Consider the following 67,083-nt stretch of genomic DNA (forward strand, 5'->3'; position numbering starts at 1 on the left):
CGATTCCACTTTCCAGCGCTATGTCAGAAAATTGGCAGGTGAAATTCATTGTTCTGGAATTTCGAATGGCGCTTGTCGGTCTTTCGTTAACAAATAGAAAATTAGGTTGACAAGCAAGGTGTAAATAGTGTGAATCGCTGTTTTAAGTTAAGGCGACTCTGCAAAGTAAGCTAGCATAGGGAATGTAGCCAGGTGAGACGGCGGATGAGGTGCGGTCGTCCTACCGGCCCTCACTTCGTTGTTCCCCCGTTTTTTCCATCAGTGAGAATGGATCAGTATACGACAGTGGTCAGAAAGTAGTCGGTGGGCTGAGCGTGTAAGACATGTTTCATTTTTCTCCCGAGCGAAGGGAGAACGTCTCATCGGTGACTTTGATGGATAGGAATGTTGCCCACACGCCCACACATGTTGTTGAAGCGTGCACGGGTCCCACCAGATCTCATGTCCACTGTGAAATGTTTACAACACGCCCACGACGATAATGCTTTACTCCCTTCCCAGAAGTATGCCACATGGCGTCCACCGTGCAACGGATCATTGGTTTTTAGTCACTACTGACAAACACGAGGTTTTACTTTGTGTTCGGGATTAAACTGGGAGGTTTGCGGTATAAAACAGGGACTTGACTTTGCGATTAGGGTGTAACTGGGATTTTGAGTGTATTGTTTGTTCATGCTACATCCATTGCAACCTGGTATTTTTTATGTCAAATTATGCTTTAGTTATTTTAGATTTTATTTTTATTGTTTGCTAATGCAAGATCCATTGCAGCCTGGAAGGGGGATCATCTCATGTGTGGTCCCTTCCAAAGTATTTTCTGTCACGACCAGAACAGAATTAGGACCCAGATGCGTAACGTTAACCACAAGTTTATTGAGATATAGCTGAAGGCAGCGCCCGCGATCCGATGCTCGCTGGACGCGGGAAGCAAGCCGCTCACAGGATCGGAACGTGTTCCGAATGCGGAAGTGGATCTTCTGGAGCGGGGGATCGTAGTGTAGTAGACGGAAAACAGGTCGATAGCCGGGACAGGAGAGCAAAACGTGGTCGGGGTCAAAAAACGAGTCGATAGCCGGGACAGGAGATCAAAACATGGTCGGGGTTTAAAAAACGGGTCATAGCCGGAGACAAACGGGGAAATCAGGAACGGACGGATAGGACACGGGTGAAAAAGCGGGACAGCTGGGAGTCAGACTCAAAATGCTTGCCTTGTAGAAACAGAGGTTCGCTGACGGACTGACCACAGGTGAGTGAAAGGACGGAGCTTAAGTAGGACAGGGAACCAATCGGGAGGCCAGCAGTGGCTGGCGCCAAATGAGCGGGCTCGGGTGAAATTAATCAGTCATCATGACATTTTTATTTCCCTCAGGTTTTTGAGTTTTTTTAGATCAGAAGGATGGTGTCATAATAGTCTGTAGTTTGCAATAGTCTATGCAGCCCTTTCAGACTCTTTGTGATTAAGGGCATCACAAATAAAGATGACTTGACTTTACTTTGGGATAAAACTGGGATGTGACATGGCATTCGGGCTAAAAGTGGAATGTTACTCTATGTTCGGGATTAAACTAGGACATTACTTTGTGCTATGAGTGAAGGGATAAAACGTGGATGTTACTTTGCATTCGAGATAAAACTGGGAAGTTACTTTGCGTTTGTTATGGAGGGATAAAACTATGACATTACTTGGCATTTAGGGTGGAAGTGCCACATTACTTTATGTTCAGGATAAAATTGGGACGTTACTTTGTGTTCTGGATAAAGGAACTGCACATTTGGTCGGTTAATTTTCATTTCCACCAACACGCCAGGTTTGTTTTTGTTTGTTTCTGGTTACTTTGCTCCTTCCATTTACAATTTACAGTTATGGTCTTTGTTTCTGGTTAAGATTGTATCAGTTTTTTTTTGTTTGTTTGGACATTTCATTATTTTGTGAACTTGTCTTTGTTTGTGACTTTGAACCTCCTTTTGTCAGTAAATGCAATGCCCCTATTGAGCACAGCTGCCTCCAGATCCTGCTTCCCCCACATGGGTCCATCACCCCCAAAACCAGTTACTTCGCGTTCCTGGAACGTTATTTTGCATTCTGTATAAACTGAAACAATTTCAGCAAAGTGTTACACATTTTCAGTTTTCGTTGCACCCTTACAAACTACTATTCCATCCAAGATAAGGTTTACGTAACTTGAACCTGCAGTATAAACCCAGCCCACTCTCATCACCGAAATTTAAAGTCCCAGGAAAGGAGGTCAAGTCGTTTCGCGTGTCCTCAAAGAATACAACTTCCGAAAGGTGCAGGGTGGGGGTAGGCGGGGTAAGCATTTCCTCTTTTGTCGTACCGAGTCAGCTAAGCAACAGCTTACAGTTGCACGTGGAGTCTTTGGGAGATAACACCTGAGCTGTGTTTTGTTTTGCACACTGCGAGATCATTCCCCGAGGGAGGGGGTGGGTTGAAGAGGGGGTTCTTCAACATCTCTTCCCTGCTATGCTTGTGATCAGACATTCTGTGCGGCGTCGGGGACACTTTGTACAGCTCTCTTCTTACTCAGCGTTAGGGGAACCGCGTTGTGATTTTATCATTAAAACTCAAGGTCATTTCCGTCCGTTCAATGATCAGGAGCAATGACTACAAGTCTATCGGATTACATTCATTTTGGGACGCACTAATCTTGAGAATTTGTGACGTAATGGTTGAGTGAGATAATGGATTGAAAGTAAACAGTATGTTCAGTACAGCAGTGGTCCACAACCTTTTCTGTACAGGTTTAATGTATGACTATAATTCCACAACGCATGAAAATAACATTAGTGACAATAATAATGAGAATAATTTTCAATAATAACAATAATAATAATATTAAGCCCCAATCCACTGTGCAATCACTAGATCACTGGGGACTTATAAAAAAAGGCATTAGATTTTATCTCATAATCACACTGTTTTTACTCACGGTACCATAATGTTGTTTTGGCTAAACTATTTCCCATAACGGTCCATTGCAATGTTGCACAACATGGCACCAAGTAAAGAATATTGTGTTGATAAAATAAAGTTGAATCCCTTTTCCTTTGTCATATATAATGCTAGTGGCATTAATGGTTAGCGCTCTCACTCTCCGATCCGGGTTTGATTCCTTTTGCAATTATTGCTAAGCAACTGATGTCAGCAAACTTTATTGGTTTGTGTTTTGTTACACAATGCTACATCAATTGCTGCTTGCTCATCCTGGAAGCTATTTCAGGTTAACTTGGACGTTTTGGGGAGGCCAGGAACGGATTAAATAGTTTTCAGTCAATTCAGATTGGGAAATCTCGCTCATTATGCAAGCAATTCTAGATACAAGCAAGATCCAGAATTGTGTTGATCTTGCACGTAGAGGGATCACTTTATATGTAGTTACAAAAAAAACTACATAACTTAAATAAAAGTGTGACGACTAAACCAGGGGTTTACATGAATAGCTAACAACCAGGTTCTTATAATAGCTCACCAGTGAAGGGTCCTTTGTAACCCTACTTTTTAGGATAGCAACATTGTAATAACTCAGTGAAAACAAAGTATTAACATGAATGTTTATTTTAGAATTGCATATCACACTGGTCACCCTTTGTGCTTATGAGTAACAAAATAGTAGCTTTATATTAGCTCTCCCTAAACTAAACCATTAACCATCTGTCACGACCAGCATACAGGGTAGACCCAATCGCGTAACGTTTTCTCACCATTTTATTGAAAGAGGAAGGGCAGCGCCTGCAATCCGATGCTCACTGGACGCGGGAAGCAAGTCGTTCTCGCACTCAGATTGCGATCCGAATACGGAAGTGGATCTTCCGTAGCGAGCGATGGCGGTGTCAGGGATGGAAAAAAACAGGTCGGTAGCCGGGACAGGGAGAGTTCCGTGTTCGGACCACAGACCGAGTGCGAGAGCAACTTGCTTCCCGCGTCCAGCGAACACCGGATCATGGGCGCGGCCCTTCCTCTTTCTTTCAATAAAACTTGTGGTAAACGTTACACAATTGGGTCCTGTTTCGGTTCTGGTCCTGACAGTATATTTTGGACAAACATATACTGGTAAAGTTTTCTTTTAGAATACATTATATTGAATTATAATATTTGAGTCCATTCAACTGATCAAAATACAAAAAAACGGGTTATAAATGACAACATGTTCAAAACATAGCTTATAACAAAGTAATAACTTGTTAAGTTATTTCACAAATGCATATCAAAACTGTCCCTTTGTGCTAATCAGTTACCAAAAGTAGATCGTGCATCAAAACAGTTGGTCAAATCAACCAAATTTCTATTATTTCAACTAATGTACACTTACGCTTCATTTAATTGAAATATTTTTAATCAAACGTTGCTTTCATTCCGTACACACCGGTTTCCTGGATATGACGATCTGTTTACAAGGGTACCTTGTATCCAGGGGGCGTGGTTAGTCACCTGGACTGATGACGTCACATGAACTCAATACTCATTTTCTTAAGGTCGTATAGAAACATGACATTAATTGTGCTTTCCCTCATTTTTGCCAGTAAAATACAAGCAAGATTAATAAACGTTTGTTTTTAAGTTTCATCATTTCACTGAGGCAGCACGGCGGCGCAGTGGTTAGCGCTTGTGCGGCACAGTTCATGTCATGGGAAATTGTCGTGGGTTCAAATCCAGCTCCAGACTTCCTGTGCGGAGTCTGTATGTTCTCCCCGTGCTTTCGTGGGTTTTCCTCCCACGTTTCAAAAACATGCATTTCAGGTGAATTGAAGGTCCAAATTGTCCCAATTGTCCCTAGGTGTGAATGAGCGAATGAGTTGTCTGTCCCTGTGTGCCCTGCGATTGACTGGCAACCAGTTCAGGGTGTCCCCTGCCCACTGCCTGGAGATGGCTGTGACCCTAATGAGGATAAGCGGTATGGCTAATGAGATGAGATCATTACACTGGAACTTTCTTTTCCATTATTTTATGGCATGGGCGTAACCTCCCCCTTTTTGGGGGTGCTCAAGCTCCCAAATCCAACCCAAGAAACATAAACCCCTAAAATGGTAGTATGAATGGTAATGGTAGTCGGAAATACTCTATTGCCTTGAAACGGTTCAGTCCACTTCATTCTTAGCACCGCATCATAATATTTCTGCTGTATTTCTGCAGTAGTATTTCTGTTGAAGAGTTTCTTTTGATTACCGTATCTTTATATGTACATGTATATGTATATGTACAAAAGTCGTATTTCTGTAGTCATAGTTTTGTGGTATTGCTGTAGTATTACTATGTATATAGTATTACTTTCGTTGTATTTTTGTAGTATTTCTGCAGTCAGATTTTCGTAGCATTTCTGTAGTATTACTTTACTTTACTTAGTAGTGTTTTGTGGTATTTCTATAATAGTATTTTTGTACTATTTCTGTAGTACATTTTATTTTTTGATTTTGCAATGTCACTGTAGTTGTATTTTTGTAGTATTTCTGCCGTACCATTTATGTAGCATTATTTTTGTATTAAAGTGTTATAGTGGTATTTTGTAGTATTTCTTGAGAAGTAATTTGAAGTATTGCCATACTAGTATCTTTGTAGTATTTCTTCAGTATTTTTAATCACATTGTAGTTGTATTTTGGTAGTGTTTCTCTTGTAATATTTCTGTTATAGTATTTTTTAAACATAGTATTGCTGTGATTGTATTTTTATAGTATTTCTGTCGTTATATTTCTGAAGTATTTTTGTTGTATTTCTGTCGTAAGGGTTAGGGTTAGGTTTAGGGTTAGGGTTGGTAGTATTTCTCTAGCAACATTTCTGTTATAGTATTTTTTTAACTTAGTATTGCTGTAGTCATGTTTTTGTAGTATTTCTATGGTGTTTGACGACAAAATAGTATGATAGGTCCCTGTTTATAAGCGCTAAATTTTATATTTAATTTTGTCGCGATTTTGTGGTATTTTTGTTGTATTTTTGTTGCAGACACACAAAAGGACAATGGGGACAGAATTTTCACACAAAAAGTTTTACTACTAGTATTATATTTACAAATATGCATACCTTCATTATATTTGGACCATTTTTGTTTGGCGGGTCGGATGAGGAAGCCTGATGGCCTGCATGTGGCCCGCGGGCCGTGATTGCGTACACCAGAACTGGGTGCTGAGCACCCCCAAAACTCTCCACCTAAAATTGCCCCTATTTTATGTGTAGTTGACCTTTGAGCGACAAATCCACCTTTATAAAAATAAAAAATAAAACTCTTATTATTCCACACTGACGTCACATCCGGGAAACGTCTCTTTAAGAAGCCACTCACCGACTCGCCGACCTTCTTGAGAGCGAGAAAGAGGGACCGTTTCTCGGACAGATTTCGTGGATATATTCGCTTTTGGAAATCCTACTCGGTTCTTATTTTACATGCCAAAACTGGGGGAACACATTGGACCTTTTCCTTCCACGCGAAGCTTCGCAATTCTCGCAACGGTCTTCGGTAAGTGCCTGCTCACTTTTTATTTTATTTTTTAAACAAACAAGAAACTCCATTCCTATTACTAGACAGTGTTAATGGAAAACATAAATAATATTAACATACAAAAAAAATATCCTAAGGTGCTTGTTGTCAAGGCAGTGCCTTGTAATTTGTGTTATTATATAGTTACCGAACGAGTGTCTAGTGTCATGTTATTCTAAAATAAAATATCGATTTCAAAATAAAATCACTAGCCGGCTGGTATTAATTTAAATCACCACAGAAAACAAAACTAAACTTATTTTAATCGAAAACAAAAATACAAGTATAAAATATAGTTTTGTACTTGTTAGCGCGGTCGCCTGACACGCGGAAGCTCCCTGAATCGCGGAAGCTCCCTGAATCAAAGCCGGGTGGAAACATATGAGAGTGAGGGGCTCCCACTCGGCTGTACTTGCCCAAGACACACCACAGGAATGGTGCTCCTAGTGGTTAGGGGACACACCCACCCACATATCATACCAATGACGTATTTGCCACATTGTTAAAGAAAACTGAGTCATCGACTAGTATTGATAGTGAAAATCTCCTCGGCGGCCGCGAGAGAGCGACCGAGATCTTTTGACGTGGATATATACACACACACGTCTACAACCAACGTGCGTTTAATATCAACAAATGTTAATTTTTGTTTCGCCGTTTTCCCAGAGTCGCCCAATATATATATATATATATATATATATATATATATATAAATAATTCCCCCTTTTTTATATATATTTTCAAACAAATAATTTTACTCATGTGTACATGATTTTGCAAAAAGAAAGTATAATAAAGGACGACTTGCCCACGGATACAAAACCGAACACAAACTATTTATCTCCGCAATGAAAATGTGTTAAAATCAACCGTATGTTATAATAAACCTCTAGAAACTCTCTTGATTATTGTTTTAATGTTACCTATTAATACAAATAATGTTAATTGTAAGTGTTTTAGAAAAGGACGTTGGTTTGTCGTGCTAGGGCTATTTTTTTTGGCATTTTTTAGGGTAAAAGGTCGCATAATATTGGTGGGTACAAAACAATAAATGCTCGATATTGAGGGGACACGTCCCTCCGTCCATGCCAAAGCTACACCCTTGTTTTTGGACTTAAATGAGCCGGAAGTTGCAAACGTCGCATTTGCAACATTGCGTGATAATAATAATAATAATAATAATAGCATTGTCCCTGGCAAATAACAAAGAAATAAGTGTGCAAAAGTACTTATACCTATGTAATCTTTATGCAAAAACGAGCTGATCCAGGCATCCGAGTTGAATATATTTGTATTTATTAATTATTGCATTGGCTTGACTAATAAACTAATAAATGAAGGTGAAACTCTGCAAACGGTTTGTGTACTGTACTCTCTTGCTTCACTCTAAATAAGGAAGCAAATCAAATTCTGCACGGTGCTACTTTCATAACCTCTTTTGTGTGATAAAATTCCGAGGAATGAATTTTCTAAAGAACATAATGTTGCTAATTTTGAGAAATGATTATTTTTTTGCACCACGTCCTCTTATTTAACACTGTGATTTATTATGAATGGCTTCTCACTCACTCCCCCTGCACGTGGGTGTACACCTTGCGCTCTGATTGGTCTGCCGTGCAGGAGGGGTGTGGCCTTGGCTTTGGGATACTTTTAGGAGCTTGAAGGGTATCACTGTCGATCAGGAGCCCGTGAGTCAAAAGTCTCCTCGATTGTCCCAAGTGAAATTTCACGAAAAAAAAACTGGTGGGGTTTACGTTACGGACGATCCTCCACGGTTTTTGTGCTATTCGATCACCCATCCATGTAGCGATTATCTGCGGGGACAGCAAAAAAGCCACGGATCGGCTTACTTCTACGTCTTCTCCCTCGTTGATTGCGCTCCTCATTTTGCATCTCCGCACGACCTTCCAGGTTATCGGATGGACCAGCATCCCAGCGCCCGGAGCTGCACCAGCCGCGGGGCTTCGTCGTCCTGCGAGGCCGCCCCCGCCGAACCCTCCATGAACCTTCACATCGACTCCACCACCGGCACCCACTTCGAGCTCTCGCTTCCCCAGGAGGAGACTGTGGACGGGCTGAAGAGGAGGCTCTCACAGCGGCTCAAAGTACCCAAAGAGAGGCTGGCTTTGCTGCACAAAGAATCGTGAGTTGCAGATTCATGTTAATGGGATCAAATCGTTTTTATGTCGTTTATAAACAACGTTGTGTGCATTGTTTCCAACGGCATTAGACGTGGTAAATAGTACAATGACATTAGCAAGATTGTGGAAAACTAAAGAACTACAATATAATTATGGAGGAAAAGGAACGAGGAACTGTGAATGCTGGAGGGCCCAGGATGCATACTAAACATATCCAAGTATTGGCTCAACAAATCATTTTCCATCATTGTACTTGGCAACTCGTTTTAAAGGGACAGTGTGTACTATTAAGATAGATACTTCATTCATCCCCGTAGGGAAATTCACACTTCCAGCAGTATCCTTGTCTTGAAAAATAAAATAATAAAATAAAAGATATAGAATACAAAAATACACAATATGCCGTGGTGATGTAGAGTGTTTAAATAGTGCTACGGAAAATGTACACTAATAAAAATGGGGTAATATGCAAATGTAGGGGTGGGGTTTATTGTGGGCTTTTATTCCCCGGGTGGAGTTAAAGAGCCTCGTGGCACGAGGAAGAAATTTTCTGCTCAGTCTGTCCGTGGAACATCTCCTAGTGGTAGAAAAACAAGTCACATAACACAAGAAAATCTTAAAATGTCTCAAAGGAAATTAAATGAAATTAAATTAAATGATCTGCATTTATATAGTGCTTTTCAAGTCAATTAAGACTTCCCAAAGCGCTTTACAATGTTCTTCACATTTACCCATTCACACACACCCACACCAAGAGCGGCCGTGCAGCCATGCAAGGCGCCAACCTGCTTATTGGGGGCATTCGGGGTTCAGTGTCTTACCCAAGGACACTTAGACATGTAATACGGAGGAGCCAGGATTCAAACCTGCGATCTCTTGATCCCCAGACGAGGGCTCTACCTCCTGAACTAATGCCGCAAAGGTTACAATTACACCATCCCCTGATCTTTAAAATTTAAAAAAAAAAAACTATTGCTTTTTAAAACAGGCAAAAATACTTAAACTATGATTCAAACATTCCTTTTTATTAGATAGATAGATAGATAGATAGATAGATACTTTATACATCCCCGAAGGGAAATTCACATTTCCAGCAGCATCCCTGAGCTGAGAACAGTACAATAATAAAGCCAAAAGAATACAATATACAAATACCCAGTTTGACATGCAAATGCCCACTGTAGCGTGTTATATAGAGTAACTAAATAGTGCTACACAGAATACATATTGCAGTAAGATTCGGTAATATCCAATGTAGGTGGTGTGGATACTTAAATACTTAAAGTTCAAGAAGTTTTAATTTGTTTTATGAAACGTTAGCCTCACCTAGAGGGAGTTTACATTGATATCCGCCATCTTGCTGCCACGGGTACTGCCAAAAACAAAAACCTACCATACAGGTGGCCCAAAAAAAAATGAGAAGAAAAATGGTGCAGCTTAGTCATTTTAAGTCTCCATAGTTGTATTCTTCCTTGTACCTTTTAGCCCTGGTTTTCGGTTGCATGACACAATACAGTGACATCTAGTGGTCATATAACACACACTGTCCCAAAACGTGTCTTGTAAAAGCACTGTCATCCAGTTTTATTGCCACAAAAAAGCCGCCTTGTGTTATTTTTTCAAATATGTTGGCAGTCATCATCAAAACATCCCTCTTATTGTTTTATCTTCCTCGAAGAAGTGTTCAGGGAATATTTATTGTCCTGGTTGCAGGGCTGCATTGCATCCTTTTGCTTCAGTACGATGCAGTCTTGGAGCTCGCCAAATCATGAGTTTCGGCGCCTATTGCGCAGGTGTAACCGGTATTCGGTGTCTGGTCACCAGGACAGCGCGTCGATGAACCCCTCCTGCCTTCTGAACAGGCAGGCACGAAGGAATTATGCGTGACTCATTCATGCTCGAATTCAGGATGTCAGATTTTATGTACCTCTACGTGTGACTTTTTTTTTTTTGCGTTTTTTCAAGCGGTGTCTCATGTAAGGGTGAGTCATGCTCGCTTGTGTTGCTTGCAGGTTGGGCGCCGCCTAAAGAGAACAGTAGTAAGCTTTCTTGTTTCAAATGCCTTGGAACCATTATTAGCAAGTGGCTGCATGGATGAATTCACAAAGGCACAGGAGAGAACTTAACAAATAGTCTAGTTTTTTGGTTTTAATCTCTACCCGCCCTTGCTTGCCCATTGTAATCACATCATCCGTCCAAACCAGCCATCCCCCACTCCCAAGCCACAATTTTTTTTTAAATCCCCCTTGTAACTGTAGACTGACTAGCGAGTCTGTGCCTGGGGTCTTTGTTCAGCTGCAGGGTGAGATTTGGGTCACTCCACATCATATTACGGCAATTGCGTCATGTCACCTGGAAAGGAAAGTCATTATAGAGGCTTTTTTGATTAGAGATGCATGATTACTGTTTATTCCTACCTATACCTACAATTCATAACTTTGATTTTTTTTAGTGTTTGTGCACGCTATATTCGGATAAAACTGGAAAATAAAGTAATAATGCACATCGGCCAGCTATTTTTAGTGTATCTTTCATTTTTGTTGACAATAAGATCATACAGTAGTACAGGAGTGATTCTTTTTACCTTCAATAATTACAATGTATTGATGTAAGCACCATAACACAGACATATTTATTGTAGAAAAGTCAGAGTATTTTGGGTGTATTCTTAACATCACTTCTAAACATTATACAAGTACTCCAATATTGAATGGCACACATGTGTTTGCAAATAAAAGAAGGGGAACTGGTACTTATCATTTAGCTTTATCTTAGCTGTACATAATAGCTACAGACGCTGCCCTACATACGTACAAGATCGTTCGTAAGTTGAATTTGTTTGTAAGTTGCTTCAGTTCTATATTTTGTAGGTGTAAGGTTTATATAAGTATGTTTAAGGCTTGTATGAGTAACCTGTATTGTCTTGTACTAAAAAAGAAACATTTGATAAAATAATATGCTCTAGAAAGATGAATAATTTTGAGTTTAACTTACTTTTGGAAGATGAGCTTCCAGAGGTAGGCGACTTCCTCCTCCGCGGAAGAAAGTGGCTGAAAAAAAGCGATCCAACCAGTTTCTCAACCTCATCAAGCTTTCTTAATCCACTTTCATTTCAGAAGAAACGACTCACCTCTTCTTTACACTTTACACCAACCATATTGAATGGATGCACGAGATATTAAATAATAAAAATGTCAAAGTTCTTAGCGCTGGAGATACAGTATACTGTAGTGTGTTTACACTCGAACTAGGAAGTGGAAGCCGGATTTCTTCTTTGGGGTGGATGCTGGGTGAGCTCTCACAGCTCCACACGCCGATAGCACTACAATAATGTCCTCTACTCGGAGAAAGGTGCACAAGAGACAAAATCTAACTTGCATCAATGTCTGGATATTTTTCCACATCCCAAAATAAATATTCATATCTACCATTTTCCGTAACTTAAATGGTCTTTAGTTGGAGACCGTCTGTATAATGAATTAAAACTACAAATAATAATACACCTACATCGGACAAATGTAACATATGGCAAATTACTACTGTAGTGGTCAATTAAAGCAAATATATGTCGGCTATCATTTACAAAAGGAGCACAAAACATTGAAATATGCACACTACACTTTGCGTAAGGGTAGTGTAGAAAAGTAACAAATGGTGTTGGAATTAAGACTCGTTTGCAAAGCTGTCAATCGATTAAATCGGAGATCCTGCATAAACAGATGCAGGTATGTGACAAAAAAATCACGATAAACCAAACTAAATTCAATGTACTTGCTAAATTTTAGAAGCCTGGAAAATCGCATTAGCCTGAGCCATGTGATTTGACTATGGTCAAGTTCTCCAGTGTCTCTCGCTCATTGCTGAGAGCAGACAAGACCAAGTTGTGTTACCAATTTTATAGAATATCAAAATATATTCTAATGAGGAGCATAAATGCATCAAATATTTTTTAAAAGTAGTGTCAGCTGATTAAATATCATTTCGTGGCTCTCTGATGCCTGGCCCTCATTTTAAAGAGGAAGAGAGGAGACACAACCAAGTTGTGCTACTACTTCTATAGAAAATCCAAATATAATCTAATAATGAAGAGATATGCGTAACATCTAGTAGTGTAGCCTGATAGTTGAAGGGCGAGCTCTCTGTTGCCTCGCCCACATTATAAAGAGGTATGGAGGAGACACGACCCAGTTGTACTATTACTTCTTTATAGAAAATCAAAATATTCTATTGAGAAATGTAAATACTTCGTACTAACAAGCAGTGTCAAATGATTTTTGATGGGCTAGCTCTCTTATGCCTCTTCCATATTACTGAGTTAAATACCAGAGACAACCAAGTTGTGCTACTACTTCTACAGAAAATCAAAATATATTCTAATCATAAACAGAAATGCTTTAATATCTTAACAAGTAGTGTCACCTGATTGTTGAAGGGCGGGCTCTCTGTTGCCTTGCCCACATTATAATCAGATAGGGAGGGGACACAACCACGTTGTACTACTAGTTCTTCGATAGAAAATCAAAAAATATTTTAATGAGGAACGTAAATGCTTAGAATCATTCTAACAAGTTGTGCCAGCTGACTTTTGATAGGTCAGTTCTCCTATGCCTCTTCCACATTATCGAGAGCTAAATGGCAGACACGACCAAGTTGTGCTACTACCTCTATACAAAATCAAAATATATTCTAATAATGAAGCAAAATCCTTAATATCTTCTTAACAAGTAGTGTCACTTGATTGTTGAAGGGCGAGCTCCCTGTTGCCTCGCCCACATTATAAAGAGGTAGGGAGGGGACACAACCAAGTCTTACTACTACTTGTTCTATAGTAAATCAAAATCAATTCTAATGAGGGATGTAAATGCTTCGAATCGTTCCAAAAAGTTGTGTCGACTGATTTGAATATTATGGCGACGAATATTAGGGTCTTTTTTTTTTTCCATCGAGACGTCACAATTGGCCGTTATGGGTTCGATAACTGTCGTGCATCCCTGTCTTCAATTTTTGAGTTTGTTTAAAGTTTAAAATTACACTCAGTGGCAAACACAGAGAGCCAGCCCCCCTCAACTTGACATTGAATTATGACAGCCGGATCAATACCTCCCCATCACCCTGGGCTCTTTTTCCAAACTACTTTTGAAGTCGGCACGCCCCCGCGGCTGACTGCTGTTTGTGCGTACGTGCGAGTTATTGTCAACGCCATCTAATTACCTCTTTCCTCTCCGATACCCCGCAGCAGACTAAGTTCGGGGAAACTCCAGGATCTCGGCGTCTCCGATGGGAGCAAGTTAACACTCGTACCGACCGTCGAAGCAGGATTAATGGTGAGGCCGACTTGCCTAGCCGTTTTCTACGCCTGCCATTGATTTTATGTCCTGAAGAGATTTGCTTTTGTTTTGCAGTCTCAAGCGTCGAGACCCGAGCAGTCAGTCATGCAAGCCTTGGAGAGCTTAACCGAAACTCAGGTAAGATGTTGCCTGGTTTTGTCTTCCTTGTCAAAAGTGTTTGATCTTGAGTAAGGGCCGGGCGATCAGGGCAAGAGTTTGTCTGAACGGTTAGGATTCGATAATAAATGAGAGACCCGACCAACACATTTGTTTAAAACGTTTGTATTTTATAAAATGTCTGTACATTACTTTAAGAAAAAACATAGCACTCATAAAGGATTCCCGCACATCCTTGAAAAGTCTTAAAAGGAATTGAATTCATTATTCTAAAAATAAAACCTTAATTGGCGTTAAAACATTTTGAATCCAATTTTCGAAAGTCTTAAAAATTGTGAACACGATTTAGTAACATTTACCAATTGTCTTTTTTAAAAATATTACCGATTTGGCAACATTGCGTGACAACAGAAATATCAAAATGGTGATGTGGTTTCAGTCGGGTCTTTCAGAGCAGAGGCATGTCTTGGGTTTGCCTACAATACACATAGCAACTTCGGACAGTGATGTTTACTTTGGACCATAGGAAAGTGGACATTTTTCGGCATGGCTAAAAGCTGTTTTTGTGTGTGGGTGTTTTTTTTTGTGTGTTTCAAATGTGCTTCATAGTCACCTGGTCTTAAATTTAATTTCAGAAAGCATCAAAAAGTCTTAAAAATTCTTGAAGTTAACTTCCCTTAAGCTGTAGGAACCATGTCATCGCTTGTGCAAGAAAATGAATGGGACCAGATATGCCAAAAATTCACAAAGTAACATGCGCGCTGCTGGCCCCACGCTCGCAGCAATAGTCAAGCTTGGATAATGGATTGCAGCTGCACAGGTGCTATTCATTTTAGGCAGAAGGAACTAAAAAAAAGTTCCGCTGCGAATGATACCTATTTGCTCTCTCGGCCTTCGCTTTCAGCAATAGTCGACTGGAAATAATGGATCGTGGTTAAAAGACAGCAGTTCATTTCAGGCGGGCCACAATAGCACAGCATTTATTTTGGGGTTCTGGCCATTGAAGCCATCTGCCGGTCCCTGCTCTCAGCAATCGTTTACCGGGGATAATGTATTGTGGCTGAAAATTGACAAAATTGACTCCAGTTATTGACCTGCCCAATTTTAAATATATACCTAATGCCACACACGCAATGGCTAAGAACATTTTCAGTGACCATTTTGTTGATAACGGACTAAGCTCTGAAGTTTGTTTTTGTTTGCTCATTATTCAATTTTTTTCATTGTTCTTCGATGTTTAATGAAAAATACTTGTAATGGGTAATCGTCAAGTCACGTTTATTTGTGACGCCCTCAATCACATCTGTTCATTACTTTTAACGCATACATAACACTCATACAGGATTCCTGCGGATCCTTAAAGTCTTAAAAGGCATTGAATTCATTATACTAAAAATAAGGCCTGAATTGGCATCAATACTTCTTAAATCCAATTTTCGAAAGTCTTAAAAATTGTCAACACTATTGTCGCTACTATGTTCATTGTTAACTGCTCTATGTAAATAAAACTTGCTTTGTTCTCACTTAGCAAATCATGCAAAAGAACATCACGGATCACAGATGATTGCAAACCATAGACTATTATGACACCATCCCCTGATCTAAAACCTACATGAGGGCAAAGAAAAACTCAAAAACCTCAATATTAAAAAAATACTGAGGCTTTGACGTAAATAGATATGTCAGAAATATTTTTCGGGGGTGGTAATAACCCATAAAAAACCCGACTTCCTTTTGACGTTAGCTTTAAACATGATTTGGTACAAAAATAGGCAAATCCTTTGCTGTTTAGCCCATTCAACATGGATCCAATAATGTCCAAAAAAGCCATGGTCCTGTTCCAGTTTTGTTCCTAAAGAGACCTCTTTGTAGCGTCTTGAATAATCTTGATAATCAAACTGTATTAAAACTACTGAGCAAGCGTGTGGATAATATAATAATAATAACGTAATGTTTATTGAAAGTATTGTTCGATACATTATTCAAAACATGACACAAAACTAATGCTGAGAGTGAGCATGGCCAAATTTGGTCACCTTACGCCCCCTCCCCTAAGAAAATTTGAGAAATCTATCTCTGCCAACCTTTGCTTAAAAGTTTGCACCGAATTTGCACTAACAACCCGGTCAGGCAAAAAAAAAAATCAACATTTTTGGTATCCTGAAAGAAATAGTTTCCATGCAAGTTGCTGGTAGGTCTAGGTACCTGTAACTTGTATCTGTGGCCACGTAAACCATCAACACGACAGAACTCAAAAAATTGATCATAGCGCACATTGATCATTCCATGTAGTACTTCGAACACAAAAATTAAATCAAATCGAATTCTGCGGAGCTCCAGAATAAGATAAGAGGGTACTCGGGTGGTTTGGACACATGGAGAGGATTGATGAGGAGCGAATGTTGAAGAGCTACAGAGCAGAAATTAATGGAAGGAGACCAAGAGGAAGGCTGCGATTGACGTGGATGGATGGTGTGCACTGGTGGAAAGAAGTCTAAATGTAGTGGAAGCTAGTGCTCTTGTTGGTGATAGGAATGAGTGGAGATGTTTTGTAAAAGGATAGTGGGATGTTTGGACGCGTTCTAAGGCATGGCCAGGGCACCCGTGTGATGCGGCAGGGGTAAACCAGTGAAAGCTGTCGGACCCTGCTGTTGAACAGAAGAGTGTGTTGTGTCACCCTGACCTGAGTGACATGGCCGCTTTCTTGTGTCCCGTTTCATCTGGAGGGACGAAAGCATGACCAACTTGGGTGCCGATGTGCTTAACTTGTTTGGTTGTTTGGGCACTTGGGTTGGTCATAGTCCAAACATTTTTGTGTGTGTGTTTTTTTTTGTGCTACTTTTTCCCTTTTTTATTTTCTTTGTTTTTGTGTTTGTCCTGCTGTCGGTCACCCCTCTCGAGGACCAGGTTAGATAGATAGATAGATTGATAGATAGATAGATTAAAACTACTTCTGGGTGGAAGCTTGGTCTTTACTCACGTTTTCTTGATATGATAGGGAATAGTGTTATACATTTTAAAGATTTTGTCCTCACGATAAAAACAACAATTATCGTTAATAAATCTGAAAACAACTCTATGCACTTATGGAGGACATGTTGAGTCATCCGTCGTCTCTTCCTGTTGACACGCGACCAGGTTGTTGCGTCACCGGAGATCCGGTCGTTTCTTTTGTCAGATTGCTCTGACCGTCTTACAAAGACAATGCGCTAGAGGAACCAGGCCAATTAAAGCAGAAAAAGGGCTAGCGCGGAAGTGTGAGCTAAGCTAGCGTATCGTGTGTTTTTGTGAGAAGGGGGCAACTATCAGCTATGGATGAGCTGCTAAAGCACAAGCCTCTTTTGCTTGTGTTAATCTGTGGCGCTTAGTTAAAGCCAGTGAGGGACATGTGTTAAGAAGTAACTGGGCGCAATTAAAAAAACCGTGTCTGTTGTATAGTTACCGCTAGTGGTGTAAAAACGACCTTGTTACTCTAAATCGGGGTCTCAAATTTGCGGCACCAGGATGATAGTTTGAGGCCCCTGCCGTTATATGAAGGTTTACGGGACAGTGTGTACAGAGACTCGGTGACCAAAACGGAGCATATTACTTTTGAAAAGAAGTAGGACAGTTAAAAAGAAAACAATAAAGGACAAGAAAGAAAAAAGAGGGAAAAGAAATAATACAGAGTAAAACTCCAGAAAAAAAGGGAAAATAAAATTGAAAAAAATAAAGAAAATAAAAAAGTGAAAAAGATAAATTTTGTGTTTGTTTCCCTTTCTATTTTCTTTCTTTTCCTTCTTTCCTTTTTTTCTTTCATTTTCATTTATTTGCTTTCTTCTCCTACTTTTCTTTTTATTCCAATATTCCTGTTTTGCCACCTCTTCCCTATTTTTTATTCTTTTAAAACCAATATTTATCTTCCATTTTTAGCCAGTCTTTTTCAAAGAAAGACAAAAGGTAGAAGTAAGAGTGCTTTTTTGCTCAATTTCAGTCTCTGTAGTTCGTAGTCCTGGACTAACTTTTGGTTGCTCTTCACATAGCAGCAACATCTTTAAAGAACTTAAGATATTTGGCTGCCATCTTGCTACTACAGAACCCTAGATGACCATTTTGCAAAGCTAGCGTGATCAAGATGTGCTATGAGCACTTGATGGCCACTCACATTCCACAGATGAGCCTTGCATAGTCCCCTGAATGAGACATTTTCCATTTTCCACTGTTTCCTTCTCTGGCAGCTTATGTCAGCTTTTTTTAATGCATGTTATGGCTCTCCACTAGCCACTATTGTCATTGTTAGCTGCTCCGTGTAAATAATTTTTTATTTGTCCTTACTCAGCAGGTCATGCAAAAGAACATCACGGAGTTCCGTGTTTCAGGGTTCCAACGCTTAACTAATTACGGTTTCCTCTCAATCTTTTACTGGCCTTTTTAGTAGCTTCTCCAGCTAGCCGCTAAAGTTAGCCGCTTACATCAGCTCTGACCAATTCCAGCTATTTGCTCTTTGCAGTCACTCCTGCTTGTATCCAGCTCGCGCGGTCTTTTGTTGTTGTCATTTTTTACCTTTCACTGTTTCCTTCTCTAGTCAATCGTTTCAGCTGCTTGGCTGCAGGCCATTTTCTCACTTATAGCTTTTTTTGTTAGCTGTCTGCAGGGATCAACACCTGGGTGGAATCCATCCTCGTTCTCGCAAGAAAATATGGAAGTAGGCTTCTGAATTTTGGCATATGCTATCATTCGGGCTTCTGTAGTGTCTTCTTTGAATGCACAGACTTCAGTTCCCTTTAAGATACAGAGACCTCTAGTGGTGAATTATCACACACTTTCATTTGAAGATGTAACTTTTTCTCTATTTGGGACTAACTTTTTACGCTGTATATGTTTGACCTGGAGCTGCAAGATAATTAAAGGCTTGGAACTGATTGCAATTTGCTGGTTTGTGAAACGAGAACAGATTCTGTCCCAATTCTGCTCCCTCATGAGAACTTTGTAGCAGTGAAGAAGCTACGTAATGACTTCACGTGTGTAGGTGTGTGTCAATGGATGGGTGCTAAAGCTTTAGAGCAGCTGTGGGCTGCCTATCCAGCGTTTAATCTTTGTGTCTTTATGGTCAGATGATGCATCGCCTTAGAATAGTCATCAACCCTATCTTTGCTCCTAGCTTAGTCATTCGCGTGTGCACTTCTTGTGAGATTTCCATTATGAGTGTGTTTCCATTGCCTTAGATTTTGTGCAAAATACTAGTTCTGGAATAGGAAACCAATACTGGTCACATGGGAATTTTGAAACTAAATCGAGGGTTTATGCTATTATCAGGTATTTTTTTTGTTTGTTTCCCTCTCCAGGTTTGAGGTAGGCAGGTATATTATGAAGGGTCTTGCCTAAGGACACTTACTGGCTTTATATTTGACCCCCTCCTACCTCCCGCATGCAAGTCTGGAGACTTAATCACTGTACTACCAGCTCATTAACCCTTATTCCATATAAGGGTTCTCAAAACGAGAGCATAGCTCGTGTGTTCCTTTTTTGTTGATTGACATTTCTTCAACACACAAATATCAAAAAGCCATGATACTGTCGTCCATGTCTGTTAAGTTAAAACTTTAATAAGAAAAGTCATTCATGGAATATGAATGCCGAGGTCTTGAGTTTTTCCTTGCCCTCCTGTCAGTTTTAGATCAGGGGATATTGTAATGATAGTCTGTGGTTTGCAATAATCTGTGGTCTGTGCAGCCCTTTGAGACAGCTTGTTATTGAGGGCTATACAAATAAACATGACATGACTTGTGTAATAGTGTCATATAAATTCCAGTCCTATGACCTATGAGTGATAATTAGGACAAACCATCATATTTTAAAATAGTTCACAAAAATCATAAAGAATAGTAACTAAATGCTATACGTGTGTGTGTGTGTGTGTGTGTGTGTGTGTGTGTGTGTGTGTGTGTGTGTGTGTGTGTGTGTGTGTGTGTGTGTGTGTGTGTGTGTGTGTGTGTGTGTGTGTGTGTGTGTGTGTGTGTGTGTGTGTGTGTGTGTGTGTGTGTGTGTGTGTGTGTGTGTGTGTGTGTGTGTGTGTGTGTGTGTGTGTGTGTGTGTGTGTGTGTGTGTGTGTGTGTAGAGCACGGAGCCACAGTGGTTAGCGCATGTGTGGCACAGTTCAAGTCATGGGAACCTCTTGCGTGGGTTCAAGTCTAGCTCCAGACTTCCTGTGCGGAGTTTGTATGTTCTCCCCGTGCTTGCATGGGTTTTCCTCCGGGCACTCCGGTTTCCTCCCACATTCCAAAAACATGCATTTCAGGTGAATTGGCCGGTCCAAATTTTCCCTAGGTGTGAATGAGCAAGTGAGTTGTCTGTCCCCGTGTGCCCTGCGATTGGCTGGCAACTAGTTCAGGGTTCAGCCAAAAGCATCTCTGTTATGCCATGAGGCAAACCATAAGAATCATATGAAATCGACCAGTGGCAGACAGGCATCTTAGTGACTTATCGCGTTGTCATGCGACCACATTTTGTATGTTTCTATGGTTATCATGTTTTGCCTTTATTTCTATAAACAACTCCTTATTCCTAATTATCTCCCCGATTGGTATGGGTATGGCTCTATTCCTTCGCCAAAGTTATGATGCGTTCGTCTTCTTCATATTTCCTGATAATTGCAAGCTTAGGGTCATGGTTATGTTTTTGCTTTTCCCTTTAGCATCTGCAAGGTATTAGGGCTGATGGTGAAACAAGTTAGTTTGTTACACATGATTACGACCTGGAAATGGAGAGAGAAGGGAAGAATTGTTGGGAAGGGATTTCAATAGCGTATTGGCATCTTCTTGATGCTGTGAAACAAATGGCAGACCATCATTTTATATGACACCGGCCAATAGAAGACAGGCATCTTAGAGACTTATAAGCCATGTGACTCAAACAGTATTATGCGTGAACACCGCAAAGTATTAATTGTTGAACAAATTTAGGGCAATTGAACGTAAAATGTCGTTACAAGGAACCGAAAAAATCCTCCTATTCCACATCATGACATACGTATAAAATTAGCAGTCTTCTTCTTTTTTTAAACTACAATTTTTCCACAAAACAATAAAACTTGACCTCCGTCTTCTAGATATAGGCTACTAATTAGGAGCAATAGATGCAAGAAAGGTTGGTGTCAGAAAGCTAATTCAATCAGTGAAAGTGCAAGGTCTGTTGTTGATGCTCATGGTCCTCCAACTTCCTGTTCTATGTATTGCTGTTTTTTCTACAATTTTATCTTCTGCTCAGTCGAAAACCTAATGTATTTATTTTGAGTTTTTGTTACATTGTTCGTGAATTACTCGTAAATGCAAAGACAAAATTTGTCTTTATGGAAATTGTACAAATGTCCCCTGTAATTTGCAAAAATCACAATCATTCAGGGTCAATGCGGTCAGGCAGATAACAGGGTAAAAGGTTACAATGAACTCAATTCCTTTAGTGTGTTTTTATCCAAAGAAATTGATTCCGCTTCATAATTCATGAAGCGGAACGGGACGCTATAAATGGCGGGTGAGATTTGATTGGAAAAAACAAAGACTCAAAGCTTTCTCCGTTTCGTCCCCCACCCTGCCATTCCTCTTTAATGCTCGGGCTATCAAAAATCAATCAATGCACTTAGCTCTTTAAAGTGTCCGACACGATAACTGATACCACTATACACTTAAAATAGCCTCGGGGAAATGTGTGGGTGTGTTTAGGGGTGGGGTCAAAGGAGTTGGATGGAGTAGCTTGAGAGGCTAACCTATGAACCCTCCCAGACTTTTTCATATCCTGTAAACACCCACATGTTTCTCGGACTTCAGTAGGACTTAGAGACCGTGGATATTGTTTGCTAGTTGCATTATCTTCACAATGAAATGTGCCCTCAAAGGTACTGTCAGGTAACAGATCGAGAGTGAGTGGTATTATTTCAGTTCAAAGGCTATTGCTAAATTTTTGAGCTTATTTGGACTGTTGCTAACGGTTGTCACGACAATATCCGCTTCCCACTTATAATGCTGTACTTCACAGGCTCACGACACCAAGGGGTTGAAAAATATTCCGTGATCCATTATCCCGATCGCATATTACTGCGAGCGGGGGACGGAAGAGTGCAAATTTTGTCAGGCCAGATGGCTCTTTTTTGTTGTTCCATCCACCCAAAAAAATAAACTCAGGGTTTGTATGTGTGCTTGAAATCTTTGAATATGTTTGAATTTTGTGTCAAGTGCCTGAAAACCTTTAAAATTCTTGCTATATGATGTTGCTCTGCAGTCTGACTTGATAGACCACGCATTAAACAAAGAAGTATAAAAAAGAAAATGTCAGCTTAAAATCGACACCGCTGGCTCAAATCCAATTAATTTATAAAGCACATTTGCAAGCAGGCTTTTCCTGATTGTTTCAGGAACTAAAATTTATATTAACCGGATGTTTTCCACTTTGGTCTGAAATAACTATCGAATGCCGGGATTTATCCATGAATTGAAGTTGCCAGAATACTATTAACAAAACGGGAGTACAACCATTTTAAAAGTGCAGCTCTCAATTAAACTCCCACCGCCTCAGTTTGACCGCGGTGACAAGGACAATCCCGGCCGCTTTGAATTCCTGCTCTGCTACCTCACGAGAGACTCGACTGTTTGACATCTTAGCGACGTTAAGCTTCTTCCTACTGACAGCCCTTCAAAGCACAGCTCTAGGCCGAGCTACTCTCATCAACGTTCTACGTTTTGCTGTGTACTCCACTATACATTTAAGAGGATTCTTTCTCCTGTCCCGAAACTGATGAGATGTCTCTTAGGAAACTCAAAAGAGGAAAGCCCGGAGCGGTATATCCATAATTTGCGGTGTATGTTGGCGGCCATTTCTAACTATTGATCTTGGCATTGGACAGAAGCGGGAGGATTTTACAGATGACGTTAATCTGTTCTGCGGTGGTGATCTTAAAGTGAGATTGTTGTATAGTGGGGAATGGAAAACTCTAGTAATTGGCTAATGCTTTCCAGGTAAAACGATTTTGGATACACATATTAAGCATTTTATACAGTAAGTGCTAATTGTATGCAATATGTGTTTGTATGATATCATAATTAAATACTGTTCAGGTAAAGAAAAATTAAATGCCTTCGATGTGACGTAAGCTGGTACAGTGGAGTTAGTGGGTGGATACAAAGGGGGAGGAGATGGCAGATTTAAATGAAAACTGATTTTAAAACTTGTGAGGATTTCCATGCTTTTATAAGAGTCTTTCGCTTTATTTGCCTCCTTATTCTCAATAATTGTCCCGATCATTGTTTGGTAACGGCCGAATTTCTTGGGTAACGATGTCGTCGTCATACTTTATAACCGCATCTTTTGTTTTCATGGTCAGCATGTTTTTGCTTCTTCCTTTTGCACCCTGTTTCTCAAATAGTGGGGCGCAATGCTGTGTCAGGGTGGGCGTGTCCGACCTAAACCATTTTTTAAATCTTTTTTTTTTTTTTTTTAAATGCACCTCCACTACATTAGGGGTCCGTAACGCTTTTATTGGCAGTGTGCGCTCCGTGGCAAATAAGTTGTTTGCAAAGAGCAATAGAACATAGTGCAAAACGTAAGGTGTAAAAAAAACCTTAAGTTACGAAAGTAGTTATGAAAATTATAAAGTGATTGGTTTCCTCTTCCTTCGGTTAGGGGACATGGCAGAAGATGATGGAGTATTGCATCGCCGACTAAGTCTCCTGAACAAAGCGAGAGAAGGGCATTGTGGGAAGGAGTTCTGCTCCTAGCACACACAGTATTAGACCAACCAGTAGCAGACAACCATCACATATGACGTTGACCAATAGCAGGCAGGCATTTAAGAGACATGAGGCATGTAACTCGCACAGCCCTACGCACAAACATGTACGTTGGTTATCCTGTTTTTGCTTCTCAGTGCAAGTAGTGTTGTTAGTCTTATGGCGGGGACAAATTCAAATGAAATATTTTTCCACATTTTAATATAAAAGCCTTGTAAGGTGGCGACACCATGTATGTCCCTTCTCAGTGCACATTGACAAGAGAATAAAACCAAACCAGACAGGCAGAAGGCATCACCCTTACCATCCCCCTTGGTTGCCCTTCCCCCTCATGCAGCCACCTCTTTGTTCACGTCTTAAAGCATCAAACTGGCAAACCCTTGGAGGCGTCACCATGATTGGCTCTTGAACCATTTTATTCCATCGCATTCATCGGCGGAATCGCCGCATCTTCTCGAATCGATGCCTCGGCCTGGGCTGCGAATCGACAAATTTCCCCTTGAACGCTAACAGATTGCTTCGGAAGGAGGCCTTGTTTCGCCATCCCCGAGGAGGACGCTTGTGTAGCTGACCCATTTTAAAACTTACACATTTTGTCCTCGTGCACGCTTCCTTCATCCTTGCAATCTTCCTCGAGACCGATCTCGCTCACGATTTCGGTCTCTGGGCTTAGTGATGCAAATGAGGGAGAAGTGAAAGTCTGACGAGGAACCTCCGGGGTCATACGTCTTAGTTGGGGCGGTTTGGGAAGTTATTGAGTTATGCAATAGGAAAAGGATTTAATCATTGTGAGAGTCTGCCAGAAAAGATTAAAAGGCCTTTTATTGAATGTTAATTTGCACACATGCATGTTAACAATTAGCATTAGCACAGGCTTGGGTTCCAAGAAATTAAACCTTTCAAAACTGAATTATTGGCAATATATGGGGTTTTAAATGTTATGTCAAACGCTTAAAAGCCACAAATATTCTAATAATGCTGAGTAAAGGTATATTGTGTATCACTTAGTGCCCCGTAGTGGTCAAAAAACATCATTTATTTTTAATTATTTTTCAAATCTATCATACTAACCTGCATTTTTGAAGATACCCACATGTCAATTTTTTTTTCATTTATTATACATAACACAAGGTCCGTCTGGCGGGAGCTGGCATTATGGTCCGACATCTTGCTTATTAGGGTACCCCAAAAAATGAGAAGCAAAATTTTGCGTCTAGCTTTTTCACTGAGTCTCCGTAATTTGTTATCCTCCTTGCGCTTTGTAGCACTCGTTTTTTGTTTCACTACACAATACAGAAACATCAAGCGGTCCAATATTACACGGTGTCCCTTTAAGCTTGTGTGGATAAGGACTATATGTTCACTGACAGTATTAAAATGTACCCTTAACATAAACACTGTTAGTGTAGTGTGTACAAGACAAAAACAATGTTTTGGTAATTTTCATGTTCTGTCCCATAAACACTACAAAAGGTCCATTTACTTTGGTTTATATACAGCCTTTGTTGGTTATTTGTGGTGTACCATTGGTCTATCTATTTTGGTTATATCCCTCAAAAGGGGTGACCGACAGCCAGACAAACACATACAATAACAAAGAAAATAAAAAAGAGAAAAAATGGCAGAAAACACACAAAAAGTTTTGGACCATGGCCACCCAAATGCCCAAACACCCAAACAAGTCACGCACCTCGGCACCCAAGTTGGTCATGCTTTCGTCCCAACACACTTTTCTGTTCAACAGCAGCGCCCGACAGCTCTCACTAGTTTACCCCTGCCGCACCATACGGGTGCCCTGCCCATCCCTTAGAACGCGTCCAAACATCCCACTATCCTTTTCCGATATTTCTCCACTCATTTCTATCACCAACAAGAGCTCTAGCTTCCACTAGATTTAGACCTCTTTCCTGCAGTGCACTCACACCATCCATCCACGTCAATCGCGGTCTTCCTCTTGGTCTCCTTCTGTTCTGTAGATCCTCTTCAACATTCGCTCCTCATCCAACCTCTCCATGTATCCAAACCAACAGAGTACTCTCTTATCCACAGGCTTGCACACTACTACTACAGTTCTGTCTCTCACAATTTCACAATACCATTGGTAATGGACATATTTTCAGCCATAAATGTTTTGGGTGAACCATACGAGCCACCGGGTATATGGAGTTAGCCGTGACATGCTTCTATTTCCCTACCAAACGATATTTCTTTCTTTGTGCACCCTATACGAGTCACGTGCATTATTCAAAGTATTGTTAACTATTCAAAATTATCTTTTGTGGCTCCTAAATTGGCTGCATGTTTTTGAAAACCTTGGAAAGTAAGTTTATTTTCTGGAAAATACGTTTTGTCTTCGAGAATGGTGATTTACCTTTTTGTTGGTTAATAATGAGAATTAAAACGAAAAATAAAAAGCAGATAATGACAGAGGCCTTGTCAACAGTGTTAATAAGACTGTAACACAGCCTTTTTGCACTTGTGTAATCCCCTTTTGTGATGTATTATTGCATAGCAGAACAAAGACAAATAAATGGGGGTCGTGGTCGAGGCTTCCATTGTGCATCCTCCGGCATTCATTTTTAATGCCCGCCTCTTTCACCAAGAACAATTTTTCCATCTATAGTCGGGACTGCCATTGTTGGGTTTTTTTTATTATTTTGCCGGAGCTTTTGTGATTCGAGTAGCAGACGTCACGACGAAGTGGGAGGACGGAGACGGGAAAACTGCACACGTTGTGGTTGCTATTGTGTATAATGAGGTCAGATAGGTTATAATCATAAGGTTATAAGGAGGAATGAAAGATTTGTGCAGGAGAATTGGCCTAATATCACCATTTCTATGTTCCCCAATTATTGGTTATGCTAGCTCAGCATTGCTATTCTTGTTTTCCCATAAATGATTTTGAAAACAAATGGCAACCACTTTTCCCTCAGGATTTCCAGTAGCTAGGTTGTTGTCATGTGATCGTCCCCCGCCCATCTGTGGTGGTAGCCAATGAGATCCGGTCTTTCCCATATCGAGGCCACTCTCGTTTCTGCTCTGCTTGACCACAAGGAGCGGCTTCAGTGTTATGAATGCTGTTTCCTGCCCGTCTCTGTTTAATATCTGGCAGTGTTTTCCGTGCCAGGCTGTCTAATGGGGTCTTTGAAGACCCTCCCCCGACTGTTTTACTGTAGACCCCCTGCATATGAGTCTTACTGTAGACACCCTGCATACGACAAAAATAGTTGAGATCGAAAGTGAAACTGCCATATAGCTGGGATATAAATCAATGGTTGTCTAAAGTCATCTGAAACCCCAGATAAAACATTTAAAATAAACAAATATTACATAGTAGCATTTAAATAACTTTTAAAAAATTGTGTTTACCTTCTGGTGTGACGTTACTTGAACTGGTACAGTGGAGTAGCTGGCGGATGCCAAGGGGATTAAAAGTACAACTGATTTTAAAACTTGTGCAGATTGTCATGCGCTTTAAAGACTTTGTTGCTTTAATCCCCCTTTGCGTGCATCTTTGTTGTCTGTGTGGATAATCATCATCGCATCTTAAGTATTGTATTGCAGATTCGTACAAAAAAACAATTTGGCGCAGTGCTCAGTCAGTAAAGACATAAATCCATAAATAAACCTCCATTTTTTTAAAGGAGGGACAAAAAAAAAATCAAACAAACCATTTGGTATCCTTCTGAACCAAGATCATGCTATATAATTAGCAGCAGTAGAAATATAAATGAAACAAATACTATGTGCATTTTGTAAAGAACATTTAGTGGTTAACTGCAAAGTCTGTAACAAAAGGACATGTTTTTAGCAGTTTTGAAATCCTTTCATTTCAAATAAGTTTGTCAGGCACAGTCTGGCATAACGTGCAAACCCCTTTACAGCACAATTTACATAAAATGGACAATGCATGCAATCAACTGTTTTTGCTGAGGTTTTTGAGTTTTTCTTGCCGTCATGTAGGTTTTAGATCGGTGGATGGTGTAATGATAGTCTGTAATTCGCAAAAATCTGTGATCTCTGCAGCCCTTTCAGACTCCTTGTGATTAAGGGCATCACCAATAAATATGACTTGACATGTTGGTTTAAGATCAGGTAAATGTAATCCTGTGCAGTCCTTTGAGACATTTTTGTGATTAACGGCTACATAAATAAATGTGACTTGACTTGACTTGACTCAAATATTAATTAATATTACCGAGGGGAGTCAGACTCATTCGTTCAACTCTCCCGCTGTTTTCTTTTAATGTTCAATCATCGCTGAGGTACTGAATGCTAAAATGCTCCCAAACCTGAAGAAAGAATTGTTGGTTCGCGTACCTGATGTCGCCGCCACCATTTCTGTATGTTGTTGTTGTATGTCGCTAGAGACAGAGACGCTATTGCGCATGAGCAATTTTCAGCACAGATCATAATTATGTATTCCACACTGTTTAGAGAAAATGACGCATGGCGGGGTTGCTAGATCCCGAGGTGTCTACTGTATTAGATTTTATAGTTTTTACTCTGGCGTGTTCATGGAAACGTCCTCGACAGGTGCCCAGAATATATTTGCAGGGGACGGCAAGGTCCTCCCTCCGCCCCTTCAAACCTCTCTATCCTCTTTGCTGCCTCACAAAGCTGCTCAGTTGTTCATGAATGTCAGCTAGGCACTGCCAGCTCCCTCCATCTTCTCCCCCTTCTTTCCTCCCCCCCTTCCTTATCTCCAGCGCCTTACTCCGCTTAGTGTGCAAAGGAAGAACGACTGCAAATGAGTTTCTTGAACCACAGGGACCCCAATAAATAAAACTGTCAGCCTGAGATGTCGAAATGGAAAAAAGAGAGGAGGATCCAGAGGCACATCCTCACTGAATATTTCATCACCCACCAATACTCTCTGACACCCTGCCCCCCACTCGCCCGCATTTGTTCGCCATCCCCCTTTCCTCCTCCTTTTTTCACTGCCCCTTATCACACTCTTCCCCCATCGCCTCTTGGCAACCACGGCATCATTCTTAACAATATACAAACCACTCGAGAAGCAAGGGCGCTTCTCTGGAAAAAAAAAGCCATTAGTTACACCTACCCAGATTAATGACACCCGAAAGTAGCATGTTAAAGTATCTAGATAGATACAAATGACCGTATATACTCTCATTGAAGCCGACCCTTTAAAACTGCTTAAAAAGCAGAGACACTCCATATCAATTTTGCCTTCAGACCACTCCAAAATGTACTTCTCTATTCTCGGTCCTGCCAAAGACAATTTTTTTCCGCAGGCATGGTGTATTGCAAGTGTAATTTTAAAAAAGACTAAATTTCAACACTCTTTTACCGTAAATTCTCACATTTGCCCCATTGATTAAGTTGGTTTGTTGTTTCATGTATAAGCCACACACACCTCCCCACGCCCTGCCTAGCATTCGCTACTGGTGACACTAAACCAAATATGTACATATAAACTGACCCCTGATTTCAGTATTTGTTTTTTTACTTATAAATAAGGCTTGGATGCGTGTATACAGGCTTGGGAGAGTATCTCCATGATTAAGAATTCAGTGTCCTTATATTCTGTCCTTGAGACACCACCATAACTCATCAGCTGTACTTTGAAGGAATATATACAAACTTGCTGGTGATGTTTACTTGGTGATGGCTATATGAAGATGTTTTCACGAATAGTCTTCCCTTTGTATGTAGCAGTGTAATGCAACATATTGAAACAGAAGTAGAATTATGATATTTTACTAGTAACACTTTGCAGCACTCATTACAGAGAAAAGTAATTGCATTCCGAGAGCGTGTTCCTTTGTAACACGTTAGTCCCAACACTGCCATTCGCTACTGGTGACACACAACCAAATCGACGCGTATAACTGACCCCCTGATGTCAGTATTTCCTTTTAAAGTTTCATATACGGTAGGAAAATATCAGTAGGGAGAAATTATGTATACTCTGCTTGTGATGTGCCACTGTAACTGTACCCAGTTGGATTGTAGTAAGATATAAACCCCTAGCCTAGAGTTGTGTTGCTGGTGGATTGAGGGTAGTATAATGCTTCGTGAGTAAGGGAGGTACCGTCAAAGGGAAGAAGATGATCTCCTTTTTTAAAGTAGCGGAGTTTTGCAATATTGTAATGACTGTCGAGTTTTCATAGAGCGTTACAGTACTCCTAACCAAGACAAGTAATTTCGTTCCAGGAAAGCGTTATTCCCAACGCCGTAGAGAAGTTGCTTTTGTAAATCTTTGGAATCCAAGTGCAAGGAGAAGCACGGATGGAGGAGAAAACGGGGAGAGGGGTTTGAGGTTGGAAATGCCTCCAAGCTTCTCTTTTGTTTGCCTGTGATGTTCCAGAAAGCTCTATCTGGTGTTTGTACTGACGTCAACGCTATCCGTCCAAATCGGCTTCTGAGAGCAGACAGGCGTGTTTGGACTGGAGCGGAGCTGCTATAGCCGAGACCTCTGGGAATCACTCACGGGCTAGCACGACAGCTCTCGAAACAGAAGCCCCCCCGACCACCAAAAAAAAAAATCTAAATCGCAGTCCGTCTGGAAGAGGCTTGTTGCTGCACGATGTGGCTGCTGGCAAGCAGACTGTGCTGCACCATCCCCAACCGCCCCTTCCCTCAGGAAACTGGGCCCTGTTTCAGGTGTTCCACTCGTCAACCCACCCCCAGATCTTCTCTGTATTGCACACAAAATCATACTCGTTATTTACCCTTTCTACTCTCCAATTTCGCCCCCATTTGATTTGTTTTGTCTAAAGAAAAAGGTCACGACGGTGCAGAAATGTTTGTCTGGAGAGCCTTTAGTGAGTCAGACACAGCATTTTGCAAATATTTCTACCTCAGAAACTCAAGTGTGGGGGACCCAATTGAGTTTGAGAGTAAGTATTGAAAAAAATTAGTGGAAAAGGTGAAAAAATACTCAGCAGCGTTTGTTTTTAATCTTCTTCGACCCTGTCAGCTGCTTGGTCTATTGAACATGTACTTAAATATCATTTTAGAAACAAGGATGCCTATTAGCTCAGACATGGCTAGATAAAATATTTGCTTTTGTGGCTGCTGGAAATTTGTATTTGAGTTCCAATTGTTCTATTTATGGACCATCAACCACTCTAAGCAAGCACACAAGACTTGTTCAGTTTGCTCTTATTTCTAAAATGTATTGCTGCTACTTTCACTTTGCTATTGCTATTAAACACTGATAACTGATGCCAGTCTTCAAGTACCACTTTGTAAATATTTGACTATTTGTTTTGGTATTAAAATATATAATCTCGCTCTTTTAAGTCTTCTATTACATGTTTATTCTGAAGTGCCACGTTTAATAGCAGTAGTATAATGTTCATCACGTAATCAATAACAATAAAGACCGATTTCAAAAGTAATACTGTCAGAGCGAACTCGATTCAGAAAACGTTATAAGTCAGCATTTTCTTTATCTAAAAAAAATCACTTGAGTAAAAGTAAGCGTGTAGATCTTCCACGAAGGAAGAAAAAATGAAACAAAAAAACTGAGAAAGAAGCCCGACCGGCTATACCTAACGATTGACATTTTAAGCCCGAATTTCTGGTCAGGTTTCTGGCCCGTCCCAAGATCTTACCTTGGATGCATGACCTACCTGTTCATGCACTCTTCCAACCTTTACATTTTCAAAGATTTGGGAGAATAACAATCCATGGAGTCCCTTTTTGATCCCACTAATGCATCCAAGGGTTAACATTAATGACATGCTTTAACCTGCCTGTGAGTCGTCAGACTGTTGAGAAGCAAAGAGTTGTCTGTATGATGTCACCAGTCACTCACTGGTCCCTTTTTAGTTTCCAAATGGCCTCTTTTGGAAACACATAGATAGATATACCCTTACTAAAATATGAAAAATCCTAATGGTTAGTTTTTTAAGATTGTTATCAAATTTGACCTGGGACCAGGTAAGCCTTCATGCTTTTGTCCCCGATGTCTTCCAGCTAAGATGTCCATTCTACACTCATCTTGCATGTGATTGCAAAAAAAGAAATTAAGGCAAGAATAAAAGCCTATTTCTGTGTGTTCCAACTTGGATTGCTCATGTTAGTAGCACTCGCATTTATTTCAGATTGAGACCAAAACTGTCCATATTCTCTAAACTATTCAACAACAGCATTTAATTTATTTTGGGTCTGACTTGGATTGGGGTTTTAAGCGAATTTTACAGGGAAAATTTAAGTAAAAGCGTCCTCTTGTGGGGATCTCTGTTGGAGTTTGCCGTCTATAAATCCTTTAAAAAAACGCAGTGTTACTCGATTACACAATCGCACTACGTCATATCGCAACATCGATTAGATTTCGGATAATCGCTCAGCCCCACTATCAGTCAAGATCCATCCCCATCTCAACACCCGAAATCTATGCCTTTACTATCGGGCCCCTCTCTCCAAGTTCCTCATGCGGTTTCCCACACTTTTCACACCCAGCCTCAAGGCCCGCTGGGTTTGTCGTCTTACCACAGGGTTGTAATCACGGTGGTTGTGGACTGTACCAACAAGACCCTGCTAGGCTGCGTTTACGCTCCCAAAGCGCCGACTTTGCGTTCATCCCAAATCTTTCTGTTTGCCGATCGTAATCGCCTCCCTTGTTATAAAAGTCAGCCGTGAGCTCATCCTTGTCCATTGCTAAGCCTCTCCTTTTTTTTTTTTTTTGTTGTCGTCGCAAATACTTGTCAATAGCAATGTGCAAAGGTCACCTTGGCATGGCAGGAAGGCAATGGTCGATGGAGAAATAAATAAGAAATTCTGAAGAGGGAGGAGTGATTCACCGGGTTAACCAATATCTCGGGAGCACGCCCAAAAGTCTTGACAGTGACCTCTGTTCTTTTACTTTTTTCACTTTTCACACACATCAAAAGTGACATATTGGTTGTAAGAACAGAGGTAATATCTTTTGCCTTTGCTTTCTGCGTACAAGTCAAGAAAGATGATGTACCTAGTAGGAAATTAACATATTTCTCCCGAAAATCCAATGTTTATGTAGAGACAAAATGTAGAATTAAGAATGTAAAACCTTGTTCAACCTACATGTCTATCTACCCTGGTAATATCCCTCAAGAGGGGTGACCGACAGCAAGACAAACACATACAATAACAAAAAAAATTAAAAAAGGGAAAAAAACACACACAAACATTTTTGGACCATGGCCAACCCAAACACCCAAACATTTTAGGCACCTCGGCACCTAAGTTGGTCATGCTTTCGTCCCTCCAGATGAAACGGGACACAAGAAAGCGGCCATGTCACTCAGGTCAGGGTGTCACAACACACTCTTCTGTTCAACAGCTGGGCCCAACAGCTTTTACTGGTTTACCCCTGCCGCATCATACAGGTGCCCTGCCCATCCCTTAAAACGCATCAGAACATCCCACTATCCTTTTACAACACCTCTCCACTCATTCTATCACCAACAAGAGCTCTAGCTTCCACTAGCTTCCACATGTAATACCCCAAAATTTAAATATCAATTTGTATTCATTTATTTTTTTCTCCCCTGGAATTCTGGAGAATTTATAACCAATTTAAAACCATGAATAGACCCAAGTTTTATCAAAAAAATATTTCAAAAAGTACCATGTACTCTATCTAAAAAGTTTAACAATAACTTTTTATTTCATTTGAATTTTACCACTTCATTGCCAATACACAAAAGCTAACGGACAAAAAGATTATTATGAAATGTTTCATAAATGTTTTCCCGAAATAGAAAAAAATCTATTTTGTTGTGAGCTTGTTCAGTTGCCTTTTTTGTCACTAGATTTATTTTAAAAAATGAACAAAAAAATAACCTAAGTTTAAACCACACCCCCTACATTGCATATTACCGTAATTTTATTGCAGTGTGTATTTTATGTAGCACTGTTTAAATACTCTATACAACACGCAACAGTGGGTATTAGCACGTCACATTGGGTATTTGTATATTGTATTCCTTTTGCTTTATTATTGTATTGTTCTCAGCGAAGGGATGCTGCTGGAAATGTGAATTTCCCTGCTGGGATGAATAAAGTATCTATCTATCTTTCTAAATACAGGCAGTAGCTCAGGTAGTAGAGCGTTCGTCTTTGGATCAAGGGATCCCAGTTCGAATCCCGTCTCTCCCGTGTTACATGTCGAAGTGTCCTTGGGTAAGACACTGAACCCCTAATAATAATAATAATAAACAATAAGCAGGTTAGCGCCTTACATGGCTGCAGGGCCGCTATTGGGAAATGTGGAGCACATTGTAAAGCGCTTTGGGAAGTCATTGACTTGAAAAGCGCTATATAAATGCAGATCATTTCATTTCATTTAATCTCTGCCACTCAATGAGGTAACGTACATCCCTAATGGCAAAAACAAAAACTAAAAACACTCTTGTTCTTGAGTTAAGGTTTTTAGCAAATTTTGAAACATTTGATTTTTTTAAACCAGTAAATGAATCCCCCCAAATTTTGTTCTTGTTGTTAGTGCGCCAAAAATGGGCATCCCTTCCAAATGCGCTCCAGACAATTGTCCATTCTGTTTTTGGGAGACGTGCCTGCTGTGTTTTATGGACGTAGCACTGGTTTTTCAGGCCTGTGGCCAGAGAGAAGGACTGCTTTTGTCCCCTTTAGCTGAATAACACCGCTGACTAAGAACTGGCCCAAGGGCAGTGGGGGGGCAGATGGCGTGACAGAGAGAGAGTGGGCTCTGTTTGTGTGTTTTGCGAGCGAGGGCTTCATCCTGCAGATGTAAATAGCTTAGTGTTGGAGAATAGTGATTGATTACAGCGTGGGACTCACGTCTGTCCCTGCGAGAGTGGGAGCTCAAAGCACCGTTGTTTGCGCTTCTTGTTCATTGACTGAAAGAGGAAGTTGGCGCTTTTCGGTTTTCGGACTGCAAAACTTCTGTTGTTCTGTTCTCTGCTAGTAAGCTTGCGTTTATCACAGTCTGTTGAGGGCAGTTAAAGTTAGATTGACTTTGGAATGGGCCAGGAGACCTGGGTGGGCCTATGTCAGGGGTGGCCAACCCGGTGCTCAAGAGCCACATGTCCTGCATGTTTTTGGAGTTTCTCTGCTCAATTACAGGTGAGTCCAATCACCTGGCCCATGTGGATTGAATCGTGTTGGTCATTTCATAAAAGTGGAGCTTTCAGGAGATTCTGAGTGCTTGACACTCGAATGAAATCTGATTTTCACTAAATCAATTGTTTTTTTTGTTATTTTAGGAGAACTAAAAAAATGGTATTCCCTTAAAACAACTTTTGAGATTTTGTTTTAACTGAAAGTAATGATACATTTAATATTGACACATTTTTAGGCATGATCACATGCTATATTACTTGAGGCACAATTTAGTTAAAAAAACTAATTTCAGAAAAAGGTATTTTACAATATTTTTTTTTAACCTAGTTTTACTAGTATCATATTTTTTCAAGTGGATTGGCCGGTCCAAATTGTCCCTAGGTGTGAATGAGTTGTCTGTCCCTGTGTGCCCTGCAATTGGCTGGCAACCAGTTCAGGGTGTCCCCTGCCCATTGCCCGGAGATGGCTGGGATGGGCTCCAGCCCCCCCGCGACCCTAATGAGGATAAGCGGTACGGATAATGAGATGAGATGAGATATTTTTTTATTAAATTACCATATGACATCAATAAAGTTAAATATTTTTTACAAACTGCCTCCGAATTTTACATTTGTTAAAATTTTACTTTAAATATGTCATATCTAATACACTGATACATGTAACGGAAAATGAAATTGTATTAACCTTTGGTGCAACTTGACTTGAGCTGGTGCAGCGGAGTTAGTGGAAGGACATTCAAAATAAAAGTGACTTTAAAAGTATTACTTTCAAGGGTGGTCTTTGCCTGAGAAGAATCTGTGTCTTTTAATGCTTCTTTATTCTTCATAAATGGCCTGATCGATTGGTTGCAGCTATTATCCAATTGAGTTGTGAGGACGGAGCAACGCAAAATCTGCCACCAACTTGATGACCTGGAATTGAAAATGAAATAAACCAATAGTCATTATATTCCTTAGCATGTGTAACTACGTATGTGCCTTCTTCGCCTGTCCAGTTAATTGCAAGCTTCTTTTCCTTGGTTATGATTTTTAGCTTCTCTCTTAAGCATCACTGCAAGTCTTGGGTCTTATATGACGCACACCAATAGCAGACAGGAATTTTAGAGACTGATAAGGCGCGTAACTGGCACAGTGATATGCACAAACACTGCCATGTTTTCATTTTCTATTTTTCCATGGTTGTCCTGTTTTTGCTTCTCCTTTTAGCATCATTGCAAGTCTAGATATAATTTGTTGTTGGGGTCATATTCGTGGGGAAGATGCAGTAACGAGGGCCCGAAAAAAAATATATAGACGACAACGTAACATAAAAACATGGCAAGCTAGGGACGCCATACTTCTAGGGTTTTCTATATTCCGATCACTTAATATGACTAAATGTTAGGGTAACAAAAAGTGTGTGTCAGAGGTAAGAGGTTCTCTCTCGCTGCCTTTTTTTTTTTTGGACCACGAGACTGGTCCACAAAGAAACAGAATTTGCCTCATCACAATGCGTACTGCACTAAACTCTTGCAATGTCGAATCAAAGAACTTCCTGTCTTTTATCCACCCGTCGTTGTTCTTCTCAGTTCTTTGTGTCTCTCTCTCTTAAAAGGCTGCACTAGATTCTTAAGGAAGTGCTGCTGCTGTGGTATATGGCTCAATTTTGTCTAAATGACGCAGAACCTTAAAATTTCCCTGTCAACTACTAATAATCTGTCAATAATGTATAATTGTCAGTTATTGTAACTTCTATGACACATTATTATAAAATAGGTAAACATGTGTACAGTCATGTTTATCTTTGATTTTGTTACAAAAGACGGGCTTTAATTTGTGATCGAAAATAACCTCTCCTTATCCCGAGTCCTCACAAATAAAATACGACATTTTGGGTTTGCTTTGGGCTCGTGTTGGATTTTTAGGCCTGATCATACCTCTAGTGTATGTTTTCCAATTTCGCCATTTTTAGCAGTGTATTGAAAATCCTCTTCACTTCTTTAGGTCAGCGACTTCCTCTCTGGCCGCTCTCCTCTTACTTTGGCACTTCGTGTGGGCGACCACATGATGTTTGTCCAGCTGCAGCTTGCAGCGCAACAGTCGGGCGCCCCGCAGCTCCAACACCGGCACCTCGTCACCCGGGGCAATCAGCATGCTGCCCCCGGACCGCCTTGCATCCCTCAACCGCATTCACACCTCCCTCATCATCTTCACCACCCTCACCTGCCTCCACCGGGCCCTTCCGCATCTTCTTCTTCAAGCTCTGCTAGCTTCCCACTTCCCCCCATGTACCATCAGCCCCTATCGTCCGTTCCCCACTGCAGCCCGACGATACCTCCACCCCAATCCACCCGGTCCCCTCGTACGTCGCATGTACCCGGGAGTCTGTTCCGGTCTCCTCCGCATCATCTGAGGGACCACCATCACTACCACCAGCCTTCCTCAGGCCAGGCCAGTCACAATGTGGGACAAGCCAGCCCTGTAGCCCCCATTTTGTGCCCTGAGGTAAGCTCCTTGTCCTGTCTTGTTGGTCAGTGGTTTTAACCTTTTATCTCTGACAATGTTCTCACGTCGCGCACACTAATAACATCAGTAACAGTCATGATAATAACAATGGTAGAAGGCCTAAATCCACTGTTATTACTAGACCACTAGTAATCTGGTTGAATAGACATTAGATTTCATCTCATCACATTATTTTCACTCAAGGTACAAAGTTGTCTCGCCTTTTTTTATCTTAAAGACACACATGATTGGTCAACCGTTGCGCAATGTTGTTTTGACTATCAGCTCCATTACCGTGCCACGTTTTACAACGTTGTAATGGTGCATTATGGGAATGAGTTCAGCCAAATCAATGAAATCAAGTAGTGCTCAACATCCTGGTCATTCGGTTTTCTTTAATCATTAAACACTTTGAGATAAATCAGGGTTTTTTCCAATGATATTCGTTTGTTTACATAACAGAAGAAAAAACCTTATTAATGCTGTGCACAGATAGAAATGAGGTGGTGCTAAAGACCCTGCCTCTACTGATCCCTCTCAAAAAGTTGCCTTGTTTCATAAAGAAACATTTTATCAAGTTAAATTACTCAGTTTATTGCATCATTGTTCTTTTGTTTACTTCAAAGAACAAAACCTTAAGGAAAAAACACGGACTTATTAGTGCCTTGCATAGATAAAAACTAGGTGGTGCCAAAGATGACACCAATTCTTCTTCTTCTCCCAAAACGTGTTTTCCAAACCAAAACCAAAAAAGGTGATTTTTTTTTTTTCTTTTTTTTTTTTTTTTTTCTCTCTCATTCTCTCGAAATATTTTGGACATTTTTAACAATAGTTCTTCTATTACATTTTGTACATCACTTAATGCCTCCTTTTTCTTTTGAATCCAGGCCAGCTGCAGCAACAGCCCCAGTAGCGGCACGAGCGCTTCATCACGCTCTCGCAAACCCGGCGCTATCATCGAGAGCTTCGTGAACCACGCTCCCGGAGTCTTTTCAGGGACCTTTTCAGGTGAAATTCATGGCCGCACTTTGCAATGTGCGAGCGGTGCTATATTTAGAAGTGTTTAATACTCTGCCTCCTCTCTCCTCAGGCACTTTGCACCCCAATTGCCAGGACAGCAACGGGCGCCCCAGGCGGGACATCGGCACCATCCTTCAGATCCTCAACGACCTCCTAAGCGCCACTCGACACTACCAGGGCATGCCTCCCTCCCTCACCCAGCTGCGCTATCAAACTCAATGCGGCACGCCCGGCTCGCCCTCCCCGTCGCCGCCCCCCTCGCCCCAGGTCTCTGGCGCCACCGGGCTCTCCGCCAAAGCTACCTCGGTGCCAGCCGGCAACCCCGGCATCCCCCCGCCGACCCATCATCCGCTGGTGCAGTGCCAGAGTCAGATCCGCATGTGCAAGCCTCCTGGTGAGTGAAAGCCTGACACACACAACCATGAATACATTGGCGTCTTTTTAAAGTGCTCGTGATGCAGATGTTCATGCTGGTGCCTTCAAAGGCTGTGTTCATTTTCAGAAGCTTATAATATTTCCCTAGATAATGTGCCAAAGAAACGGAAAGCTAGATTTCTCACTATGGAGATATTCTCCCTACCATTTATACTTGCATCAGAGCCATCATTTGGTTGCGTATCACCAGTAGCAAATGTTGGGCAGTGTGTTGGGAGGGAATGAAGAAATCAATGGTGCAAACATGAGCACAGCATTTTCAGTAAAAGTGTGCGACATTGGTGTCTTTTGATTTGTAAAATTAGATTTTGCAATACACCATACCTGGAGGAATAAAGAAAATGTCTTGCACAGTTCAAGCTCATCTCTAAAGAGCAGGATGGTGCTTTACACACATTTAATAAAGGTGCTGTATCGGATCAGTTAAGGAGGCTGCTGGTAACCATGAAAATCAGCACATCTGCTTCATGTGGGGGATTAAACCCCAACACAAAAATGGCCTGGATAGGGAAGGGGGACACCAGGCTGTACTTGCCCAAGACACACCACAGGAAAGCTGGTTAAGGAACAGTTATCCGAACTGTGATAGAGATGGTAGAGCTCGGCGCCAATTTTAGAATGGAACATTATAATCCCATGTCGTTCCCCCAAATTTATTTTTAGTTTGGTTTTGGGAACTGTGTAAAGCATTTCCGTGTTGAATTCCATTTTTTTCTTATTTTTCCTCTTTCATATATAAATTTATAAACAGGATACGTAGGGAATCCATTTGAGGTGGGGATCGTGAAATGGCTGTATAGCAGGGGCTACAAACCTATTATAACGTGTAGTTAGTGCCTTCCAATTCCCTGGATAAAAACAATAAAATAACAAATAGTACTTCATACGTGTAATATTTTTGTACATGATTAAATAACGTAAATAAATATACATGTCAAGGAAAAATGACAATTTATTGACCTTTAGTGTGTTCGTTACTTAAGCTGGTATAGCGCAGTTACCAGCTGGATGCAGAGGGGCAGGAGACAGCTGATAAAAATGAAAACTGATTCCAAAATTTTCCCTCCAAAGGATTGTTATGCCCTTAGTTGCTCTAACCGCCCGTATCCCTTTGGAAAAGTAACAATGCGTGTGCTTTCTTCCTATTACGTGATAATTGCAGCTTTGTTTCCATGGTTATAGTTTTGCCTCTCTTTAGCATCAATGCAAGCCTTCGGAATCATAGCTAATAAATACAGTGTGTACTATATTATAATAAGTAAAATATAATTTACGAAGTACACAACCTGAACAGAATAAAGAAAGAAAAAAGCACTGTGGTGGAGATAGTTCAGCCCAATAGCATATTGTCCTTTTCATGATTCCGTGACCAGCATTTTGTATGACGTCAACCAATAGCAGATGGGTATCTTAGAGACGTAACTCAACATATGAAATTTGATATGCTTTTAGACACCCCAAGTAATTTGTTGTTTATGCCATATAGTGCGGCAAAATGCTGTAAATACGAATGGAAAATCCATCTAATTCCATGCCGTATAGCGAAAACCTTGTAAACCGGGGTTGCTGTACCCCAGCGGTCTACTGTATAGAATTTTTCTTTAATTATGTTATACTCCCAAACTTTTTCAAATGTATTTTCCCTGGTGGATGAATTTTATTTTTATTTGTTCGATGTTTCTACAAGGAATTATCAAACAAATGTTCTCAGTCTTGTAGCAATCAAAAACTGCTTGCACTTGGGCACTTCTAAAAAGGGCAGACGCCGAACGAGTTCATGATATGTGCGTAATCCAGTCAATCCATTAGTTAATCCTTAAAATGTTGTTAAAGTAGTACTATAATAGAAAAGAACACACACGACAAGATAGGATTCCTTTTACTTTCCTTCGCAGGGCAAACCGTGCCGGTAACGTAGCAGTAACACAGCACTTGAACAAGAAGATAAGTCATTAATGGAATTTGAATGCCTTGGTTTTGAATTTTTCCTTGCCCTCATGTAGGTTTTAGATCAGGTGATGGTGTAATAATAGTCTAGTTTGCCATAATCTGTGGTCTGTGCAGCCCTTTGAGACGTCTTGTGATTAAGGGCTATACAAATAAACATGACTTGACTTTAAGAGCATTTTTTATTACTACTGTAATGCACTACTCTCCGGTCTCCCGAAGTCCAAAATCAAGAGCCTTCAGCTAGTACAAAATGCTGCAGCCAGGCTTTTAACTAAGACAAGAAAGTTTGACCACATTAACCCGATTTTAGCTCACCTGCATTGGCTCCCCGTTAGCCTAAGATGTGATTTTAAGGTTCTGTTGGTAGTATACAAAATCATGTATGGACTTGCTCCCTCATATCTTTCAGATTTAATTTACCCCTATGTTCTGGTACGGAGCCTTCGCTCTTATAATGCTGGTCTATAAGTGATCCCAAGAGCCAAGAAGAGATCCGCAGGTTGGAGAGCGTTCTCCATTCGGGCCCCGGTGCTGTGGAATGCTCTTCCCCCTGAGATTCGATCGCAACCTCAGTGGAAATGTTTTAATCTAAGCTTAAAACACACTTCTATTCTATAGCATATGAATAACCTGTATTTTATGTTGACAATATCAGGGGATGGTGTCATAATAGTCTGTAATAATAGTTTGCAATAGTCTTTGATCTGTGTAGCCCTTTGAGACTCTTTGTAATTAAGGGCTATACAAATAAACAGGACTTGACTTATAGCAATTCCCATGAAGAATAACCTTACACTAGCGTCTTCTTCAGCACATATTCCATATGGCATCTTTCTCAGCACATAAGAGTCATCCGTAATCTTTTTCAGTCAAGCTTCACTTGTCACCCAGCAAGTTGTCTTTGTTTACGCGCACCCATGAGATCGGTTTACTCCTTCCACCCAGGGCGACGCTATGTTTAGACTAGATTAGGCTTCTTTAAAACGACGGGTGGGTACAGGTCACAACCGGTATGGCCTCAATGCGGATGTACCCACGCCCAAGGGCAGGGCCGGTGCAGGTGCTTTAGCACCTTCCGGCCAGAGACACCAGATTTGCAGTTTCGACAGATGTCCTGCACTGATAACATTGAGCCAGTGTTATGAGGTTACACTTCGAAGAAAACAGCATTGTCCTGATCTCCTGTCGAAGGGGGTTGTTGAAGTAGTAGGGTCTCTTGTTGATTTTCGTTTTGTGTGCGGGCAGAATAGAGGTTCCGTTGTGGCAGCTGACGGACCGTGAATGTACAGTCAGTCCAAGCGAACAGTTGGAATAACATGGGCTTATTTTGCTAACTTTGTCAAGACCTTCCCTCTTCTCGTCCTGGCTCTACATCTGCATTCAACAGCCCACGCCATATTCGCCCTCCTTCCCATGTACCGTCCAAAAACGGCCTCGCCTGTAAAATCCATCTGTGTCTCTTCCTCCTATTCAGCCAGTTGGTTTCCGTGCATCAATACTGTGCATTCTCCGTGTTCATTTGGCCTTTAAATAGACGGATTCTGAGATGCAGCGCTGGGGGGGTTCTTAAAACCACAACACTAAGCCATCAGTCATCAAAAGGGGTCCCAAAACCCTGACCGGCGGCCAGTCGGCTGCCCACAAATTGGCTGGGGTTTCAACGTTTTTTGTGTGTTGTTAACCCCTTTAATGTTTCACTTTTGTAATCTCTCACCAGTGACGGAAGCTTTAAAACTTTAAGTCAAGAGTTAAAGTCGCTTTAAAGCTTTAACTCAACTGTCAAGGGAGCGTTAGAGCTTTAACTCAAGAGTGGAATGAGCTTCAACGCTTTCTCTCATGAGTTAAAAGTGCTTTATTTAAAGAGCTTTGTGAAAAGTGATAAAGATTTGCGTCAAGAGTGATAGTAGCTTTAAAGCTTTAACTCAAGTGTTAAAGCTGCATTTAAGTCCTAACTCGAGTGGACGATGTGTTAAAGCTTTGCCTCAAGAGTTAAAAAATCTATAAGGATTTAACTGAACTGTTATGGGAGCTTCAAAGCATTAACTCAAGAATGGAAAGCGCTTCAACGCTTCCTCTGAATTAAACCGCTATTAAAACAAGCTTTAAAGTTTTGCCTCAAGAGTTAAAGCAGTTTTTAAGCTTTAACTTTAAATTATGTTTGCTTTAAAGGTTCAACTTGATTGTTGAAGGGGCTTTAAAGCTTTAACTTCAGTTGAAGTAGAGAAGAGCTTCAACACTCTTGTGGATTAAAACCGCTTTGATCTTTAACTTGAGTATTAAGGGAGCTTTGAAGCTTTAGCGCAAGTGTCGAAAGAGCTACAAAACTTTCTCTAATGAGTCAAAACATCTTTTAATATGTAATTTGAATATTAAAGGAGCTTTAAAGCCTTAACTCAAGAGTAAAAGAAGCATTGAAACTTTGTGTCAAGAATAAAGCGTCTCTAAAGCTTTATCTGCACTGTTAAGAGAGCTTTAAAGCTTTAACTCAATAGAGGAAGGAGCACTGAAGTGTTCTCAATAGAGATAAAAGTTTTACTCAATTGAAAGGAGCTTGAACCCTTAGTTAAAACAGTTTTTGATGTTTTATCCATCCAGCCATCCATTATCTTCCGCTTATCCGGGGTCGGGTCGCGGTGGCAGCAGCCTTAAAAGGGAAGCCCAGACGTCCCTATCCCCAGCCACCTCCTCCAGCTCATCCCACGGGATCCCGAGGCGTTCTTAAGCCAGCCGAGAGGCATAGTCTCTCCAGCATGTCCTGGGTCGCCGCCGGTGGGACATGCCCGGAACACCTCCCGAGGGAGGCGTCTAGGAGGCATCCTTATTAGATGCCCGAGCCACCTCAACTGGCTCCTCTCAATGTGGAGGAGCAGTGGCTCTACACAGTCCCTCCCGGATGACTGAGCTTCTCACCTTATCTCTAAGGGAAAACCCAGACACCCTACGGAGGAAACTCATTTCGGCTACTTGTATCCGGGATCGTGTTCTTTCGGTCATAACCCAAAGTTCATGACCATAGGTGAGGGTAGGAACGTAGATCGAGAGCTTTGCCTTTCGGCTCAGCTCCCTCTTAACCACGACGGACCGGTACAGGGTCCGAATGACTGCAGACGCTGCACCGACCCGTCTGTCAATCTCCCGTTCCATCCTACCCTCACTCGTGAACAAGACCCCAAGATACTTGAACTCCTCCACTTGGGGCAAGATCTCATCCCTAACCCGGAGGGAGCATGCCACCCTTTTCCGACTGAGTACCATGGTCTCAGACTTTGAGGTGCTAATCCTAATCCCGGTCGCTTCACACTCTGCTGCGAATCGCTCCAACGAGAGCTGAAGATCATGGCCTGAGGAAGCCAACAGCACCATGTCATCTGCAAAAAGCAGTGACGCAATGCTGAGGCCCCTAAACCGGACTCCATCCCCACCAAGGCTGCGCTTAGAAATTCTGTCCATAAAAGTTACGAACAGAATCGTTGACAAAGGGCAGCTCTGGCGGAGTCCAACCCTCACCGGGAACAAATCTGACTTGCTGCCGGCTATGCGGACCAGACTCTGGCACCAGGCATACAGGGACCGCACAGCGCGGATAAGACTGTGCGGTACCCCATACTCCCGAAGCACCCCCCACACAGCCTCCCGAGGAACAGGGTTGAATGCCTTCTCCAAGTCTACAAAACACATGTAGACCGGACAGGCAAACTCCCATGCACCCTCAAAGACCCTGCAGAATGTGTAGAGCTGGTCCAGTGTTCCACGGCCAGGACGAAAACCACGCTGTTCCTCCTGAATCCGAGATTTGACCTCCTGGCGGACCCTTCTCTCCAGTACCCTTGAATAGACCTTACTAGTGAGGCTGAGAGGTGTGATTCCCTTTTTTTTTTTGATGTTTTACTCAAGTATTAAAGGAGCTTTAATGCCTTAACTCGAGTAAAAGCAGCTTTAAGGATGTGTTTTTTTTCTAGTCTCAACTTCCTACCTAACTTCTGCGTGGAACCAAACCAGGTGTGAGTGATTTGACACGATGAGAATGAACCCCGGTTTGCTTTGTGGCACCCTCCTATTCCGTAAAAACGTTGAGCTAGCGAATGAGTTACCGGACCTAACATGGAGACTAACCAGTCGCACTTCTACTCGAGACATCCTCTCGAAAATGTCACATAACTGGGTTCTCTCCAGAGAGCCTTTAACCTTTTCCACTGCAAGTCATGCGAGGGGGAGGATAAATAAAGTAGCTCGACGCGCTCTGCCCCAAAAACGTCTGCTTAAAAGCTTGCTGAAAGGACTTGCTGAGTTTGGGGATTTTTTTTAAGCTGATTGTTAGATAAATTCCATTACTGGGGAGGGTGGACCTAACCTCCTCCCTGCCTCTTCCCCCTCAGTCAAAGCCATTGTGTTGGGGCCAGAGACAGGGGCTGCACAAGGGGCACTGGCTGAGCCATTGTGGGGTAGAGGAAGGGAGGGTTTTGGGATTATAGGGCTGCCTTTTAGTCCTTCTCCCATGGCAGCTGCCTTAGTTCAACACAGGCCCACAGAAATTAGCTTTGAGAGCTGCGGCCCCCCACCCCTCTTCCGGATCTCTTCACCCACTTGTCCCCTTTAAATTTGTCAGGTCACGTTAGCGTCCTCCGGGCGAGTCGAATGAGAAAGAACCAGGAAGACTTGAACTGATTCTGTTACTAAGTCTGCTAATTCGGGCGACAGCGACCGGTGACGCAGTACAGCAAGGCCCTATCGAGCAAAAATCCAGTCAAGCATGTCAGCTGCCCTTTAATCGGCGACTAGGAGCGGAAAAGGGAGAATGCAAATGAAGTCTGAAAAGTCACTGAAAATCGTTTGTCCCCGTGCAATGGTCATTTTAGCCCTGTTTTCTTATTATTAGACACCTCGTCTGATCGGCCACCTTTTTTTGTCAAATTTATTGTCCAAAAATCACCTTGGAGTCTTTGATTTGAACTTTGTAGATTGATGAAGTCAATCAAAGATGAGCACTTCAATGAGTAATAGGAGTTATGACTATTTTAGATCAAGAAGGATTCAGACAAGATCGTGATTGCAAAGACTTTAGATTGTTGAATTGTTTTTGGGTGTCTAGTCGGTTGCTGTAGTCCCTGTCCTGGATTTAGCACATATTTTTACTATCTGCATTAGCAAATAGCATTCCTTCGCTTTGTTTAAGCGGTTAACATCACTTTAGTAGCTAATGCAAAATAATTGTATAATTTCATGCTAGTGTCATGGAGCTAAACTACTAACATTGTAGACAACGCTGCTAGCTGCTAATGCTAGTGTCTTTGTAATCAAGAGTCAATAGGAGATTTATAGCTTTGACTGGACTGCTGAAGAAGTTTTAAAACTTTAACTCAAGACTGAAAGGAGCTTCAACCCTTTTTCCCATGCGTTAAAACAACTTTTAATCGTTAACTCTAGCAAAAGAAGCATTAAAGCTTTCTGTCAAGACTAAATGTAGCTTTATTGCTTAAACTGGACTGAGACTGGACTGGGAGCTTTAAAGCTCCATCTCAAGACTGAAAGGAGCTTCACACCAATTTATCCTGAGTTAAAACAGATTTTAATCCTTAACTGTAGTATCGAGAGTCAAAGAAGAGCTAATGCTTTCCTTCAAGACCGATAGCAGGTGTAAGCTGTTCAGGTATTTAAAGCTTTAACTGGACTGTTGAAAGAGCTTGAAGCTTTAACCCTAATATCATGAGTAAAACCGCTTTTAATCTTTAACTCATGTGATAAAGTTGCTCAAGAGTGTCAAAGCTTTGTGGTAATGAAATTAGCTTTAGACCTTTACTGGACTGTTAAGTGAGCTTTAAAGCGTTTACTCAAGTTTTTTCTCATGAGTTAAAACACCTTCTAATCTTTAACTCGAGCATTGATGGCCCTTTAAAGCTTTAACTCAAGAGTATCCAAGTCGAAGGCCTTTGGTTTGACAAGAAAGCCGCGCTAAACCTTTCCTTCAGCACAAAAGCAGTTTGAAGCTCTTTAAGGAAGTTTTAACACTTTATACTGGATTGTTGAAGGAGCTTTAAAGCTTTAACTCAAGCATCAAATAAGCTTCAACCCTTTAAAACAGCCTTTAAAGTTTAACTGAAGTGTAAAAGGTGCTTTAATGCTTTAACTTGAGTGAAATAAGCGTTATAGCTTTGCACTTTTTTCTAACTCGAGTAATAAAGCTGCTTTAAAAATTTAACTCAAGAGTGAAATAAGTGTTGGAGCTTTGCGTCAAGACAAAAAGTCACTCCCAAGCTTTAACTGGACTCATGTTCGACCTTTAACTCAACATTAAAAATATTATGAGTTAAAAATGCTTTTAAGGCGCTTTAACTCACAAGTGAAAGAAATGTTACAGCTTTAAGTTAAGGGTAAAAGTAGTTTTAAAGCGCCATTACCAATTCCATTTAAAGCTTTAACTTGAGCTTTTAATTAACTCGAGAATTAAAAACTACATTTTTAAGAGGAAAAAAACAAATGAATCTTTATATATATTTATATGTCGAGTCAAGCTCTGGAACGGTTTGCAAGACGAGATCAAACGATGTCCAACTATTCACTTGTTCAAACTTGAATACAAAAAAACATTCCTGGCGGAATACAGAGATGAAGAAAATTGGGTATGAGTGATACGAGGGATTGGGATTAGTGACTCTAGAACTATGGTTAACTTTGTGTTATTGTTGCTATTGTTATATCATAACTGTTATTATTAATATTATTACAATGGTTGTTATATAATTGGTGTGTTTAATAGGGAAGATGAAGGGGTAGGGAATATAAGCATTTGCTTCTGACTACCCGTTTTTGAACATATTATGTAATATTTTGTTGAGTTGTTGTTTTTGTTCTGTTTTTATTTCAATGTTCAAATAAAGTTTTCATTCATTCATATATAATTAAAAATGTAAATCTATTTTGTATTGGGATTGAAAGAAAGTGCACCAAACCCCAATCTATTAGCCAGATCCATTAGTATCTGTCTGGGAATCAAATAATGAAATGGCGAGCTCCCGTGTCAATAAAGCAAAAACGGGTCGACCTATCGTGGCTCGGATCCGGCATCACGTATAAACTTTGGCGCTGGAGGTTGAAAACTAGCATGCGCGCACACGCGCCTGACGCACACAGCAGCAGCCGCAGTAGCTTTTAACGCCGATCGATGGCAAATTAAAAAGACCTATTGATTAAACCTTAGCTCTAGTGCAGCCATCCATCTCGGGCGGGGGACAACGCTATTGGCTTTCAATAGAAAATGCAAGCGAATGGAAATTGTACACGGTGAGAGACTGAAGGGGGGAGGATTGGCTTTTTCTTCTATTTTTTCCCCCCTTTTCTTTATAGCGTCCTACTTTCAGTTCATTGAGCCTAACCCGTCCTACTATCTTCCCCTGTTGCCTCCCCGGGGATGCTGCCAGGTGGGGTAGTGTGAGGAAGGGCACTGGAGGGGACGGTTAAGGAATTCCTCCCCCAGAGGCAAAGCCAGGATGGAGGGCGGAGGGTAAAGGATCAGCCGTCGGTGGCAGTTTTTCCAATCGATTGTACCCTCCTTCGCTCCGTCCCCCCGTCGGAACGGTTTGCGGACCCTGCGTGGGCTTCATTTGCCTTCTCCATCCCCCCCTCCCTGAGGCTTTCTCCTTCAGCTCTGTAAATACTTGCCGCTGTGAATAGGAAATTTGATGTCATTGGCTGCCGGACAACAGCAAAAATGTCAAAACAGGGAGACTTGGGGGAGTCCTTGATTTTTATTTTTTCCATTGTTTGGAGCGGTTTCTCGTGCGGTATGCCGTTAAACCTTGCCAGGCATATTGTCCAATTTAAATTCGCGCATACGTTTTCGGGGAAGTGGTATTGTGTGTGCATAGTCGAACCAACGCTAACATTGAGCTTTCCGGTCTAGGATATAAAGGGCGCCGTCTCGTCTACAGTTAACAGTCAAGGTGTCACACCAACAGACCCCGTTTTGGCTGTGCATTGCTAAAGAATCCTTTATAAGGAAGCTCATTAAACCATTTAGGGTCACCGTTGAGGCACTTTGATTAAAACCTGCAGAAATTTAACTAATTGGCCCAAATCGCTAGCCAAGCAAACACAACCATTTAATTGGGGTAGGCGGAGCTATGCACGCGCGGCACGCTCTCCTCTCTCTCACATGCGCCACTGCGCAGAAGGGGAAAACATCCATAAACTTTTTGTTTGCAGTTTTGTTGTGACATTTTTACAAAAGAACTCTGCTTTCACTTTGTTATGAAACCATTTTTTTTACAAAAGAAATGAAGGTCAAAAGGAGCCTCAATGATAAGTTACTGTGGGAGGGAGATGAGGTTAAAGTGATACATTTGTTGATACAGTGCTTAGGCATTATTATTATTTCATATCAAATCATCTAACATCACACAGAGAAATAAAATGCGCTGAAAACTTGGGTTTTGGGTGGAGAGGGGGTTGGTCTGTTTTGCAGTATTTTGTCTTAAAATATATGATGGCTCTCTCAAATTGATATACTGTATCTATTTTGCTATATCGCTCTTTGGGTCAAAAGGGTTCCCAATCCCTGACTTAACCATTCCCCCAATAAATATTTCATGCTAAATTTGATGAAAAAACATTATATTTTCAGCTAAACTGTGGAAATTTGTAGGCCTGCCTCACTGAGATAAAAGAATGGATGTCGCTCAACTTCTTGCGCCTTAACTCTGAAAAGACCGAAATGTTAGTTCCATCTAAATGCCGTGACTTGTTCTCAAAAACTGCTATGAACATTGACAAATGTAATATCACCCAGAGTGACTCAGTCAAAAATATAGGTGTCATAGTTGACCCCGATCTGTCCTTTCAAACACAAGTTAAGAATCTTACTAAAACAGCTTTTTTCCATCTTCGCAACATTGCTAAAATTCGCCCTATGCTGTTACCTCCCATCTCGATTACTGTAATGCACTCCTCTCTGGTCTCCCAAAGTCCAAAATCAAGAGCCTTCAGCTGGTACAAAATGCTGCAGTGAGGCTTTTAACTAAGACAAGAAACTTTGATCACATGACCCCGATTTTAGCTAACCTGCATTGTGGCTACCTGTTAGCTTAAGATGTGATTTGAAGGTTCTGTTGGTAGTATACAAAGTCATACATGGACTTGCTCCCTCATATCTTTCAGATTTAATTTCCCCCTATGTCCCGGTCCGGAGCCTTAGCTCTGAAAATGCTGGTCTACTAGTGATCCCAAGAGCCAAGAAGAAATCCGCAGGTTGAAGAGCGTTCTCCATTCAGGCCCTGTGAAATGCTCTGAGATTCGATCTGCAACCTCAGTTGAAATTTTTAGATCTAGGCTTAAAACACACTTCTGTTCAATAGCATGACTTGACAAAGGCAACATTACTTTTAAGTTTCTACTGGTGGCGTGGCTCAAAAATGTTTTTCAATGTGCCTCGGCTCAAATAAATGATCAGGAAGCACGCGTCCCCAACAAAAACTGTGCCCCGCCACTCTCCCCGATAGGCAAGCATTTCCAATTCCTAAAAAGCACTCGAACACAAGCTAGTATAAAAGCCAGTTTGATGATGAAGCAGGAGGTGTAAGGCTTTTGGCTCGGCAACTGTTTTGGGAATGCGCTTCGAGCGCCAGCAAAATGCGCTCGTGTATTTTTGCATCCCGGCATGCGATTGCGCGACCATTCATCAGCGTCACTACCGGCGCTTGGGCCGGACACAGCTGGCCGCAGGGATCTCCAGTTCATGTTTATGACAGTGGGGCTATTATTAGGGAGCGCATTCATGCTAGCTGGCTGGCCCGGAGCCCGACTGCAGAGCTTTGACGTGAGCACAATAACCTTGGAGGACCCGGCGAGGAGTAGGAAGCCCGGGGGAATGAAAAATTTCTTCTTGGTTGAAAAAAATAATATATATATTGAAGTTCTTTTCACTCTCAAGTTAAAATTTTAAAGCTGTTTTCATTGGGGATGGAAAGCTTTGACGCTTTTTACATCTTGAGTTAAAGGTTTAAAACTCCTTTTTATACTAAAAAACGCTTTTATTTAACTTCTCATGATAGAAAGCTTTGAAGCCTGTTCCAGTCTGAAGGTAAAGTCACCCTCACCCTTGATTCAAAGCTTAAATGCTTCTTTCCCTTTTGTTTTAAAGCTTTAAAACTTCTTTAAAACTTAAGTTAATGGTATGGTATTATGGTAATTGCCTATTTTTTATCATCTTTATATTTATTGCATTTTAGCAATTCTGAGCTTCCATATTTAAACTGTTTTAACTCCTCAAAGCAACAATTAAAAAGTACTGACAGACGGAACATACTGACTATAAAAATAACTGAAAACGCTGTGAAAAGGTGAAGCAACTGGAAGCTGTTATAATGGCACAGCAGGGCTTTTACACGAGACCCTGAAAATCAAATGAAAACGCTACAAAAGCGACCTACGAGGTTGCTACTCAAGAACTGCAAACTCTGCATGGAGAGTGATTTTTTTTTTTTAGACTTTTGAAAGAATGCTAGGCTGAATAGTTGACCCTCACACATTTTCATCTTATCAAATCTGTCTCACTTTGTGAAAAGTTTGGACAGCCCCGCATGAGAGAAAGGGTTGAAATTCTTTTATTCGTTACACACCGTTTTGATTCTTCTTCTACTGTTGAGTAAAAGCTAGAATGCTGTTTTATCTTATTTTAAAGCTCTATTTCTTGAGTAAAAGCTATGAATCTCTTTTAGGAGTCCAGTTAAAGCTGTTTCCACTCTAGTTAAAGCTTTAAGCTCTTCTGACTTTTTACTTTTTATATCTCTATATATATATATATATATATATATATATATATATATATATATATATATATATATATTAGGCTGCTTTGACTCTCAACTTTGAGCTTTAATGGTTTAAAGAGACAGTGTGTATTATTTAGTAGCTCCTAATGGTACAAAAAAATTCATTCAGTAAAAAAAACATCGATTTGAATACAAGGCAAAAATAGATGAACTATCATAGCAATGTTAGTTTTTATTAAAAAAAATCAAGATCAAGAAATGTGTATTTCCTTACAGTGGAATCCCCACTTAAGTCTCCGATATTTTTGTCCAGTCCCATGCCGCCGTGCTGAGCACTTAAGCATGGGCCCTCGCTCGTACCTGGAAACACAGTGCCATCTAGTGGTCAAATTATACACACTTAGGCTTTAAAGCTTATTTTCCTCTTGAGTTAAACCTTTCAAGCGCCTTTATTACTCAAGTTAAAGGTTAAAAGCCGTTTTAACTCTTGATTGAAAGTGATGAAGCTTGTTGCACTCGTCAGTTAAAGCTTTAATGCGCTGTTAGAGTCCAGTTGAACCTGCTTTCACTCAGGCTCTTCTGCCTCTTTAATTAAAGCTTTAAGACTGCTGTAAGTCCTGAGTTATGCTTTAAGCTTTTCTTTAATAGATAGATAGATGGATACTTTATTCATCCCCGAAGGGAAATTCACATTTCCGAGCTCTAAAGCTTCTTTACTACTGGAGTTAAAGCTTTATAACGCGTTTAATATTTGGAGTCTTATCTAGCTCATGGTAGATCATTTGCTTGTTTTAAGAAAATGGTTGGATACCTAAACCACTAGGGTCATAGCTGCACCATTTACTGTAGTGTGTCTTGGGCAAGTACAGCCTGGTGGCACCCATCACTCTCCAGGCCAACATATGTTTCCACCCTTGAATCGGTGACCTTTCGCATGCTAGGCGAACGTTCTAACCACTGCACTACAGAAACGATATACAGGCTGCTTTTACTAGGAACATTTTTATGTGTTTTTACCAGAAATAACTATACCTTAAATGAGGGGGTGGGGGAAAATTTGTGAAGTTTCCCCTAAGTGACCGGATGATCCTCCATTTGTCCCAGGCGACCGAGTCCGTCAGACTGAGAACCGCGCTACTCGCTGCAAGGTGGAACGTCTGCAACTTCTGATGCAGCAGAAGCGCCTCCGCCGGAAGGCCCGTCGGGATCAGCGAGGGCCTTACCACTGGATGCCTAACCGCAAGGCGGGCCGCAGCAACAGCAACAGCAGCATGTCTAGCGAAGGATCCCTGGACCTGGACTTTGAAGACTCCATCTGGAAACCTGACGTCAAGGCCGACCTGAAGTCCGAGTTCCTCATGGCCTGAGAGGATGGAGGATGCTTTTTTGGGAGACTGATCGTCTGGATTTGGATATGGACTCACCTTTGAGCATGGCAGAATTATGTGGGTGGTGGTATTTTTTTATTTTGATTTTACGTGTGTGATGAGACGCAATCTGGACAGTGACTGAGTGGACTTCCTTACAGGACGCAAGCACCAGATGCCTAAGTGTTGTCTCCAACCACTCCCCCCCCAAATATGGCAGAGCTGCCGAACTCTTTGGAATATCACAACGGGCATTCTTCTATAGATCTCGAGTATGGAAACCCAAGAGTGCCAAAATGAAATAAGTAAAATAAAAACTATTTGGCTATTATGTAACAATTTTTCCTTTTGAAAATGAGAACTTTTCTTCTTTAAAGTTTATTAATTAAAATCTTAAAAGCATAATTCCGAAATCGTTTCTGTACTAATGTCTTATAACTTAATTTCCATGTTTTTTTTTTAAAAACAACTCTTTTAAAACAAATTCCTTTTCTCAAAACACCCACTTTTATGCAGGTTTGAGGGTCTTTCAGAGTTACATTTGTAACTCTAGTATTTTTAGCTCTGACTTGAAGTGTAAAACCTTTTTTAATCCTAGAGTTAAAGCTTTAAATCGGCTTTAACTCTTAAGTGAATGCTTGAAGGATCCTTTCACTCTTAAGTTGGAGCTTTCAAGTTTTTACTACTTGGGTTAAGGCTTTAAATATGCTTCAACTCTTGATGCTTGATCACTCTTAATCTTTGAGTTAAAGCTTTAAAGCTGCTTTAACTCTTGAGAGAATGTTTGAACACTCCTGAAACCCATGAGTTATAGCTTTAAAGCTGATTTAACTCTTAAAGCTTTAAAGGTGCTTTAACTTTTAAAATAATGCTTGAATGCGCCTCTCACACTTCAATTGGAGCTTTAAAGCTTCTTTATTTCCCGAATTAAAGCTTTAAAGCTGCTTTAACTTTAAAATGGATGCTTGAATGCTTATCTCACTCTTAAATTTGAGCTTTTAAACTTCTTTAACGCTTGAGAAAATGCTCGAACATTCCTTAAACTCACAAGATGGCTCTAAAGCTCCTTCAATGGTTGAGTTAGTTTTGACTCTTGAGTTAAAGCTTTAAAGCTTAACACTATGTAACTCGAGAGTTAAATCAGCTCTGCATCAGCGTTGCTTTAACCCTATACAACTCTTATTAAAACAAACACTCTGTATTAATGCTTTTGGGTTAGAGTTAAAGCTTTAAAGCTGCTTTAACTCTTGAGAGAAAGCTTTAAAGCACACTGGACACGCGAGTTAAAGCTTTGACCCTGCTTTAACTTAAACATTCCTTTTACACAATGGCCTTTTGATTTGTCAAGAAAAAATCAAAAAAGGCGGGGCTACTAGGAAAAAATAAAAATAATTGAGTTTAAGGAATATGAACAGGCCCAACCTATTAACTTTGATTGACAGCTGGATAGAATGTCTAAATACAAATGTATTATGGTAAAATGAAATCAATGACTTTCTTTAAAATACAACCAAGGAAATTACATTAAAATGTACGATTACGAAAAGTGTAATTTTCTTATGGTATTATGGTAATTTATGATTATTTATCAACTTTTAATTGATTGCATTTTGGCCCTCTTGAGCTTCCATACTCGAGTTTCTGTTATAGGCTGGTTCAATTTCTTGTTTTTGTTGTTGTTTTTTCGCTCCCAAACGTTTTATTTTCTAAACTTTTAAAGAAGATGTAGCATTGTTCGCAGAGCATTCAGGTCTTCGTAGAACGCTTCATATTATGGATTTGCACACATTTCTGACTAGCGTGCTGAAATAATATAAAAACTATCTGGATTCGCCTCAGCGAATCTTTACAAAAGCAAAATTTAAAAAAATATATTTTCTATTGGTATTCCTATCCTGCTGTTTTCCAAAAGCAGCTCGGTAGAAGTTTTGCTTGACTACCGATAAAAAATCACTCGTTCATCCATGATGTATTTCGTGGCGGGCCAATGATTCGCAACCCCACTGTAAATAAACGTGCCGATTGGTCCAGATTTATTCCGGCGTACACTGTAAAATACCCACTGTTGATTTAACACTTCCTAGATTAGGACTTAAGTTCACTGTGGTAGTGTTACAATTTACTTTTCATATGTTGAATTAACACTTGTCATTTGTGTTTTAGTTGGTTAAACATATATTTACTCTGCTAGTGTTAAAACTGTGATAATTAGATAATTTGTTAACCTTTTGTTCACTCAGGTAGGTAGTGTTAAATTAAGGTGTTTAATACCAGTTAATTAACACAATTACACAGAAATACATTTTAATCAAGTGTTGACTTAACCCTGGCTAATTGTTAGTTAATTTAGCTAACCGGTTCTCAAATATGGTCCTCATTCATGCTGTTAATCAGTTACATTTCAACACTACCAATTTACTCTAAGTGTTTAATTAGCACTGGTTTATTCTGTAAATTTGTTAATAAGGTCTTTATCTACCTTGGTTAAGTGTGAGTTAACCATATGTTCCACGAAGTAGTGTTAAAATATACTCTAACACAAGTTAACTTATTAACACAATCAACATTTTAACACTACCAGTTTACCCTAAAGGGTTAAATTAACACTGATTAATTGTGTTAGTTAATTACATCCTTATCTACACTGGTTAATGGTGTTAATTAGTTAATGCCATTAACCACCAACTCTGGTTAATTTGTTAACTAATTAACACAATCTTTTTGTGGTTAATATCACTTAAGAGTAAAATTTAACAATTCCTTGGTAAAAAAAAAGTCTTATGGTTAATAGTGTTAATTGTGTTAATTACTAACACGAGTTAATTATGTTAACTAAAAAACGATTTTAACCAGTGTTAATCTAACACTAAAATAATACACTTTAGCAGTACCTCAGTAAACATGTGATCCTTATTTACAGTTTTGAATGAACACTAGTTATTTTACAGTGTACGTTCTTTATCCTCTCCACCAAATCCTCCCAGCGATTTATTTTTATGGGCAAAAGTGTGATCCATGTGTCACGTAGTGCCTCCACCGGGACGTCCATCAACATATCGCCCTTTTGCTGCTACACGCTTGACTTCTTTTGCATGCGTGGAAAAAGAAAAGCAGAGGTGAATATTCACATGCATGGATTTCTGATGACAATTTTGGAGGGAAAAAAGGGTTTTGTCATTTTTGTTAGGCGGGAAAATTGACGAAAGTATGAACAAAACGCGAGTGAGCGTGCTCCAAGCCCCGCCCACAAGCTCTCACTGAACATTCCTGTCAAGTGACAATGAAGTCAGAGCCTCTCTCTAGGAAAAAAAAACCTGAGAAATCCGGCGGAACTTTTTTTCCCCCTTGGAACTTTTGGAGCCTCCTTGACAACCCCCAACCCACCCCTTCCGCCACGATTGCACTCGTAAGAGATTGCAGTGAGAGATTAACCGTTTTGTGGGGTCGACCTCAGATTTTTTTTTTAAGTGGCCTTACCTTTCACAAAAGAAAAATCAAGACATTGGGAATGGGGATGTGAGTTTTTATTTTATCATTCTATATCACCACTTTCATAGCCTCTTTTGCACTGCCTGGAAAAAGCCCACATTTGTCTGCTTTTTTTGGTGTGTTTTTTCAATCGCTGTACCTTTTAAGTGAGGTATTATATGCTTATAAGTGTTTTCCCAGATCCCTTCCATTGTTTTTTTTTTTTTAAAGAATTTGGGAACCTCTTTTTTTTTCAAAATGTTCTTCATCCTCTTCTAGCACTAGTTAAAGCTTTAAAGCCGTTTTCACTCTTGAGGGAATTCTCCTTTCATTCATGAGTTAAAGCTTTATAGCTCCTCGAATATTTGACTTAAATCTTTAAAGCTGCTTTACCTCTTCAGATAAAGCACAAAAGCTCATTTTACTCTTGAGTTAAAGCCTTAACGTGAGTATTAAAGCTGCTTTCGCTCTTGAGTTAAACTCCACTCCTTTACTAAGAGTTAAAACTGCTTTAACTCTTAAGAAAATGCTCCCTTCTCATGACTTAAAGATTTAAAGCTTGTCTTGGGTTAAATCTTTAAAGCTCCTTCAATACTTGAGTAAATTATTGAAAGCTGCTTTAACTCTTCAGAGAATGTTGGAAACTGAATTTTACTCTTGATTAAAGCTTTAACTCTAGCATTAAAGGGGTGTTAAGGCTTCTTAAAGGTCATCTCCACTTTTGAGTAAAAGCTTGCTTTCAAGTGAATGCTTCAATGTTCCTTTGAGTTAGTTTCAAAGCGGCTCTTGAGAAAATGCTTGAGCGCTCTTGAGTTAAAGCTTTAAAGCTCCTTAGATAGTTAAAGCTGTTTAGAATGTTTGAATGATCCGTTCTCGAGTTAAAGTTCCATTAATACTTGAGTTAAAGCTTTAAAGCTGCTTCAACTCTTTAGAGAATGCTGAAGTGCTCCTTTCATTTTTAAATTAAAGCTTTAAAGCTCGTTTAGTACTTGGGCTAACTCATTTCACTCTGGAGTTAAAGCTTTGAAGCCTCTTTAATAGTAAAAACCGTTTTAGCTCTTGAGAGAATCTTTGAATGATCCTTTCTCGAGTTAAAGTTCCATTCATACTTGAGTTAAAGCTTTATAGCTGCTTTGAGGTAATGCTTGAAGGCTTTTGTCAGTCATGAGGGTAAATAACATAGTATTAACATTGTTATAAGATAACCTGTTATTTAAGAAATACATTTTAAGATGATGGCCCTTCAAGTTAATCAGTCACATAAAAGTTGCTTTGAAATTATTACGTTTTTTTTTTTCTTTGCTGTGTTCTGTGTGAAAGGCAATAGCAGACAAATGCCAGTCGTTTTCCCAGTTGTGTGCAAAAGAGGCCAAGGACACACGGGGCACGTGTCGTTTTGTGTTTTCTAGCAGGTGGAGTCTCTATTATGTCAAGGCTCCCGTGCCTTAAAAATGTCGCCCTCGCAGTGTCAAACAAAAACATTTTATCGTTCCCGAGAAAAAAACAAAGCTAACCTATTACGCGCGGCTCGAAAAGAGCCAGCACGGTCCTTTGAGGACCACATGCACTTCCCTTTCCCCCCCTATATCCACCAAAAGGACCCTGTCCAAATTTTATTTATTTTCATTTTGTATATGTACCAACTTGACTCTGTGGTTGCCTCACTTTGGCGTGAGATTGAAAAAGAGGACGGAATAAGAGCGCTCCACAGCGTTACGAAAAAAACAAACAAACAAACAAAAAAAAAATTCCCGAACCCTAACACTTGCCTGTTCTTACTTGTAGCCAACAATTGAAACAGAACCCGACTCAAGAATCCAATTGTTCTAGCTCTAGACCGCTGTAGCACACGTGTGACTGTATTAATTTATAAAAACCAAAATGGTGACTGTGAATTACGTATTGCTTTGTGCTTTTTTTTTTTTTAAAATGGGGGGAGCTCATGCTTGTCAATTTTTTTTTCCGTTGGTGGAAATATAACGGAAACAAAACATGTTTCTTGACAAAAAAAAAAACAAGAATAATGAAAATATATCTGAATATATTTTTTTTCTTAAGCAATACATTTCAGTGTGACTTGTGATAGGATGTTTTCTTTTTTTAGGTAATAAATAAAAATAAAAAGCCAAAATGGGAATACAAGCTTGGATCAGTATGTGTTATGTGTCCATTTGAGAACATTGAACTAAATATTTTTGGGGGTCATGTGTTTTATCTATTACGGTAAAAAATATTAAAAAGACATCAAAAAGCCACAACTTGTACCCAATCGAAGTCTTTATTAAATAGTGAACGCAGTGTCTGAAATTACGTCAGCCCGGACGCCCGGGGCGTGCATCTTTTACGCCGGGCATACAACTTACAAAACATCTCCGCCCGGGTGGCTGACAACTTTTTCAAGGATTTTTTTTTTTTTATTATTAAATCGTTTGATTTATTCCGGTTTAAAAATCTTCATTCGATTTCGAAATTTCGTTCGGCAATTTGCATACTCTGCAGCCAATCAGAAGCCTGCATCGAATAACTTGCTTCCAGACTCTCCCGAGCGTTATAAGGTCTTGCATTTGCATATCATTTTCCAAGCTAGATGAACAGATAACACAAGAAAAAATGAAGTGGTTAGGAATCAAGCTAAAACCTCTACCCCAGGAGGATTCAAAAGAAGCTAACACAATTTATGACGCTACAAAATGTACAGGTACATTAAAAGCATCGTGGAAAGAGGAGTTCACGTGGCTTGAAGCAGACGATGCAACGCAAATGGTGCATGAATGAAGTTGAGTAAATACAGGAACATACTGATGGCAGATGGAATAGCTAAATAGACCTATGGCTACATGGAATAGTATCGATGACTTTCAATCTGCTAGAAACCTAGTCAATTTGAGGTAGGTAGCTTACTAAAAATAGCCATATAGCTAGCTAAAAAAAATAGTTTCAGGCTCACAAGAAAACTAGCCAAATTGAGGTAGCTAACTCTCCAACCAAAGCTAGCTAGATAATCAAATAGTTGTTTGGCGTTTCAAGCTTACAAGAAAGCTTGCTAAATTGAGGTTGATGGTGGCAGGGGTTTCATGTTAGCTAGCAAGCAAGCCAAATTGAAGGAGCTTTCTTGCTACCCACAACAAGTTATATGATTAAATATATGGATTTCAGGTTCACTAGAAAGCCAACCAAATTGAGGTATCTTGTTTGCTTACCACAGCTACCTACATAGCTAAATAGATCAATTAATACATGGAATAGTATCAATGGGTAGGTTGACTTTCAATCTGCTAGAAACCTAGTCAAATTGAGATAGCCATATAGCTAGCTAAAAGAAATAAGCTTGCTAAATTGAGGTTGATAGTGGCAGTAGTTTCATGTTCGCTAGCAAGCAAGCCAAATTGAAGTAGATTTCTTGCTAACCACAGCTAAATATATAAATTGATGAAGTTTCAGGCTCACTAGAAAGCCAATCAAATTGAGGTAAATAGTTTGCTAACCACATTTGTTTGGAAACTCCCTCAATTTAGCTAGCTGTTGAGCTAATTTCCACCCACTCCATCCAATTATTTATTTAGCTATCTAGTTGGCTGTTGCTAGCAAGCCATCTATCTACCCTGGTCATATCCCTCGCGAAAAAACACACACAAAAATTTTGGACCATGGCAAACCCAAATGCCCAAACACCCAAACAAGTTAAGCACCTCGGCACTCAAGTCAGTCGTGTTTTCGTCCCTCCCGATGAAACGGGACACAAGAAAGCAGCCATGTCACTCGGGTCAGGGTGACACAACACACTCTTCTGTTCAACAGCAGGGCCCGGCAGCTTTCACTGGTTTACCCCTGCCGTATCATACAGGTGCCCTGCCCATCCTTTAGAACACGTCCTTTCACAACACCTCTCCAGTCATTCCTATCACCAACAAGAGCTCTAGCTTCCACTAGATTTAGACCTCTTTCCTGCAGTGCACTTATAACACCATCCATCCACGTCAATCCGGCCTTCCTCTTGGTCTCCTCCCATTTTCTCCTGCTCCGTAGATCCTCTTCAACATTCGCTCCTTATCCATCCTCTCCATGTGTCCAAACTAACCGAGTACTCTCTTATCCACATGCTTGCTTAGGTCCACTACTACTCCAGTTCTGTCTCTCACAATTTCATTTCTCAAGCTATCGAATCTTTTCACTCATACTCGTTAAACTTTTCATCTCAAAAACATGTAAGTTCCATCTCTCTCTCTCTTAGGGCGGCAGTAGCTCAGGAGGTAGAGCGCTCGTCCCAGTTCGAATCTGGGCTTGTCTGTGTTACATGTCGAAGTGTCCTTGGGTAAGACACTGAACCCCTAATACCCCCAATAAGCAGGTTAGCGTCTTACATGGCTGCAATACAAGGCCACTATTGGGAAATGTGAAGCACACTGTAAAGCGCTTTGGGAAGTCATTGACTTGAAAAGCGCTATATAAATGCAGATCATTTCATCATTTAATTTCTCTCTCTCCATGACCCTTTCTCGGGGCAGGCACCCTTCCCCCCAAGGCCATCGAACTGATTATTTATTATAAAATAGTTCAAGGGTGTTGACTTCGGTGTATAATTTGTAATTAGATTGTTATTTAAAATATGAAGACGCTAACTTACTTACTTACTTCTTACTACTTCTATATTGGATAACAGTTAATGAAACTTGTTACGTTGTTTTTTCAGTAACGTGCACAACAAGGCAAATCCTACCAAAGGATGACGACTTTATGTATTCCATGTATTTGGAAACAAGGCCATAGTTAAATATTGATAACATTGCTTTCTTGCTATGTAGCCCTGCCCTTACCCTCCCCACTAAATAGTGAGGGGTGGTGATCGATAAGGAATTTTGTGCCTTCGATCGGCTACCGCTGTAGAGGTCGCTCTGGTGTCTTTTTCCAAGAATGTGTGTGTCTGTCTCCATCTGTGTGTGGAAGGGGTTAAAAGGGATGGGTGGGGGCCAAGTGTTTTTCAGCTCACTGGTACGGTCGTGACTGATAGGGCGACAACCCCCACCCACGATACGGGGGCATAGTAGAAAGGCTTTCTTCTCGCGCCATCGATCCCAACGTGTCAATTAGATGCCCTCAAATAAATGCGGCCCCTGCTTCGGCGTTTCGCCCGTGCGCCGTGTAAACGACACCCGCACGCCGGCCCCCGTGTCACCCAAGCCGGGCGATAGCCGCCTTTGAATTGAGCGCCGGCTTTTCTTCCACGCAGATTGTTTTTCACATTGACCGCGACCTTTGCCCGTCAGTGTTAGACAATATGTGAATTCAGGTACAGTTTATTACAGCGGTTGGGAACATAGGGCCTGCAAGCCAGGTGTAGCTCTTTTTATGAGTGCATATGGCTCGGAGATGAAATGGCAAGGGTGCCAACCTTCCCAGTATCGTTCCACTATTAGTATTGTAATTTCAAAGCTTAAGTGACACATTTGGTGCCTGGTTCGGTCCAAAATACATAAGGCTAATTTCCAACTACAGTTTAACTACAGTTACACTCTCTACGGAATCCTTTATATGACATTTCGTGCATATCCGGCGGAACGCGATCGCCATGGTGACCAAAATCGTCTGATCACGTCACCGGATACATCGGGCGCTGAAACGTTTTTGGAATGTTCATGCATAATTAATAATATGCAAATGAGTTATGTAGTCTTTGTAGCTCACATTAGTGATTGTGTAAAGCAGAGCCAGCCTCAATGTATATAAATATAAATATAAATATTTCTCGTATGACATAACATCTTGGCTACATTACTGATGGCATGTTATCGGCACTGGGTAGCAGCGAGATTACATAGTAAAAACGGTCTTCTCTTGTTGGATCAACGGTTGTTCGAATCGTTCTGGAAGTTCAGTAGAGTTTCTGATCTTACCCAATACCAGTCATAAGACTCCGCGAGTGTGGGAAGACGACGCTTTTTCCGAACAGCAGAAGAAGTTCTGGCTAACAAGAATAAAGAGGAAAGAAACTCCTTCAAAATAAGCAAACAATTGCTCAGAGCACTTCGTGTCATACCACATACCTTTCGATTAACCAGTTAGCACAAAGCGTTGTGCTACATACTTTAACCAGTTAGCTAACACGAAACGTTATGCTACTTACCTTTGCAATGATGACTACTTTTCCATTTATTAGAGTTGAACAATCACCAACCCACCCCTTGGAAAACTGATTGTATGCATATAGCGAGTTCCAAGCTTGAGACTGCTAACATGTGGAAAAACTTCTGGCCAGTACGAGATAATGGTACACATGACAGTACTGCATCGGACTCAGATCTGCATAATCTCTGCTGTTTCTTTCCTTAATTCATATGGGTCCTCCGCAATAATAACTGAAATTTTCGCGTCATATCTGTTTCTGTCTGTTTTTGTGAGAGTATTTTTATAATATTGGTCTCTTTCTCTTCTCCTGATGGCTTTAAAAGTATTAGACACTGGATAAAGTTGCCGGTAAAGTGGTGTAAATTTAGCTCTTTTGCCATTGAAGATGGCCGCCCCGCAGGGGTCACCCTTACTTTGAGCATAACAAAATGTTCTTAGTAGCTGTCATGGCGAATCTTAATGGTTACAGATTACAAAGCCACTATGTTGTTGTCCAGTGAGTTTTTAGAGATCACGATCTTGCTTTAATCGTCCTTGAGGTAATATCGTTATATTGCCCAGCCCCATTCTTGCACATAAAACATGTGCAAATGTGCTTTGTTAGTCACCATAGTGTGCAGTTAAAGAAATTTAAGCCTGCCACAATGTTGTCCGGTCATTTTTTTTTTTTAGATCAGGTTCATGTTTAAATCCTTCAAGATCTAATATCGTCTATTGATGTAAAAATGAAAATATGCTTTGTAGTCATCATGGCACACATTAGTAAAAGCAAACCACAATGTTGTGTGCGAATATCTAAATTCTCCGAACACTTCTGTCCCCCTTGGTGGAGGTCTTGGTTGTGGTATACACTGGACTAAAGTCAAGCTAATTACTGGTGCTGACAGAGTATAAAGCATGACTGGCTTTCATACTCTTTACGGTGCTTCACTGTGTCTGAGCACTCATGCATGGGCATAAATAGACATTAGGAGATAAGATTATAGAAATATCTATACAAGGGACGACACTGGGGTGAAGCCTCTTGAAGATAACAGCACAAAGAGACTCCCCCAACTCCCTTTCACACAATCACTAACCCCCCTCGGCCCGAGGGCCGACCGGAGGCGATAAACCTGTATGACTTTGCCCCCTTATGCTCTTCGCACTTGATCCCCTCCCCTTTCACATCCCCTGCCTCAAACCTCGACACTGATCAGTAGAATTTATTGCGGGCTCGTGCGGACCCTTCAGCCTGGTCATACAGGCCCTCCGGGTTGATCCAGGTCAAATTCAATTTGTAAGATATTATGTATTGATCCCTCGCAACCCCTCCCGCACACTAGGCCGTATAGCAGCACCCTCATTGACCCGAGCGCCATTCCTCGGATCATCATCATGGTGGTCATCATCAACACGGCAGACGTGCAGCAGTCTGAGCCAGTATTAGGGTCGCTGGCCTTGGGCCTCTTGAGGTGACCCCCCTGGCACAACTCCTAGCAAACATCCCTTGCTGTCTCTTGGTTTTAGAGAAAATGATACAAATAGCCGAGCGTTCACCCCCGACAAAGGTGAACGACAACCTGTTTGCATTAACACTTTAATAGAGGGTATAATAGTGTCTTGCTAGAACAGAACAGAATAGATAGAATGAACTGCAAAGCAATAAAACATGTATATTTTATAAATAAAAAAATGGTCTTTATTGCCATTGATGACAGCATAGTGCACATTGTTTACTAGGAGATTAGATGTGCCACTCCAGGATAAATATGTAATAAAAGAACCCGAAATCATGGCCAGGATAAAGAATAGCAGTAAAATAAAAAATCTGAATAATGCAAGCGCTGGTTACTTCCATCTTCCTCTACGCTTGTGAGACAAGGACTCTCACAGCAAAGCTGGAAAAGAAAATCCAAGCCTTGGAGATGCAATCCTACAGGAACCTTTTAGGCATCAGCTACTTAGCCCATGTGACAAACGAAACGGTGCGCAACACCATCAGAGGGCACATTGGACCCTATGAAGAACTGTTGTCAACTGTGTGCAGACAGAAACTTCAGTGCTATGGTCACGTCACAGGATCATCAGGACTGGCCAAGATAATTCTTCAGGGCACAGTTCAAGGGGCCAGGAGGAGAGGGAGACCGAAAAAGAACTGGCCCCGAAAACATTAAGGAACAGACTGGTGGCAACTTTGCCATGACCCAAAAACAGGCCAGGGACCATCAACAGTGGAAAAGACTGTCCAGTCAAGTGAAGTCAAGTCAAGTCACATTTATTTATACAGCCCTTAATCACAAAAATGCCTCAAAGGACTGCACAGGATTACAATTACACAATTACCTGATCTTTAACCAACATGCGGGCAAGGAACAACTCACAACCTCAGCGTGAGGGAAAAGAGAAACCTTGAGAAAGGACCTCACAAGTGGTAATCCAAAGTTGTGTCCTCCTTAGTGCCCTTAAGACACAAGCTGTTAAGGGATCTATGTACTGTGACATTGTACTATCTCTGGTTAAAACTGCACAATCCTTTCATTCGATAAATTTGAGTAGTAAGGACTAACAGCCTCAGACCAGCACAACCCCCAAAAATGGCAGAAAACTCATCTCATCTCATTAGCTGTACCGCTTATCCTTATTAGGGTCACAAGGGGACTGGAGCCCATCCCAGCCATCTCCGGGCAGTGAGCAGGGGACACCCTGAACTGGTTGCCAGCCAACCGCAGTGGCAGAAAACTGAAGATATTAATTTTGCAGCTTATTCAGGAGATTCTTTTCTTGCTGCTTAATGTCATTTAACCACTTTTCACTGCAGTACGGTTACGATGCACTATTCTTTCATCGCACTAATATTATTATATCTTAGGCCAGTCTCTAAGCACTACTTTGTAATTATTATCGTATTTTACTCTTTAAAGTCTTATTACACGTCTAGCCTGGAGTGCCATGTCTAATCTCATTGCATACGATGTTTCAAAACATTGGTATCAAAAACAATAAAGACAAGTCACTTTTTTACAATCAAGTTCAATTGGGATTTTGGGTTGTGGCTTGTGATAGTGTCATGGTTGCCCAATTGGCCCCACCCTTGTGGCGCCAGCTGCAGCTTGTTGACGGATTGGCTCCCTGTCCCTTCTTCCCAATAAAACTGAGTAACGTTATGCGAGTGGGTCCTGTTTCCATTCTGGTCCTGACAATTAAGGGATAGTGGTAGGAAGTGAAGACAGACCAGATAAAAACCACTGTTCTAAATGATACCATATTTACCAGTATTGGATTTTCTATCAATGTGTGAAACACTAGCATAGTACAAGCCGCCATTTTGCTCAGCCAACCGGCCCTAAATCTTTTCGTTCGATAATCACTCCCTTGCCTCTCCATCCAAGATAAATAATTCAAATAAGACGGATAAAACGTCCCTAGAATCTAAATAGCCGAAGTCGGAAAACGTAAAAATCATTCCGATTTTAACATTCATTAAATTCACTTGGTGGCATTACTATGTTTTCAAAACAACAACAAACCAAAAAAACTGCATCTAAATATCAAAATTTCCACACTGTTTGTGTGTGTCATTCAAACACACACAGATGAGCAGAGGTCCTGCATGGCCGCCACAGATAAGAGGAATAAGGTCACCCGCTAACAGGGGAGAATAAGGTGAGCGATGGCCATGACATTTCACCAACTAGGCTAATTCCCCTGAACATGTCTAAAGGGTACGCCGCACATTATTGCAGAGCGCCGCTCACATCATCTTCCAGTCGCAAATTCTTCCCGGCTTGGCTGTCTTTTTTCTCCAACTAAGAAGAAAATACCAGCCATTGATTTGACTTATGAGCAGTGTTCCCTCTAAGCTGCGTGTGTGAGCAATTGCACAAGAAATGCTATCCTGCACATATAAATCAGGATTCGAAATTGCGAATGAATTCACAATCTAATTTGGCCACAATTTCAGTGCATGCAGGTAAAGCAACGCAGCTTCCCATCGCAGTGTTTTGCACGGTATTTTTAAGTCAATGTCAGCATAAGATCGAGTAAATGAAACAAGTGCGCATGTGAGCTCGTGTTATTGAGAGAGAGAGAGACGACGAGGGTTGTGGTTGGGTGGTGAGTCAGAGTTGATTGTTTTTTTAAAATATATATATTTTTATTGCATTGTTTTTGATCACTAAGATATTTCAAAATAGAGAGACAAGTGTATTTTACTTTAATCCTTGCCTTACGTAGCTACGTAGTCTCTCTTACATACAGGATGTGACTATGTAAATGTTGCTGGGCAAGTTTCCGTCTTTTTTTTGGCTCTGCTCACAAAAAAAAACTCAGCCCGTCTGCGAACCTCTGTTTATACAAGGCAAGTGTTTTTCGACCCTGACTGCCGCCTGTCCCGTTTTTGCTCCCGTTTGTCTCCGGCTATGACCTGTTTTGATCCCGACCACGTCTGCTCTCCCACCCCGGCTTACGACCCATTTTTGATCCCGACTACGTCTACTCTCCCGTCCTGGCTTACGACTCGTTTCCGACCCCGACTACACTTTGCTCTCCCAGTCCTGGCTACGGACCAGTTTCTTCGTCCCTGGCACCACCATCGCACGCTACGGAATA

General features: G+C 40.8%; 1 protein-coding gene across 2 annotated transcripts; it reads left to right on the forward strand.

The window, feature by feature from the left end:
- The first annotated feature begins 6,312 nt into the window (after window positions 1-6,312).
- On the forward strand, window positions 6,313-58,512 carry midn (midnolin). 2 transcript variants are annotated; one of them, XM_088349318.1, is made up of 8 exons: window positions 6,313-6,465; window positions 8,398-8,629; window positions 13,864-13,951; window positions 14,030-14,092; window positions 36,867-37,367; window positions 38,255-38,375; window positions 38,458-38,781; window positions 52,640-58,512. In XM_088349318.1, exons 1-8 carry the CDS (start codon window positions 6,393-6,395, stop codon window positions 52,900-52,902), a joined length of 1,665 nt encoding a protein of 554 aa, XP_088205444.1. In that variant the 5' UTR covers window positions 6,313-6,392; the 3' UTR covers window positions 52,903-58,512. The 2 variants fall into 2 exon arrangements, with proteins under 2 accessions (XP_088205444.1, XP_088205445.1); XM_088349319.1 differs by having other exon boundaries at window positions 13,867-13,951.
- The last annotated feature ends 8,571 nt before the right edge of the window (window positions 58,513-67,083 follow it).

The sequence above is a fragment of the Urocampus carinirostris genome, chromosome 12, assembly GCF_059441175.1.
Source record: "Urocampus carinirostris isolate Australia breed hairy pipefish chromosome 12, RoL_Ucar_1.0, whole genome shotgun sequence".
Lineage (NCBI taxonomy): Eukaryota > Metazoa > Chordata > Actinopteri > Syngnathiformes > Syngnathidae > Urocampus > Urocampus carinirostris.

Coding starts and splice junctions, on each gene's coding strand:
- midn (XM_088349318.1), top strand. CDS start 6,393: ATGCCAAAACTGGGGGAACACATTGGACCTTTTCCTTCCACGCGAAGC. Junction 8,630..13,863: donor GCTTTGCTGCACAAAGAATC/GTGAGTTGCAGA, acceptor GATACCCCGCAG/CAGACTAAGTTCGGGGAAAC. Junction 38,376..38,457: donor CTTTTCAGGGACCTTTTCAG/GTGAAATTCATG, acceptor CTCTCTCCTCAG/GCACTTTGCACCCCAATTGC.